At 42.0% G+C, this 72,089-nt stretch overlaps 1 protein-coding gene across 1 annotated transcript; it reads right to left on the reverse strand.

Moving 5' to 3' along the window:
- Positions 1 to 44,359: 44,359 nt before the first annotated feature.
- Positions 44,360 to 45,531, reverse strand: LOC145799334 (uncharacterized). Its single transcript, XM_082888891.1, has 3 exons — positions 45,402 to 45,531; positions 44,668 to 44,789; positions 44,360 to 44,572 (listed from the first exon to the last, which is right to left on the reverse strand). Exons 1-3 carry the CDS (start codon positions 45,529 to 45,531, stop codon positions 44,360 to 44,362), a joined length of 465 nt encoding a protein of 154 aa, XP_082745017.1.
- Positions 45,532 to 72,089: the final 26,558 nt, after the last annotated feature.

Consider the following 72,089-nt stretch of genomic DNA (forward strand, 5'->3'; position numbering starts at 1 on the left):
TATTCGTATAATGTGGTGAGGCTGGCTCCGCCCCAATCATAAAACTAAACCCGGGAAAGTGTCACCAAGGCACTCAGCAAATACAGGCCTACGGTGTTCCACCTGTTTGAAAACAAGGTGGTACCAAAGATGAATATCAGGAAGCCCCTGGCATACTGCTTTATCTCCTCTATCGTCTCGGGCTCGGTCCCCCGGAACCGCTCATCGAACTAGGTGTATCGCACCATGCCTGTTCGGTATATCGGTGGATGTGCCCCAAGCAGCTCAAGCCAATATGTCTCATACTCCCCCATATCTGGGTCAAGAGGGATCGGATCACCCCCTACGCTTAAGCCGGTGATCATGGCAAAGTCATGAGGAGTCATCGTCATCTCCCTTGCAGTGGAAAAGTTGAAGGAGTTGGTGGTGTCCCACCACCTCTCCACCAATGCTCCCAAGAGAGGACAGCTCGTGGTGACCCGAGTCAAACTAGAGCAGAAGAGGCCGAAGCCCGCCCCGTCAATGATGTCGCGGACTCTAGCTGGGAGCTCGTCATACCAATCTCAAGCTGTCGTGGCACCATAGCCTCTGAAAGTGCGAGAATCACCCTGTAATAGAGATCAAAGATAAGGAATCAGATGAAATCGAATGAATCAGATACAAACAGATGCATGATATGTAACCGGTTAAATCAAAAAATTAAGGCAGAAATGCATAAAAAACAGTGTTCATACCTTAACGGCAATGGCCGACAAATGAGACTCTGGCTCCCTCAACAAAAGGTCCTCTGGCGCGTTGTCAGCAAAATCAATAAAACATCTTATGCCTCTGGCAGTGGGCAATATGTGTGTCTAAGGATGATATCTCGTTGGAACGAAAGGTCGTACACTCAACGGTAACGGCTCTGGCTCGGCCTCTGGCTCAGCCTCGAAGTCTATTGGAGGAAGCTCGAGAGGAGCCCTATCATGAGAAAAATCGTCCGCCATCTGAAAATAGGTGTGAAATGGGTGAAAAGTGAAGAAAAAGGATAAACATGGAAAAAAATCAACCCTAAGAGAGAGAAAATGGAGAAAAAAGTTAAAGTCAGGAAAAGTACACAGAACTTGCGAGAAACTCGAGGGGAATGAGCCTAGAATGGTGGAAATGAGGAAGAAAGCATCGAAATCAAATTTCAATCGGTTCAAAGTGAAGAGAACTAGGAGGATTTAGCGAATAAAGTTTATGTGGGGTTTTGAAAAATGTGTAGAAAGCGCGGATCTAGAGAGAAGGAAGGTCTAGAGAGAGAGGGAAGTGATTTTCGAGCAAGGGGAAATGAGGAAATGAGGTATGGTGACCCATACTTAAAGGCCCAAGCCGAAAACCCCGTTTTACCCTCGGACTGCCATCGATGGTCGGCAAGGCATACCAGTGGCCGACAGGTGGCCGGCGGCCCCCTCTTGTGGCCGGTTGGTTTTCAAAGGTCTCCCTTGTGTCCCTGGTTCTGTTTTGTGTCCTTGGATTTTAAAATTTGAAAAGATTGTTCATTATTGAGTTCAGAATGTCTCTATGGAAGCCCATAACTGCATTTACAGTGCACGATGTTCGTCACTCGTTAATAGCAAGGTGTATCCTCTTAACATATCACAGCTTTTCCAAGAGGTAAATCGGAAGTTGTTCTTGAATTGGTTTTGACGAATATGCTTTTGCTATTGCATAGAATATGTGTTTCTTTGTTGTGCATAGAACATGCATCCAATTGTGCATAGAACACGTTTTTATCTCATGGATAAAACATGCTCTTACTCTAGCTGCATGGAATGTGCTTCCGCTCTTGCATTATGCATAGAACATGCTTATTGTTTTCGCTCTTGAATCATGCATGGAATATATGCATTTGGTTTTGAAGCATGCATAGCATATGCTCCTGTTACCAATCATGCAAAGAATATGCTCTCAAATTGTTTGGTTCGCATGGAACATGCCAATATATCTCAGTTGTTGTTTTGCATAGAATATGCACTTCACATTTGCATAGAACATGCATCTCTCCTTTATTGCATAGAATATGCACTTCCCTTTGTTGCATAGAACATGCTGTCAATGCAATCGCATAGAACATGCCTTAACATTATTATAATCGTGCATAGAACATGCACCCTTACTTTGTTGTACTTGTTGAGTTTCTTTCATATGCTGGAACATTATTGTATGTATAGTTCATTCAAAGGAGTTCTAGGTGGAATCACTTGTGCCCTTCTTAGGTTTGGAACATTCGGATGCGTTCCGGTGTTCACACATCCCCTTCTCCTCTCGCGTGCGGTGCATTAGGACTTTTTCGGTTTGGAATATTCGGATGCATTCCGGTGTACACACCTCCCCTTCTGCTATCGCATGCAGCGCGTTAGGACATTTTTGGTTTGGAACATTCGGATGCATTCCAATGTTCACACCTCCCCTTCTCCTCTCGTGTGCAGCACGTTAGGACGTTTTCAATTTGGAACATTCGGATGCGATCCGGTGTTCACACTGTAGACACCCAATTTTTGACCATCCTCAAGACTTGGACGTCATCGTTTGAACACTCGATGATTATCCATACTCGTGTTCGTTTTGAGTGCCTGAAGTTCTTACCGGAGTGCCTTGCCTTCGGACCTCTCAACTTGTCTGTTTTGTGCTTGGTTGTGAACCAAGAGCTTGTAGATGCACTTCTGGGGAAGAGGGTAACCTATCGGCCAGCCCTAAAATCCATCGGCCATGGTTTGTGTCCATCAGCCATCAATTGTAGCTGGTCGGCTACGCTGATGGCCGGTCGACCTCATTGATAGCCGGTCGGCCACGAATAATGGCCGGCAGCCATTTTTTTGCTTTTTCAGATATTTTGTGTGCCAGATGTTGGTCACTGAAGCCATCCATCATACACGTATATAGAGGGATGGAAACAAGCTTTTAGCTTGTTTTCCTATATAAGGGGAGGTCCCTCTCCCTTTTGGAGCGTTCTGAAATTTTAGAAGCAAAATTTCCCCCTCTCTAGAATTCTCTCTCTCTATATATATATTGTGTTATATTGTGCTTGAAAGTGAGTGTTCTTCACATATTTGCATATAACCCCCTTAGCCAAACGTCTTGACCTTGGAGCTGAGATTCCTTAAGGCTTGTTTGGACCTCCTAAAGCTGGTTTTGGCTCAGGACATTTGCTGTTTGCTGTTGTTCTTCAAAGGTAAGGCTTTACGCCTTTTAAAGCTTTGTTTCATTTACTAGTTTGGCCACCTTTTGCATGTTGTTTTGGCCTAGTTGTCAACTAAAAAAACCTTTATTTTTAAGTGTTAAAAATGGTAGTTTGAGGCCCTTTTGGAGTTAAGGGTGGTCCATTCTCTTTTGTGGTTTATCTGCTAAGCTTTGTGCCATCTTTTAAAGCCTTTGACACAATCTTTTTTTGGCCTTTTAACCGCTGAAATCCAGGGGATTTGTAGTAGTGAAAAGTTGGTTTTAAGGTCCCAAATAGGAGGGGATAGCTTCCCCTCCTTGTGTTTTGTTTGCATGTGTTGATGGCCCAATAAGTGAGCTTCTATTTCTACCTTTTTGAAGCTTAGTTCATGCATGTTTTTGGCCTTATTTTAATACGTTATAACTTTGTTTTTGGCTGGTTGGGTCAATTCTTGCTTGCTTTTGGTACTTGTAGTGCAATCATGCTTGTTAGCCTAACATGCTTAATAAGTTAGCCTATCATTTTAGCTTGTGTTAGCTCCATCTCAGCATGCTTTTGCTCATGTTTTTCCATGCTCTAACTCTGTTTTGAGTAGTCTTGGTCCTTTGAAGCTTGCCTTGCATAGTTGTAGTGTAAATGGCCTTGACTAGCTTTGAGTTTTGAGGCCTTTAACATGTTGTGTATGTGATGATTGCATGTTTTGGCATCATTTAGCATGAAATTTTAGTGCATAAAGTGTAGTCACACTCTCACATATTCCACTATTTCAATGCTTCTAAGAGTTGTGCTCTATGCCTTCCTTGTGAGCCTACATACGAACATATTTTTCTTGCTATTTGAGCTTCAATTTCAGCATGTTGTAGTCTCTGATTTGGCATGATTAAGCTTTGTCCAGAGCTGGTTTAGTTGTTTATGCTTGATATTGCATGCTTCTAGAGTGATGCTCTTTACTAGCTTAATGTATTTGGCTTTTGAGCATGTCTTGTATGGATTATTTGCATGATTTAGCGTATTCAGCATGCCATTTCAGCATTGAAAATCTACTACCTCCCTCATTTCTTCATCTTTTTATTTGCTTTGAGAGTTGGTTGGCCTTGAGATTGTGTTTAAGCTTGGGATTGAGGCTTGTGCTTAAATGGCTTTAACCCTCTTTCGAGGGTTCCTCCTAATCAAAGGCATGGTCTCTCCTATGCCTTAAACCATTCTTTTGGTTGACCTCCTCTCCTTTGAGGACTTGCACATTGGACTTAACCAATTAAAGAATGGTTTGGTAAAGTTAAAATGAGTAAACAAGAATTAGCCAAGTAAAACATGAACAAGATAAGTATTTGTGTTGTGTTGTATTGCATGTGTTTGGATCGGACGTTAATCCAAACACAAGAAATGTGGGACGTTTCATATTCAAAGTGATGAAACATGTCATGTTTCTTGGTCGCCGTCCCCCTTGATCATGCATGATAGGGTGGAGGCTTTTCGAGTCTAATTTGCGCATTCATTGAGCTTGTACAAGCTTGGTCCTTTGGTCACCATGCATTGAAAATGCTTGGTTGGTGGCTTGAGAGCCAAGTGCCACACTCCTTTGAGCTTGAAAAATGATAAGGAGTGCAGCAATACACATATTTCCTTGCAAATACACTGCCATGCCTCTGTTTGCTCTCTGTTGCAGCAACAGGAGGAAATTCAGGGAAGTAGTGGCCGACCGGCCACTAGTACTAGCCAACCGGCTACCAAAGAAGCCGACCGACCATAAGTACTGGCCGATGGCCACCCACTATAGCCGATTAGCCATCAATGTATTCTTGAGATCAAACAGAAACAGTCTGGAAGTTGGCATAATTTTTAGAGGTCCAAAGATGTGCAAACAGAGGCATCTAGAGGCAAGGTAGTGGATTTTCGGGAGGACATAATCGAGCATGCATATCTCTTTCGCTTCCTGAGGCCATTCATTCAAATTGTTTAGCTAAATAGTTCATTAGCTTAATCGTTTTGTAATTAATTAGTTAATTGTTTAATTAATTAATTCGGTTTGTAATTAATTAGCTTAGCATAGGTAGTTATTCAATTATGTTGTAATTAATTAGCTAGAATAGTTAATTAGTTGTTTTGTAATAAGTAGCTTAGCTTAGAGTAGCTTAGCTTATTTATTCGGACCCTCCTTCAAGATGGCGCAATGTTGTAATAAGCGTGCGTGCGTGTGTGCATGTCTTCCAACCCTACGTCTTTCTTCCTTTTATTTATCCGCTTTCGATGGTTAGATTAGGGATCATTTTCAATTAGCATACCTTATGCTTGCATGTTGCATCATTCATTTGTACTGCATGGACCGGGCTCGGCGCATCATTCAAACTGCATTGTATTTCAATACCTCTTTGAATACATGTATCAAATTTTTGCATTCATATTCCATCTTAGATAGCCGAGCCTATTCAGTTACATTATTGCATGTGTTGCATTAGGTACCTTGTATAGTTAGGATCACGCATATTTTTAACTAGTTTTTGTTTTGGCTCGGAGTACACTGTAAGTGTTACGCTTTAGCATCCTTGCATGAGTGTGAGTGTTGCCATGATAGCATGCTTGCCATGATACTATTTGCTTAAATGTTTAACTGCATGAATGCCTGTGGATGACGGCTTCATTGTTTGAATTGGGACAATTCGATGAATGTGAGTTTTAAGCCCACTTTGCGAAGTAGCAAAATCATGTTTTAAAGCCCACTTGAGGTGGCAAATCTGCACTTTAGCCTACTTGCGAGTAGCACTTTCAAACCATTTTCGAAAAACAAACATGAATTATTTTGTTCCAATTCTCGTGATTGAGTCTATACTTGTATGCTGTGCGCATCACATAGTAAAGTTAGCTAATAATCAGAATAAGAACACATGAGGTTTATAAAACAACATATCATGCTTAGTAGAGGCCGATCTTTGATCGGGCGAGTGGGGGTGCTCATTTCAGGACCTTCCCCTCTCGTACCCAAGTTCCTGAGTCGAGGCAACTTTGGTGATGACGGACACGTGGCCTTTGGCACGAGTCAGGGTTTCCTAAATTTTTCAAAAATAAAATATTTAGGTGGCGACTCTGTAATCTGGCAAAGTAGTCCAGTTTTGGCATTATTTGATTCAAAATCTAATTTTCCAAAATGATTTGCCGGATTGGACTCATTGGTGTTTATCAGTCTCACATTGCACTTTGTGAGATTAAATTCAGAACCGTGACAGGAGTCCGAACTGTAGGAGACCAATTCGTGCCTCTCCGAAAAGGGGGCGCGCGAAGAAAGTCGAGTCCACACACACCTCCCCTTCTTCTCTCATGTGCGGCGCGTTAGAACGTTTTCGATTTGGAACATTCGGATGCGTTCCGGTGTTCACACTTCCCCTTCTGCTCTCGCGTGCAGTGTGTTAGGACGTTTTCGATTTGGAACATTCAGATGCGTTCCCGTGTTCACACCTCCCTTTCTCTTCTCGCGTGCCGCGCGTTAGGAAGTTTTCAGTTTGGAACATTCGGATGCGTTTTGGTGTTAACACCTCCCCTTCTCCTTTGGTGTGCAGCGCATTAGGACGTTTTCGGTTTAGAACATACGGACGCGTTCTGGTGTTCGCATCAACCCCTTCTCCTCTCGCGTGCAGTGCGTTAGGACATCTTCGGTTAATCACATTCGGATGCGTTCCGGTGTTCACACCTCCTCTTCTCCTCTCGCGTGCGGCGCGTTAGGACGTCTTCGGTTAGGTGCATTCGGGTGTGTCCCGGTGTTCGCACCATCCTTTTCTCCTTCCGTGTGCAACGCGAGTAAGGTCTTGTTTCAACTTCAGGTGCACCGATGGTTGTGTTGTTCTTTGTCTTTCTTGCGTGATGCGTAGTTAAGTTTACATAATTTTCTTATATCCTTTTTGTATGAAATGTAGTTTGGGTTTTTGTTTCCTACGCATGGCATGTTTATTTACTTATTCCTTTTCATGATTGAGATTGTTGTGTCCTATTTTGGTCTGTTTAACTGTGGTATGTTGATTGCATCGCATTTGCATTTACATGTTTCGTTATAGCCTCATTACATGATCATAAGTTATGTTCTAGCATCATGCATATCGTTTGCATTTTGCCCCAGAACTACGCTGGTTTGATTACTTGCAAAGGGATACGTAGGCAGCATGTGGGCACAACCATTTATTTCTGTTTTGATTCTTTGTCCAAGTCTTACGGCCTTGTCAAAATGGGTCGTCTTTGGGCTTTGACATTCATTCATGTCATTTCATGACTCCGAGTTTTGTCAAAGAGAGGCAACTGTAGACACCCCATTTTTTACTGCCCTTCAAGACTTGGATATTCTTGCAGGTACATTCGGTGACGAGTCTGTTTGCCCACCGAGTGCTCAAAGTCTTCCGCAGAATGCCACAGCTTTGAGCATTTCAAACCATTCGTCTATTTTGTCTTATCTTTGGACCATGCCTAGGTCTTTTCGGTCTGAAGTTTTTGGTGGCCTGCCAGCCATCCTTGGAGGTTGCCGGCCACCACTTCTCCTTTGCTGGCCATTGATGTGCATTGTCTGTCATCAATGAAGCCTTACCGGCCACCACTGATGGTCGGCTGGCCACCATTGTTTGCTAAAGATATTTTGTGATATTTTGTGCCAACTGTTTACACAAATTCATGCATCTTCTTGCACGTGTCTGGCTGGATATTTGTGAGGGAAATTTGTGTTTTCTATATATAGGACCCCTTTCTCATGTGTGGTGGTTAGAAAAATTTGAGACACAAAAATTTTCTCTCTCTCTAGATTTCTGTTTCTCTCTTGATATTTTGTGCCTTGTAGCTTGTTTTCTCTACACTTTCACATACACTACCTTAACCAAAGTTTCTAGTCTTTGGGATGAGGTAACTTGGGACCTTCTTGGAGCCCTTGAAGGTGGTTTTGGCTTGAACTTGTGCCCAAAAGTGTTATTTGCTTCAAGAGGTAGAATACTAGTTTTGTTAGCTTGTTTTCAATACTTGTTTTGCCATCTCTTTCAACAGTTTTTGGGCTGATTTTGAACTGTAAAAAGCTATTTTTATGTCTTAAAAAAGGTGGTTTGTGGCCATTTTTGGTTAAGGGGTGGTTCACCATTTTTGCTTTTTAGCATGTAAAGCTTTTTGTGCCTTTGTTCATCACTTTAAAATCAAACTTTTTGAGCTTTTAAACACTGAAATTCAGAGATTTTTCAATGGAAAAAAACCCTTTTTGAAGTCCAAAATTGAAGGGGTTAGCCTCCCCTCCTTGTGTTTTGTTTGCATGCCTAGTTAGCCTCATCTATTAGCTTAATGTTTTAGCTTTTTGTGGCTTAATTCCAGCATGTTTTATACCATATTTAGGGCTTTTTTGCCTCTGTTTTGGGCTGTTTGGTTCATTTGAGTCTTGTATTGCATAGTTGTAGTGTTAATTCCTTCACTAGCTTGTTGTTTTAAAGCTTTAAACATTATTGGTGTGACTTGGTTGCATGTTTTTAGTGCTTTTATCACTTAATTTCAGCACTTAAATCTCTGCAACCTCCCTCTTTGCTTAACTCTTTCATTTGCTTTTGAAGGTTGTTTTAAGTTTGGGATCCTTTAAGCTTGAGATTGAGGTCATGTTTAATGGTTTAATCCTCTTTGAGGGTTCATTATCAAATGCATGATCTCTCTCTTACCTTGACACTTCCTTCATCTTAGAGGACAACTCACAAATGGACAAATTGATTAAAGAATGATTTGGTAATTAAAATGGGTAAACAAAATTGACAAGTAAAAGTGACAAGATAAGCATTTTTTTGTGTTGTGTTGCATTGCTTGTGTTCAAATCAGATGTTAATTTGAACACAAGGAAAATGGGACATTTCATACTCAAAAGTGATGAAATGTGCCACTTTTCTAAGTCTCCATTGCCATTGATCATGCATGATAGGGCAATGGTCTTGTTGGTCATATTTGTGCATTTATCAAAATTGTACAATTTGGATCTTTGGCCATCATGCAATGAACTTGCTTGATTGGTGGTTCTGGATCCAAATGTGTCACTCCTTTGAGATATTGAGATGATTAGGAGGGATACAATACAAATAGATTCTTGGAAAAACCCCTTTTTTGCTCTGTTTGTACTCTGCTGCAACATGGTGATCCAATGCATCAGTGGCCGGCAGTGTGCCATTCATGGCCGATAGTGCACCATAGATGTCCGGCAGTACACCTTTTTGGCCGGCAGAGGGCTGGCAACATTCGTCTATGGCCGACAGGTCACTGATGTGAACTTCAGTTGATTTTGGTAAGATGGAGCAGAAAGATACTGGACATGCTCAAACTCTGCAAGCAGAGACTTTCAAGAGCAAAACAGTGGCCTTTCGGGGCGAGAACCGAGCATGTGCATCTTCCACTTCCCGAGGCGGAGAAGTGGCAGCATAGTTTAATGTCTTACATGCCTAGTTTGTATGCACTTGTGTTGCAAATTAATTAATTAGTTTGCTAATTAGTTAAAGTGTTGTAATAATTAGTAATTAGCTTAGCTAGCTCATTTGGCTTGTAATAAGTCTAATTAGTTTAATTAGATTAGCTTAATTAGCATAGCTAATTAGCTTAGCTTATTTCATGCGGACCCTCCTTCGCAAGGGCGTAGTGTTGTAATTAGTGTGCGTGCGTGTGCGAATGTCTTCCAACCCCACGTCTTTCTCTTTTTACTTGATTGCTTTTGATGGTTAGATTAGGGGTATGTTTCAATTAGCATATCTTATGCTTGCATCTATTCATTTGTCTTGCACGCACCGAGGCTCGGTGCATCATTCAAACTGCATTGTCATTTCAATCATTATTTGAATACGTGCTTAGACCGCATGTCTCAAATTGAATTCAAATGCCATATTAGTAGCCGAGCCTATTAAATTGCACATTGCATGTGTTGCATTAGACAATTTGTATAGTTAGGAATCATGCATCTTTTTCTAACTCATATCTTCCTAACTTGGAGTACTAGGTGAGTTTTTACGCTTTAGCATACTTGCCTGAGTGTGAGTGATTGCCATATCTTATCTAGCATGCTTGCCATGAGGCTAAGTGCTTATTTGATAAACTGCTTGAATGCCTATAGATGAAGGCTTGTTGTTTGAATTGGAACGATTCAACGAATGCATGTTTTAAGCCCACTTTGTTGAGTGGCAAATCATGTTTTAAGCCCACTTGAGATAGCAAATTCAAACCATTTTCACAAACAAACATAATTTGAATTGTTCCAACTTGAGCAAACTAGTCTATATTTGCTTGTGCGTATCACATAGTAAGGTTAGTTTAATAACCAGAATAAGAGCACATAATGTCTATAAAAAGCATATCATGATTAGTAGAGGCCAATCTTTGATTGGGCAAGTGGGGGTGCTCAATTCATGACCTTCCCCTCTTGTACCTAAGTTCCTGAGCCGAGGCAACTTTGGTGATGACGAATACGTGGCCTTTGGCACGAGTCAGGGTTTCTTAAATTTTCTCAAAAATAAAATATTTAGGTGGCGATTTTGTATCTGGTAAAGCAATCTAATTTTGGCATTATTTGTTTTAAAATCAATTTTTCAAAAGATTTGCCGGATTTGGACTCTTTGATGATTATCAATTTCACATTGCACTTGTGAGATTAGATTCAGAACTCTCAAGCTTCCGAGAGGGGGTGCGAAAAAGTCGAGCTACACAGCCATAATCAGTTCACCCACAACCAAATGAATAGATTCTAGTGAGCACAACAAAACATGTTAAGACTCAACTTCCATTCCTAATACAATATTGAACCTGATGCAAATTAAATACTACATCATTAACAAAGAATTCCACTTTGGTTGGGGATGATTTGACCCACCAAGCTATTCTCGCTTTGACAACCTCACATAATTCTTCTATGTTTGTCCGAGAACCATTAAAAACATAGTCATGTCTATGCTTTCATGTAGACCAAAATACAGCCAATGGCACAACCTTCCACAACAACTTCTTAATCTTTTTCATTCTGCAAAACGACCACCATTGCAACAGCCCTTTCACTGAGTTTGGCATAACCCACAGTAAACCCCATCATTTCATAATATGAGACCACAATAGTCAGACAAATGGATAAAAGAGCAAGATATGGTTAACAGTTTCCACCTCATTTTGATAGAAAACACAACCCACAGTGGCAGTCTCACCTAAGATCTCAAGTCTCTGAAGGAAGCTAGATGTTTTCACCTTGCCTTGCCAAGTCAACCACCCAAAGAATTTGACTTTAGGTGGAACACAGTTATTCCATACTGCCACTGCCATTTTCCTAATGGGCCCCAAGAATAATTCACATCTTTTATACACTGATGCAACAAAATACATCCCAGACGGATTAGCCTTCCACTTCCATACATCTGATTTTGTGACCTTCGTTGTTGGAGCATTCCTGAGTAAGGTATGTAATCTACTTACCTCCTTCTCTTCCCAAGCCAATAGAGATCTCCTGAATTCCAGATTCTAGTCCTGAAGCCCTCCTCTTCTGGTATAAAAATCAGAAACTACTCATATTTTATCAGTAGACAGAGAGAAGAGTTTAGGGAATTCATCCTTAAGACACACCTCCCCTGCTCATTTATCCAGCCGGAATTGAGCTCTCCTCCCATTCCCCAATTCAATTGCAGAGTTTTCAAGGTACAAATTGTGTAACACAGGCTTAAAGATAACTGCACTAATTATATCAGACCAAAATTTTAAGCCTCTAATGTTTCCTTCCATAGATGGTATCAGACCAAGGTCGACATTATTGGTATCTTCTCTTCTCTATCCTCTAAAGCAGCTCATTTAAGTTACAACAAATAACACACTTATTTTTTTTTTTTAGCAGCAAAGAAGACAAATTTTATTATAACAAAAAAGGTACACATAGCTTGGAAATAAATTGCATCATTGTCAAAGCTAAGCATCCCAACTAGGTTGGTACCCAAAGCAAGACTAGTCATGTGCATTTCCAACCCCCCGAGAGAGTTAGAGAGTTTCCAACTCAAAACCCATCAATACAGCCAAGACAAAACAACATTACAATAAAGATTTCTTTTTCCGATCCAAAAAAAAACAAAGAACACACTTATCTTGTTAATATTGCTCAAAAAATAGCATATCGTCTGCAATCACTTTCCAAATAAGTGTTAATATTGCTCAAAAAATAGCATATCGTCTGCAATCACTTTCCAAATTTTTATTCATTTTGTTCAACTTTCTCCAAATTTATCAAATTTGTTGAGTATTGTACCTTTTGGCTTTGGGTTTTTCATGTCCAAGTACTTACTTCATTTTTTGAGCTAGTAGAACACAATGGAGTCATCAAATTTCCACTTAAACATAGAACTGCTATTTCAGAATTGGATTCTTGGACATTAACTCTAATTGGTTGCATCCCAAGTGTATTTTATTATGAAAATGTTATATAAATTTACAAATTTTATATATAAAAAAAAATCTTTATTGATGTTCAATTTAATAACAAAATAGTGAAAACTGAAACAAGACCCATTTTAATGACTTGATAAATGTCAAATTTAAAATTTGCAAGATTTGTTTATTAATTATATAACACTTCAACTACTAAAGAAAGGGCCTTTTGAGTCGGTTTTTTGAGTCGGCAAATTTTACCGTCGCAAAAGGTAGCCTTTTTGAGACGGCACAGAGTTACCGACTCAAATACCAAACCTTTAGCGTCGGCACCGTTGGCCGACACAAAAAATTAATATTTGATAGCATTATTTGAGTCGGTTGAATTTACCGACGCAAAAGATAGACCTTTTGAGTCGGCATAGACCTTTTGCGTCGGCAAATTTGTGCCGACGCAAAAAATTAGATCTTTTTGTGTCGGCAACTCATGCCGTAGCAAAAAAAAAAAATTTATAGCCAAGATATATATATATTTACTTGATTATATTTAATAAATATATTTATTTATACATATACTTTTATATTAATATTGAGTATATATACTATAAATAATATATATCTCGTTTAATATCTGAAAGAGGTATGGTGGTGAAGTGGACTTAGCGCAGTGATCTCGGGTCAAATTGACCAAATGGTTGTGTGTTCGAAACTTGGGAGCCTCAATGAGTTAAATTTTTTAAAACATTTAACCACTTTTTGAGTCGGCAATCTACCGTCACAAAAAATTAAAACTTTTTGCGTCGGCAGATTGCCGACTCAAAAACTTTTTGCGACCCCACCATTTTCGTCCCTTGAGTTGCCGTCGAAACGCCGTCGCAAAAAGTTTTTGTGTCGGCAAATACGCTATTTGCGACGGCACGCTGCCGACTCAAAAGCCCTGTTTTCTAGTAGTATTTGTTATGTCATTAGAGTTTACTTGTCATGGTCACTGTATCATGCTCATTGAAGTAAACTCCACTTTGCAACTGAACTTCTAGGTTTGACTACTTTATTCCACCATTTGCAACTGCAGGAGAGGAGGACATTCTCATGGGTGTAAATTATGCATCTGGAGGAGATGGAATTGGCGACGAAACTGGATATCAATTGGTAATTTGCGACCAAAAAAATAAAATAAAAAAAGAAGGTATTTTAGTAATTAAATTTATTGTAAGTGTATGAAAAATGTCTAAAATATATATTTTTTTCATTTAGTTTAATGACTAAAATATCATTTTTTCCGTCAATTTTACTTAATGGAAATAGGCGGATTGTTTATATTAAAAACAAATCAAAAAAATTAAAGTTTAAATTGACAAAATTAAAAACCAGAGTTTATTTTATTACAAAGTTCAAATTTTAGAATTTTATTTATTTTTATTATTATTATTTTGTAATTTCCCAACAATACATAGTTTTCCTGTTTTGTAACAGGGGGATCGGATCAGCTTGAATAGGCAATTATTAAATAATCAAATCACAGCGTTGCGAATTGCCTTACTATTGGGAAGCAAAGTAGCAACAACAAATTACCTAAGATATTGCATATATTCAGTTGGAATGGGCAGTAATGATTATATTAACAACTACTTCATGCCACAATTTTATCCTACAAAGCCACCTATACAATCCAGAAGAATATGCGGCTGTTCTTATTCAACAATACTCACAACAGTTAAGGGTAAGTATTGTAATTTCTATTTTGTGTTTTTATTTTTTATTTTTTCTCAGAAAAATGAATTTTATTAATAATACAAAAATTACACTTTCACCCCCTAAAGTATGACCCTATCTGACTTGGTCACTAAAAAAAGATTTTCTCACTTTGATCCCTAAATGCCACGTGGCTCGGGTTGAACTAGACCCAACCCATACTGGTCTTGTTTGGTGTAACTGTTAGAACAGATTATAAATTAGAGCTTAACAGATTATAGATTATGACTTTAATCAGAAAATGTTAATCTGTTTGGTGTAGCTGTTGGATTATAGATTTAAGTTGCTGAGTAGTGTTTGTTAAATAAGCTGTGAAGTAGCTTTTTCAATTAACTTTTATTTTTTATTATTCACTATTTGTCAACATTTCTCATAAAAAATAATAATAATATTTTATAGTCCATTTGGTTCCTTTTCTATTTTTAAAAAATAAAAAAAAAAAAAAAAAAAAATCTAAGAGTATCACCGTGAATTAACATGTCCACGGCATAAGCTGATAATCAGAAGTAAGGGGTGAGCAGCTTCTCAGAATCAACTTTTTTGACTTAAAATAAGTTGTTAGAATCAGAAGCTGTTTGAAATAAGTTTAACCAAACAGTCCAAAATAACTTTTTAAAAGCTAGAAACCATAAGTTGGCTCAAAAAAGCTCCACCAAACACCCCCACTATCCATGAAAGTAGAGTAAATTGCACTTTCAACTCCTAAAACATTGGCAGCCAAAAAAAAAAAAAACTCCTAAAACATTGGTCTTTTCCTACTTAGGCCCATAAAGATTTTTTTTCCCCTCATTTTGTGTTAAAATAGAAAAAAAAAAAAAAAATCTTTAAAGACCAAAGTGAGAATTGGCCCATTTCTTTAGGGGTGAAAGTTAATTTAATAATAAGAAAAGTATAAAATAATTATTAAAAAAAAAAAAACACCTCATATGCAAAGATGCATATATTTCAAAAGCAAAACTCTTATCTCATAACATGAATTTTTATTTATTTATTTTATTTATGATAGAATTTGTACAAGCATGGAGCAAGGAAGATAGCACAGTTTGCACTTGGTCAAATCGGTTGCGCTCCAACTGTAGTGGCTACCTATGGCGCAAATAGATCTGCATGTGTGGACATGGCAACTATTTGATGACAGACTTAAGTCACTTGTTGATGACCTTAATAACGACCTAACTGATCTACGAAGACGCTACTTCTGAAAATTCATATGCAGATCCATCTATTGTCGGTAAGATGTCTTACTTTTCTACGAAATTATGTATATCACCGTTTCCAAATTTTCCTAATATTCATTTTGTAAATCTTCTTCTATCTGTACCACCTAGGGTGCTAGTTGAACGGATTAGATTGAGATTGAAAGCTACTTTGGTTCAATCCGAGGTGTATTTAGAATTGTTTAGGCCCGACGTGCCACTTGGAGATATAGTTGAGCCCAAATATGATAAACGACAATGCTACGTAACTCAAATTTTGTGACTCAAAAGTGGCTCAAATGGCCAAAATGACGTCGTTTTGAGTATAAAACAATATAAAAATGGTCAAAACGACGTTTTGATGTGTATTTAGAATTGTTTAGGCCCGACGTGCCACTTGGAGATATAGTTGAACCCAAATATGATAAACGACAATGCTACGTAACTCAAATTTTGTGGCTCAAAAGTGGCTCAAATGGCCAAAATGACGTCGTTTTGAGTACAGAACAATATAAAAATGGCCAAAACAACGTCGTTTTGGCCATTTGAGCCACTTTTGAGCCACAAAATTTGAGCTACGAGACATTTTCCTATGATAAATTTAGCTTGGTTACCCAAAAAAAAGATTGTGCTCGAATATTTGGGCCCTTATTAGATCAATTTATTAAAAAATAATAATAAAAAGAAAAAAAAAACAATTTATAAATCCACAATTTTAAAAACAGAATATTAAGGTGCTGTTTGGTAACACTTTCGTTTTCAGTTTTCTGTTTATATTTACAAAAATTTTAAAAATTCAAATAAAAACTTGTTTGGTAAATTTTTGATTTATAAATCAGTGGTCTCAACCCACCCACTCGTCACCACTACCCACCCCTCACAACCACTACTACCACCACCACCACCCACCTGCCATCCATCCGCCACTACCATCCACCGCCCGCCACCACTACCTGCCACCCACCCGCCACTGCCACTCACCAGCCACCTGTCACCAGCCATCTGCCACCACCACCACCACCACCACTACCACCACCATGACCACCGCCATCACCCACCACTCACCCACCACCCACCTGTCACCACCCATTCGCTACCACTCACCATCCGCCACGCATCACCCGCCACCACCAACACCACCACCCATTCGCTATCACCCACCACCGGCCACCGTCACCCACCCACCCACCATCACCACCAGCCACCACCCGCCATTCTCCACCCACCACCTACCGCCACCACCACTACCCGCCACCTTCACCCACCCACCCACCACCACCACCCGCTACCTGCCCGCCACCACCACCCGCTATCTACCACCCACCTGCCACCTCCACCCATCACCCGCCACCACCACCCACTCGCTACCACCCACCACCGTCACCCACCTACCCACCACCACCACCACCCGCCACCTACCTGCCACCACCCACTCGCTACCACTCACCACCCGCCACCGTCACCCACCGTCACCCACCCACCCACCACCACCACTTACTCGCTACCACCCGCCACCGTCGCCGTCACCCATCCACCTACCACCACACCCACCCACTACCACCCTCTACCCACCACCCACCGTCACCACTTTCCACTACTGTCTTTCGCCGCCACTTGCCACCACTTGTCATTTCTCACTTTTTTATATTTTTTAATTTTTTTAAATATTTTGTCAATTACCAAACGCGTTTGTAGTTTATGTTTTTTTACAAATAAACAAAAAATAAACAAAAATTAATTTATAAAATTTTTGTATATATAAACTGAAACGTAAACGTTACCAAACAGACAATACAAAATGAATTGTTCATAAACATCTCACAATTTATAAACATCCCATAGTATTTCTTTTCATAAAAATAAATGTTCTATATTTATAATTATGAATACCAAACTTAGGCATTAGTTACTTGGGTTGCCCGAGGCCTCCGTTCAAGTTTGCCTAGACTGAATTTTAATTCGAATTGGAATTTAACTTGTATTTCAATATCCAAGTTCTAAAATCTTACATCGTGATCAACATTGCTCATACTAGGTCAGCCCAGCTTTCACCCCTGGTACACCACCTTTTCCAATTTTTGCTAGTATTGATTTTCTAAATCTTCTTCTAATTACCAAGGGTAAAAATTTTTGTAGATTGAAATAATGAAGGTAATGTCATTTATTCATATTTCTTTTTTCAGGTATTACAGTTAGAAATGCACCATGTTGTGTAGTAAACTTCCCTGGACAATGTGCTCCTAATCAACTCCATTGATATCTGCCGCCTAGCTCATTGAAAAGGTTTATATATAATAATCTAGTTCTAAGGGCGGATTAAGATGCCATTATCACAAATAAAATATGCTTGAGTTGTAATAAAATTGGGTGCTCGTGTTTAATAATATGGCTGCCATGTTTCTATATACATTAGGTCAAGTTTGGCTATCCTAAATAAATACACACTTTTTATTTTTTTATCTTTTTTTCATCACATCATCTCTCTACTTTTCTGCATATCTTTTCGTAAAAAGATAAAAAGTACACTTATTTAGGTCATTCCAAACAACCCCCTAGTCTTTTGAATTTTCCAATTTTTATAAATCGCCATGAAAAAAATCTGGTGCGGTCCTTATAATCATTTGACATTATTGCACTATTTGGTTTATGGATTTGGTGAGAGAAAAATTAAAAAGAAATTGTTAAGAATGTACATTGTTACTTGTTTGGTTACTAATACTACCATTGGCTGCAATGAGGAAATGAAAATATATGGAGTATGTGATAATTTTAATTCCTGAAATCATTTACCTCCTTTTCTTGTGATTAATTTTTTACATCATGTACCTTAATTTGTAGATTCTATATGACATGGATAGGCCCATAAAGCATACGACCCACAACAAACCACCCCAAATCCATCGCTTGGGACCAATAGCATAACCCGGTTGGCAAAGCCCAGGACAACTTGAGGCCATCTAGGCATGGGGGGCCAATGGCATTCGGGCACATGGCAGGTGGAACACAGGCCACATCAGCAGACAAAGATCTGCAGAGTTATTACCACAACACATCACCATTAATGCAGCCCATTACAGCATTTATTACGATAACACCTCCCCGTCGGAACAGAGCCCCCTCATCCTGAACAAGGTAAGCTACGGCACAGGCTTTCGGCGGAAGGGGGGCACGTCACAAGGGACAGTGAAATGATTACCAAAGGATATAAGCAAGAATAGAAAGACACGAGGAAGGTTAAGCTTCTTATCTCTCTCTCTCTCTCTCTACATTTCCTTCTTCCACTGCTAATTCTCTCGCCGGAGGGTTCACTGGGGGACTGCCCCGTTCCCCTTTGGACTTGCTTGCAGGTCATTTGACAGAATCATCACCCTGAACCGGAACTTGAAGAGCCTGGACTAGCCCGACCCATCCACCCGGACAGCATTATCAGTTGGCGCCGTCTGTGGGAAACTTGTGGTTTATTCGTGCGCTAGTTGTGTTTACTATCGCCGGAGCCCTCCTTTCTCACCATTACCTTTTTCCTCTCACCCGTCCAGGTGTATGGTCACGACTAGGTCCATGGCATCCCACCATAATACCACCGATCACCAAACAGACCCTTCCCATCCAAACAACCCACCACAATACATCATCGAACTTACTAACAGAATTAACCGCATGGCCGAGCAAAACCAGGCCCTGATCAATGCTTTACTCCAAAGAAACCTCCCCGCTCCACCTCCAGACATTCCACCCAACCAAGAAAGAACCACGGGCCACACTGCTCCACAACCCCCTCCCCTCAACCCAGAAGGTTCACAACCCCCTCCTCTTCCACATGTGAACCTACCACCTCCACCTCTATGCCCGCCAGTCGTGCCACTAGCCCCTGAGGGGGAAGCCAGCAGTGTCCAGCCCCATTGACCGACCATGGCGACAACATTTCCCTCTGGGACGCTGAACTCCGAGCTATAAAACTCCAACTACAAGGGGTCATGCAGAACATTCAGCACAAGCCCTCAGTCACCGCCAACTCGCCTTTTGTTGCCTCCATCCGCGACAAACCATTGCTCGCCAAGTTCAAAATGCCTACAATTGACTCCTTCGATGGCACGACGGACCCACTCGACCATCTGGAAACCTACCGCACCCACATGATCCTCCATGCTTTCCCTGACGAGATCATGTGCCGAGCTTTTCCAGTGACACTAAAGGGATCAGCTTGGTTGTGGTTTAGCCAGTTACCAGCGGACTCCGTCTCCACCTTTCAACACCTCAGTGACTCTTTCCTGAGCCATTTTATCGGAGCCCAGCGTCAGAGATGCCCAGCCACCCAACTCTTAAACATTCGTCAAACCGAAGGGGAGTCGCTCCGTAGCTTCGTCACCCGCTTCAACACCGAGGCCCTTCAAGTAGCGGAGAATGACGACAAGGTCATCCTCACCGCTTTCATGGCCGGCCTGCGGTCGTCGGATTTCCTTTTCTCCCTCTCCAAAAACCCTCCAACCACCATGGCTGCCCTACTATCCAAAGCCCAGAAATACATGAATGCTGAAGATTCCCTGGCCGCTTGGCAAGAGCCGACCCCTAAAAATCCGACCCCCAGAGACAAGAGGAAAGACTCCGAACCCAGAACCGCCCAGTATAACAGCCAAACACCCCACTATAATGACCGACCCCCCCGAGCCGACCGGTCGACTCCGACCCGACAGCCCGGTCAGTTTGAGCGGTACACACCTCTCAACTCCCCCATGGAGCACGTCCTCAATCAGATCCAGCGGGACTACTCCCTCAAGTGGCCCCTACCCTCACGAAACCCTTCCACTCGGAAAGACCAGTCCAAATACTGTCGTTTCCACCAAGACCATGGCCATACCACCGGCGAGTGTATTAACCTCAAAGATCAGATCGAGACCTTCATACGCCAGGGCCGCCTCAGCCGATTCACAGACACCTGCCCTCCACAAAGGCAAAGAACCGACCTTCCCAGGAATAATCGCCGACACACACCACCCCGCAATCAAGCCCCACCTAACCAAGGCCACGATCGCCCACCACCACAGCCTCGGCCTCCAGGTAATCCCCCTCCACCAGTCGGAGAAATCAGAGTCATTTTAGGCGGCCTTGCTTGCGGGGGACCATCCCGCTCGGCTCAGAAGGCAGAGCTCAGAAAAATCAAGCAGGGCTCAGACAAAGCAGTGGCGACGGTGGACCGACCTCCAAAACAGTCAAAACAATGGATCGAACCCATCACCTTCACCGACACCGACTGTGCAGGAGTCCGTTACCCACATGAGGACCCCCTTGTCATTTCTGCCATCCTCTCCAACTACAAGGTCAGACGAGTCCTCATAGACAACGGCAGCTCTTCAGACATCATCTTCCTCAATTGCTTCCGCCAGCTCAAGATTGGGGAAGAAAGCTTGTCTCCTCTTCAAACCTCTCTGGTCGGCTTCACCGGCAACCGTGTGACCTCCATCGGCTCCATCGATCTACCTATCACCATTGGCGAGCACCCGCGGCAGACCACTAAGTTGCTCACCTTTCTTGTGGTCGACTGCCCCTCTGCTTACAACATCATCCTTGGCCACACAGCCCTAAACGCCTTCCAAGCCATCACATCCACATATCATCTTGCCATCAAATTTCCTACCGATCTCGGTGTCGGAACTGTCAAAGGAGAACAGACCGTGGCCAGGGAGTGTTATGTCACCTCACTCAAAGAATTCAAGCTAAAAGAGGCCATGATCATCGAAGGGCTTGACGTCCGAGATGAGGACGAGCTGGTCAGAGGTGAACCCGTAGAGGAACTTGTTGAAGTTAACATTGATCCCACCAACCTAATCAAAACCGCCAAAATTGGCAGCCAATTACCTTCCCAAGCCAAGGCCGACCTTACTGCTCTCCTGACCGAGCACAGAGATGTATTCGCCTGGACCCATTCTGACATGCCAGGCATCGACCCCTTCTCCATAACCCACCGCCTCAGCATCGAACCCCACTTTCGACCCCACCGCCAGAAGCAACGCATTTTCCATCCGGAGCGCAACACTCTTATAGCCGCAGAAGTTGACAAGCTCCTCGAGGCCCAATTCATCAAAAATGTGGACTACCCTAGGTGGTTGTCCAACTTGGTCCTCGTACGCAAACACAATGGCAAATGGCGGCTCTGTGTCGACTACTCTGACCTGAACCGAGCTTGTCCCAAAGACAGCTACCCCATTCCCCGCATAGATCTGCTGGTCGACGCCACGGCCGGTCATCAAATGCTCAACTTCATGGATGCCTTCTCTGGGTACAACCAAATCCTGATGCACACATCTGATCGGGAGCACACATCATTTATTACCGACCGAGGTACCTACCACTATTGTGTAATGCCGTTCGGATTGAAGAATGCTGGGGCCACTTATCAGCGGCTGGTTAATGCCGTTTTCCATCACCAAATAGGTCGGAATATGGAAGTCTACGTCGATGACATGCTAGTCAAAAGCAAATACTCCTCCGATCACCTCACTGAGTTACGCGAGACCTTCGCCACCTTGTGCAAGTACCAGATGAAGCTCAACCTAGAGAAGTGCGCCTTCGGCGTAGGGTCTGGCAAATTTTTGGGCTTTATGGTCAGTCAGCGCGGCATCGAAGCTAACCCTGAGAAGATTAAGGCCCAGGACAGCTGGAGGCCATCTAGGTATGGGGGGCCAATGGCATTCGGGCACATGGCAGGTGGAACACAGGTCACATCAGCAGACAAAGATCTGCAGAGTTATTACCACAACACATCACCATTAATGCAGCCCATCACAACATTTATTACGACAACACCTCCCCGTCGGAACAGAGCCCCCTCACCCTGAACAAGGTAAGCTACGGCACAGGCTTTCGGCAGAAGGGGGGCACGTCACAAGGGACAGTGAAATGATTACCAAAGGATATAAGCAAGAATAGAAAGACACGAGGAAGGTTAAGCTTCTTATCTCTCTCTCTCTCTCTACATTTCCTTCTTCCACTGCTAATTCTCTCGCCGAAGGGTTCACTGGGGGACTGCCCCGTTCCCCTTTGGACTTGCTTGCAGGTCATTTGACGGAATCATCACCCTGAACCGGAACTTGAAGAGCCTGGACCAGCCCGACCCATCCAACCGGCCTAGTGGCGGCCCTCAACCGCTTTATTTCCCGTGCAACAGATAAGTGCTTGCCCTTCTTCAAAGTTCTTCGGCAGACTTTTGAATGGACAGTTGAATCCGAAGAGGCCTTCCAACAGTTAAAGCAATGCATGGCCAACCCTCCCCTTCTCTCCCAAGCAATCACGGGCGAACCCCTCTTCCTCTACTTAGCAGTATTGGGAACCGCAGTCAGTGCAGCTCTCCTCAGAGAAGATGGCTCAATCCAACGGCCGATCTATTACATCAGTCGGGCTCTCAGGGGCGCGGAGCAGAACTACCCCTTGCTAGAAAAACTGTCCCTGGCCTTGGTCATTGCCTCCAGACGACTCCGCCCATACTTCCAAGCCCACTCCATAGTGGTCCTCACCGACCAGCCCCTGAAAAAGGTCATGCAGCAACCAGAACTCTCAGGTAGACTGATGTAGTGGTCCGTAGAACTCAGCCAGTTCGACATCTCCTACCGCCCTCGGACAGCAATCAAAGGGCAGGCTGTAGCTGACTTCATCATGGAATTCACCAAGCCGACCCCGACCACTACACCTCCGCCCCCACCAACTCCAACAGAGCCAGAAGATCTTCATTCTTGGACTCTCAATGTCGACGGTTCGTCTCGAAGAGAAGGAAGTGGTGCCGGCCTCATCCTCACCTCCCCTGAGGGCGGCTACTTCAAATGTGCCCTCCGTTTCTTGTTTGAAGCAAGCAACAATGAAGCCGAGTATGAGGCATTGATAGCAGGACTCCACCTTGCCAAGGACATAGGGGTCAGCCACCTCCGAGTATTCAGCGACTCCCTGCTCGTCGTCGGTCAGATGACGGGGGATTTTGATGCCAAGGAAGAAATGATGCGAGCTTACAGGGACATGGCACTTCCCCTTGCTCGCCTCTTCAATACCTTCCACATCAGGCACATTCCTCGGGCGGAAAACTCCAAAGCAGATGAGATGGCTCAGTTGGCCTCTGCTAACCATCCTACTCTCAGCCATGATGTCCGCGTCGAATATCTACACCACCCGGCCATTTCACCCGACCTGCTAGCTGTACGATACATCCAAAACGAACCTATCCCTTGGGCATCCGACATTCTCCTATTCCTGACCACAGGAGCACTCCCAGATGACCAACAGCAAGCTGCCAAAGTCCGATCCCGAGCGTCCAATTACATCATTGTCGACGGTATATTGTACAAGCGCGGTTTCTCCCGGCCATATCTACGGTGCCTCAATCCAGCTCAAGCAACTTATGTAATGCAGGAGATCCATGAGGGAATTTGTGGTAATCATTCAGGTGGCAGGTCCCTTGCCCAGAAGATACTCCGTACTGGGTATTTTTGGCCAACTCTTAATCAGGATGCGACCGACTTCGTGCTCAAATGCGATAAATGTCAACGCTTTGCCAACATCCCCATGCTCCTCCTACGGAGTTAATCACACTCTGCAGCCCGTATCCGTTTGCCAAGTGGGGGATCGACTTGGTTGGTCCACTTCCCACCGGTCGAGGCCAGACCAAGTTCGCAATTATCGCCATTGATTACTTCACCAAGTGGGTCGAGGCTGAACCCCTTGCCACAATCACCAAGCGGAACACCACTAGGTTTATCTGGCAATCGATCATTTGCCGATTTGGCATCCCTCAAGCCATCATCTCTGACAACGGCAAACAATTCGATAACGCGAAGTACAGAAAATTTTGTGCAGATCTCCAGATTCAACCATGCTTCTCTTCCCCCGGTCACCCCCAAGCAAACGGCCAAGTTGAGGTCACCAACCGTTCCCTTCTGAAAATCATCAAAACTAAGCTCGAAGCTGCTAAAGGCCTTTGGGCTGAGGAACTACCAAACGTTCTCTGGGCTTACCGAACCACTGCTCGCACTCCCACTGGGGAAACCCCTTTTCGCTTAACATATGGCGCTGAGGCGGTTATTCTGGTCCAAGTCGGTCTGCCCACTCCCAGGGTTTTACATCCGGATCTGGCCTCAACCGAAGAGCTTTATCGAACAAACCTGGACCTCGTCGAAGAGCTCAGAGAGACTGCTGCTGTCAGATTGGCTTCGTACCAGCAGAAAATGAGAACACACTACAACCGCCGGGTTCGACCACGAGAGTTCTCCGTGGGGGACCTGGTCTTACGAGAAGTGACTCTTGCCACAAAGAATCCAACCGAGGGCAAACTGGCAGCCAAATGGGAGGGGCCCTACGTTGTGAAAGCCCGACCACGACCAGGCACTTACCGACTTCAAGACATGGAAGGCCGAGACCTGCCCCATCCGTGGAATGCGGAACATTTGAAGCGTTACTATCAATAAGTTCATACTTTTGTATTGTCAATATTTTTATATTTTCCCTTTTTAATACATAATGCAAGTTCCGACTGCAGATCTCAGCTTTCATAATTCAACTGTCTGTATGTAGCTCCCATGACATTTTCACTTGCAGCACTTCAAAGCCTCAGCCAGACTGAGCACTTCAAAAGCCTCAGCCAGACTGAGCACTTCGAAGCCTCAGCCAGACTGAGCACTCCGAAGCCTCAGCCAGACTGAGCACCTCAAAGCCTCAGCCAGACTGAGCACTCCGAAGCCTCAGCCAGACTGAGCACCTCAAAGCCTCAGCCAAACTGAGCACTCAAAGCCTCGGCCAGACTGAGCACCTCAAAGCCTCAGCCAGACTGAGCACCTCAAAGCCTCAGCCAGACTGAGCACTCAAAGCCTCGGCCAGACCGAGCACTTCAAAGCCTCAGCCAGACTGAGCACTCAAAACCTCGGCCAGACCGAGCACTTCAAAGCCTCCGCCAGTCGGAGCACTCAAAGCCTCAGCCAGGTTAAGCACTTCAAAGCCTCGGCCAAACCGAGCATTTCACAGCCTCAGCCAGACTTAGCACTTCAAAGCCTCCGCCAGTCGGAGCACTCAAAGCCTCAGCCAGGCTGAGCACTTCAAAGCCTCGGCCAGACCGAGCACCTAAGGCCTCGGCCAGACTGAGCACTCAAAGCCTCAGCCAGACTGAGCACTTCAAAGCCTCCGCCAGTCGGAGCACTCAAAGCCTCAGCCAGCCTGAGCACTTCAAAGCCTCGGCCAGATCGAGCACCTGGAGCCTCGGCCAGACCGAGCACTCAAAGCCTCAGCCAGCCTGAGCACTTTAAAGCCTCGGCCAGACCGAACACTCAAAGCCTCAGCCAGACTGAGCACTTTAAAGCCTCGGCCAGACCAAGCACTCAAAGCCTCAGCCAGACTGAGCACTTCAAAGCCAAGCAGGACCACATTTTTAACACTTAGTCACATTTTGAAGCTTCTTCACAATTCCAGGACCACGTTTTTACCTAGTTAAATTCCAAACATGCTCTCACGAATTTCATTTACTAATCAGATTATCTACCACCTCACCCAGTTTATTTCTCCAATCTTTCCTCTACAAGTTTACAATTAACTGTTTAGTTACATTTTGCAACCTACCCTTTGTCCTCATCCGTGGATTCTTCATCCGTACTTAATATTATGTTCTACAATTTCCTACTCCAATTTTTCAATCAACCACTATCATCTTTTCAATTTTCATACAACTCCAATCGCACTCGCAGGAAGGAACTTTTAACTTTAACTTTGCACGAAATTTTTATTGCACAATTTTTATGACCAGTTTTTATAACAAGACTTCATTCATTTTAGACAATATAGGCCCACACAGTCAACTGGCAACATAAACAAAATAACATTTGTACACAAATTCATTACAATTAAACTATTCATTCATTCATTCATTCACTCATACAAATAACATTTGTACACAAATTCATTACAATTAAACTATTCATTCATTCATTCATTCACTCATACATTTACAATGTGTACACAAGTTCATTAAAAAAAAAAAAAACACACAAACACAGAGCATGCCCTGCTTTTCTTCTTCTTGGTTATTCCTCCTTGCTGGATGCCAGCTCTTCTTCTTCAATGCCCTCGTCCAGGGGGGTCTGGGCCACATCATCTTCACCTATCGTTACACTACTCAGGTCCAAGTGTGGGAACAGCTCTTCAGCTCTGCGCTTGAACATCTTCCAACCGCTGTCCCAGAACTCAACCATTTCGTGCTTGTAGAAGTCTGACTGCTGGAAGCTTTCAATCACCTCTGCCTCTGTCCTACCTCTAGCAGTCTTCCTTGATGGGCCCACCCCCCCAAACTCTTGCCCAGCCAAACTCCTGGCGACAGCGGCGTCTACCACCATCTGAAATTCGGGGGACCCTTTATATTGCTCCACTGCTGCGACGCACAGATCAGGGTAGGCCGCCCTCTCAGACGTCGCCTTCGCCCTCTCTTCGTCCAGCTCTCTTTGCAGGGCCCCCCTTTCAGCAGCCGCCGCCGCCCTCTCCTCTTCCACCTCCTTTTTCAGACTCTTCAGCTTCGCCATCGCCTTCGCCTTCTCTGTTTCCCACTCCCTCAGAAGCCTCCCCTTCTCCTCCTCTGCTCTGGCGCGCTCTTCCCCCAACTCCTTCAACAGATCTCTAATTCTGGAATCTGCTTCATCCTTTTGCCTGACTAGCTCTTCATTGCTACTCATGGCCTCTTCATGCCGCTCGACCGCAACGGCGCAGGCCCTTTCAGACTCTTCCAACTTTTTCTGTTCGCCAGCCAGTTGGAACTCGAGCGACACGACCTTACGGCGTGTGTCCTCCAGCTCCAACTTGACTGCTGGTAGATCAGCATGGGCAGTCTTCCAGTCGGCACTGTCCTTCTTCAATTTGGCCAACTGGGCCTTGGCCTCTTTAGCCTTTAACTTGGCAGCCCCTGCCTTCCTAAGAAGGGCCCCTACCAAGGTAGTTACCTCCATTTGGGCGGAGCATAACCCCCTCAGCAGGTCAGCCTCATTATATCCTGATGCCGCACGCAGAGCTGTCTCCTCCACAATATTCACCAAGCGGTCTGCCCCCGCCCTGGCTGGGCCTTCTTCTCCCTCCAACCTTCCAGCTACCGCGCGCGTATGATAGATTGCTGTAGCCAGGCGAACCCCTCCTTCCTGGGGGGCAGGCCCCTTCTGGTCCTGCTCCCTTCCGCTCGGCGCCGCCTCAGTCAGCCCAGCCTCCACTTGCACTGTTGGAGCAATCTCCACAACCTCCACTGTTGGGATGACCTCCACCACCTCTGGGGCATCCTTAGCCACAGGGACCTCCACCTCAGTTGGGGCCACCATAGCCCTCTTGGCCCCAGACTCATCTGCGGCTTCCTCTGGGGCACTCTTCTTCTTCTTCTTCTTTTTCTTCTTCTTTTTCAGAGCTTCCCCCTCCTTTCTGACCTGTTCTTTTACAGGGTCTACGGGGGGCGGCCGCGGCTCAAAACTGCTCAAGTCTTTTCCCCCCAACGGCCATGGACGCGGTCGGATCCTCTCCCGCGCGATCGGTTGAGGCGGTCGGTCTCCTCGCGCTTCCTTCAACTTCGTGGCCTTGGACAGAACGGCCTGATCCTCTACCTCCTGAGCTTTTCTTCTCGCCTCCAATTCTGCTCGGTCGAGGTCCCCACCCTTCGGCTATGGTCCCAGCCCCGCCTTAAACAATGCGGACGGTTGAACAAGCTCGTCCCATCTGGCCTTCTCTCTCTCTCTCCACTCCTTCACTCTCTTCACCCTCTCTTCCGCCATTGCCCCCAGTCTCGACTCCATCGACCTAGTTAGCACCTTCCAGATGGTGCCCACCCCCACTCTCCCATTAGCAGACACGTAGAACCATCGTGGCCGCCACCCCTTGATCGATGTCGCCAGCCCCGCCACCAATCCCCTCCCCATCACCGCCTGTAGGGTGACCCAAGTTTCTTACTGCCCCACGCCTTGTAACATGAAAAGAACTCGTCTACCGTCATGGCCTCCCCTCCATTCGCCTTGGGCGACGCACTCGCATAGGCCAGCAAAATCTTCCATGCATTGGGCATCAATTGCCCCGGCGCCACCTCCAGGCGATTCAGCATGTCAACCACCACTTGGGGCAATGGCAACCTCAGCCCACCTTTTAGCGCCTCCTCGTACAGGGAAAACTCCCTTGGCCTAGCAGTAGACGGCCTTTCCCTTGATGTTGGCAGCAATAACTCCACCTCTGCCGGAATCTGGTATCGTTCCCTGATAACCTCCAAATCCGCCGCCGTGAGTGTGGATTTGTCCGCCTTAGTGTGCCACTGATCTGGCTCTACCTGGCTTAGTGGCTTTGGAGCCAACATCAGGGCTGACGCCTGCGATTCTCCCACTGGTTCCCCCACCCCCGCCCCTACCATCCTTGTCTCCGTCCTATATCGCGCTGCTAACTCCTCCGCATCATCATCTCCCAGCGGGTCCACCCTCACATTGACTACTTCTTCTTGTGCCATTTCTAGGGCTTGCTTACAAATCACTTCTGATGCAGGAGCAAGGAAGTTGAGAAAATGCTACACAGGTGTGTCGTACGCAATGAAGGAATTAACACTTGGATATTTTGAGTTTTTGTAAAAAGGTAGGTGAGGCGCATTATACCAAAAACCCACGGTTTACCCGTATTCCATGGATCCACATTAATTTTCACCCGTTTCAAAACCTTTCAAATCAACCGCCAAAACCGCCTTTTCAAAACCCCCCTCATGACCTATCGTTTCATTTCTGCTCCAACGCGTCACTTCCCCCACGATATTGCCACGTGTATGGCCACGATGCACTGTCCCCTCCCCTTACCCTGTCCTTTCCATTTCAAATCATCACATGGCCCCACCCTACCCCCTCTCTTTTTGAGCCCCGCGCCGTCCTGGTCAGCACGCCTCACGGTCGACCCCTCCCGCTCGACCACCCTCGCGGTCAGCACGCCTCTCGGTCGAGCCCTCCCGCTCGGCCACCCTCGCGGTCGGCACGCCTCTCTGTCGACCCCTCCCGCTTGGCCACCCTCGCGGTCGGCACGCCTCTCGGCTGACCCCTCCCGCTCAGCCACCCTTGCGGTCGGCACGCCTCTCGGTCGACCCCTTCCGCTCGGCCACCCTCGCGGTCGGTACGCCTCTCGGTCGCCCCCTCCCGCTCGGCCACCCTCGCGGTCGACACGCCTCACAGTCGACCCCTCCCACTCGGCCACCCTCACGGTCAGCTTCTCCCGCTCAGTCCCCCTTGCGGTCGGCACAGCTTCCAGTCAGCCTCTCCACTCGGTTTGCACTTCTCTTCCTTATTACTATTCCCTTCGTTGGGCTAAAGCTACACTCGGAAATGGGGGACTACTGACATGGATAGACCCACAAAGCATACGTTCCACAGCAAACCACCCCAAACCCATCGCTTGGGACCAATAGCATAACCCGGTTGGCAAAGCCCAGGACAGCTGGAGGCCATCTAGGCATGGGGGGCCAATGGCATTCGGGCACATGGCAGGTGGAACACAGGCCACATCGGCAGACAAAGATCTGTAGAGTTATTACCACAACACATCACCATTAATGTAGCCCATCATAGCATTTATTACGACAACACCTCCCCATCGGAACAGAGCCCCCTCACCCTGAACAAGGTAAGCTACGGCACAGGCTTTCGGCGGAAGGGGGGCACGTCACAAGGGACAGTGAAATGATTACCAAAGGATATAAGCAAGAATAGAAAGACACGAGGAAGGTTAAGCTTCTTATCTCTCTCTCTCTCTCTACATTTCCTTCTTCCACTGCTAATTCTCTCGCCGGAGGGTTCACTGGGGGACTGCCCCGTTCCCCTTTGGACTTGCTTGTAGGTCATTTGACGGAATCATCACCCTGAACCGGAACTTGAAGAGCCTGGACCAGCCCGACCCATCCACCCGAGACGGACAGCATTATCACTATATATCTTATTGGAGAAGATTAAGGTAATTAAATAGTTAAACATAAAGAGTTGTTGAGTTGTTAACTCTACAAAACTTAATAAAATATTGAGTCATAAAATTGATTTTTTTGGGATCAAAATAAAGAAAAAAGAATCTTTTTGATTAGCAAAAATGAAACTTTATTGATGAATTGAGAAAAATACAAAAAATATACATCAATAAAGAGGGGCAAGAGCAAAGAACATTAAAGTAAACCCTCCTATTCCCAACTAAGTTGGCATCAAGATGTATACAGTATACACTATCACATGCTAGCTCAAACCAAAGTTGGTGAGAAACTAACCAAAAAAAAAAAAGACAAAGAATACCGGGAGGGGGGAGAGAAGCAAAAAACAACTAAGCCAATGAGCTAAAAACAACAAACAACAGCCACAAAGAGAAGTTTTGAGCAGCTGCAAGGACACCAAACGAAGATCCAAGACCTAGCCTGTAGAAACAAACACCCTTGAGCTTCAACCATTGACGACCTACCTCAACCTCCTCCAATGCATACTCTGATCAGGTTGAGGTTGAAGATAAAGTCACTCACAGAGTAGTGTAGATCCTTGTACGAGGATTTGAGCCAAATTGCAACTCTGATTTTTTGTAAGATCATACAAAACCCAAATGACAGGTTTGGCATCCTTAAACACACATTCATTAGGGAGTAGTGCAAAGAAAAAAGAAAAGGAAATCACATAAAGGATAGTAAATACATTTATCTAATATAACAGTGAAAAGCATGAAAGACAAAGTGAAACAGGTATAAGATTAAGAGTCCGTTTGACTATAAATGAAGCCAAATACTTGGTGTTTGTGGGGGAGGGGATTTCAAAGAAATTAGGAGAATATCATAAAGAAAGGGATGCTCTAGAAGAGATAGGGGGATGAGGGAGTTTAATGAAATGATTGACTAATTACAGCTACAGTCCCGTTTTGTAGCTCAAAAAAGTTGGGGCTCGAAATGCAAAATGACGTCGTTTTGCTGTTTTTTTTTTTTTCCGTCTCTCTGTTCTGAAATAGAGAGGATGAGGAAGAAAGATGAAGAAGAAGAAGAAGAAGAAAGGGGCTGGGTTTCAACATCAACAACCATCATCAACATCAACATCAACATCAACATCAACATCATCACCAGCATCATCATCATCACCAAAAATTTTTTTTTTTTCATTATCAAGCACAGATTTTCATCTTCATCAACCTTATCACCGGCATCATCATCATCAACAAATTTCTTTTTTTTTCATCATCAAACTCGGATTTTCAAAATCAAAATAAAAAAACAAACACAGATCTCGCACCGTCACCCACAGATCTCACACCGTCGCCCATCACTATCTCGCACCGTCGCCATCGTCGCACCGTCGCCATCGCCGTGCCGTCACCATTGCCTAGCGCCATCGCTCTCTCTCTTTCTTCTCTCTTCTCTCGCTTTCTCTCACTTCTCTCGCCCCTGTTTCTGATACAAAAGAGAAATAAGGGGAAAAAAAATATCGAAAAACGACATCGTTTTTCGATTCGGGGGCCAATCAAGCCTTTGACTATTCGAGCTACAAGCTATTTCTCTTATAACTAGCTGATTTACCAATGCTTGGGAGAAAATTCACTTGGGGTAATTCATAGGAAGGGAAGAGGTGTAGTAGGCTAGGTAGATTCCTTCTAAATCTAGAGTGGTTGTATAACTTTAATTTCAAATTGTGGGGTCCGCCTAGAAGATTTTCAGATCATTACCCTATCTTACTTATGGAGGATGAGAGCGACTGGGGCCCTAGACCCTTCAAATTTCTTAATGCATGGATCCTTCACCCAAGCTTCATGAATGTGGTAGAAAAATGCTGGTCAAAATCAATGATAGATGGTTGGGCTAGGTTCAAATGCTTGAATAAGTTGAAAGCATTGAAAGGCACATTAAAACAATGGAACAATGATGTCTTTGGCAATATTGAGTTCAAGCTTAAGCAAGTGGAAGAGGAATTACATGCACTTGATCTAATGGTGGAAGAAGGAGCATTATCAGTATCACAAGCTGATAGAAGAAGGGAGGCTAAAGGGGAAGCATGGAAACTGAGCAAAATGGTGGAGTGGGCTTGGCTTCAGAAATCAAGGCTAAATTGGGCAATTAAAAGGGATAAAAACACAGTTTTTTTTTTCTTCACATTACGGCATGTAGCAAAAAGAACAGGAATGCCTTATGCTCTATTTTGGTAAATGATTCTGCTGTGGAGAATTCTCAAGATGCCAGGGCTGAAGTGAAAAATCATTTTCTTAATCAATTCTCAGAACCTTGGTGCATCAGGCCAGGGCTATTAGGCCCTTTTAAAACCATTGGGGAGGATCAAACTTCAGAAATTTTGGAATAAGATTTTTCTGAAGCTAAAGTAAAGATAACAATTAGGAGTTGTGAGGGTAATGAGGCACCTGGCCTAAATGGATATAACCTCACCATGTTTTAGAAATGTTGGAATATCATTAAGGGTGATGTGCTTTAATTTATGAATGAATTTGATTAGAATGCTAAGCTGGTTAGAGGTATCAACAACTCTTTTATAGCCTTGATCCCAAAGACTGACAACCCCTCAAGCCTTACAGACTATAGACCCATCAGCCTTATAGGTTCCTTGTACAAGATCCTTGCAGAGATGTTTTCCAATAGGATGAAGAAAGTCATGCCTAGAATAATTAGTGATACACAGTCTGCTTTCATAGGGGGAAGAAATATTCTAGATGGGATCTTGATTGCAAATGAGATTGTAGATGGGTGGAAAAAGAACAGAAAAAAAGGGATAGTGCTGAAGCTTGATTTTGAAAAAGTATATGACTCAGTAAATTGGGGATTTCTCTTCTCTATGCTATCTAATTTTGGTTTTGGTTTTGGTTTTAAATGGGTGTGCTAGATCCAAGAATGTGTGACTTTAACAAGTGTCTTTAGTCTGGTGAATAGTTCTCCAATTTTTTAGTTCAAACCACAGAGAGGGCTCATACAAGGAGACCCTTTATCACCTTTTTTATTTAGTATAGTAGGGAAGGTCTTAATATAATGCTGGATAGAGCAAAATAATTGGGTTTGATTAGGGGTGCAACAGTGGGGTCTAGTGACCTTAGGATCACACACTTGTAATTTGTTGATGACACCATACTATTCTCTGGAACTGAATGTGATGAGGTATTAAATATTAAAAGACTATTAAGAAACTTTGTCAAGTCTGATAATCAACTACCATAAGAATGTGGTGTGTGGAGTGGGCATACCTACAGATTTATTTCAACAGTTTGCTTGCAAATTGAACTGTCTTCATCAAAAATTGCCTTTGACGTACTTGGGGATGCCCTTGGGAGCCAATCTTGGTAGAAAAAAGACTTGGCAGCCCGTGATAGAGAAGTTTAAATAGAAGCTTGCCTCATGGAAAAGAAAATACCTTTCATTTGCTGGTAGGCTAACTCTAATAAAAGCTGTCTTGTCAAGTCTACCTGTATATTATATTTCTTTGTTCAAGATGCCAATAGGGGTAGCCAAGGAGACTGATAAATTCAATCAGCTTTTCTTTGAGGAGGTTCAGATTTTAGAAGGAAAATACACTTGGTCAAATGGGGTGAGATTACTCTAAGTAGAAGTTAAGGAGGGTTGGGCGTGAAAAGAGTTGATTTGATGAATGTATGTTTATTGTTAAAATGGTGGTGGAGGTTTAGGGCAGAAGAGAAATCCCTTTGGAAGGATGTGATTTGCAAAAAAATGCTATGGATCATGTGGAATTTGATCACCTGAAATTGTGAGTGGCAACAGGGAATCCAAAATATGGGAATATATTGTGGGAATTGTAGTTTCGAAACCTAAAGTGTTGTTGTTTTTTTTTTTTGTTTTTTTTTTAATTTATTTTTTATTTTTTTCAGAATAACGCTGCAATTGTACTTAGTGATGTGTTGAGGTCAAGGTTTTGGCTTGATAAATGGATAGATTCTGTTTGCTTGAAGGATGAATTCCCTAGATTCTTTCTACTAGCTACAAACAAATCTAAATTTGTGTCTATGGTGAGCTCTAGAGTTGAGCATGGAGACTGGAATTCATCTTTTAGAAGGAGTTTGTTTGAATGGGAAATGGAGGAGCTAGGTAGATTGAAAGAAATGTTGCTTACTGCACGAGAGATAAGGGTCAATGTAACTGATAAATTGAAATGGAATACAGATTCTTCATGAGTGTTTTATGTCTCATCAACATATCACTGGGGCGAATCCTCATTTGGGCCTACCTATAGGGTGACATATATTACTTGGAAGAATGTGGTCCCCCCTAAAGTACAATTCTTTGGCTAGCTTGCCTTGAAGAGAAGAATTAAGACATCTAACTATCCTCAAAGGATTGGGATTCTAGACAGTCATAATAACTTACATTGTGTGTTTTGCAATGAGAAGGTGGAAACAGACAACCATGTGCTCTTACATTGTACCTTTGTCTGGTTATTATGGTCCAAGATTATGAGGTGGTGGGGTATTCAATGGGCTATGTCAGAATCAGTGGATGAGCTGCTACATTGGTGGTCTGGAGCAACTCTGAAAAAATCGGAGGAGAAGATTTGGAGAATCATTCATTTTATGGTGTTCTGGTGTATGTGGAAATTAAGAAATGATTGTATCTTCAATAATGCCCAACCTAGCTTAGATGTTCTTTGTGACCTGGTCAAAGTAAGAATTGCCTTCTGGACAAAGGCTTCTTGCCCAGGTTTGTCCTACTCAGTGAATGACATTATTTTCAAGCTGCATCAGGTCAGATTTTGTACCAGGTGAAGCTCAAATCTGGTTTGGTGTTGGATGCAGGGGTTTTTTGGATTGTCTGTGGCTGCTCCTTTTTCCTTCCTTCGTTTTCCTATTCTCTTTTGTTCTTTTGTTGGGATGATTTTGCTTACTGTGATGGATATGCACTCACATTCTTTATTGATGTTTTCCCGTATTGTTTGTGAACGTTGTGTTTTCGTCAATAAAGTTTTCCTTTTTTGCTGATCTAAAAAACTGAAGCCAACAACTATACCACGAGGGAGTAGTACACAGGCTTCACCAAGTCAAAACCCCCATAGATTATAGCATTTTCCATAGATATAAACTTGAGAGCTTCTTCATTTGGTAAAAGTAGTAGATCTACACAGTTAGGAAATGGAACAACATAAACTACAATCCCTTTAAGCATATGTATTAACTACACATTAAAATAGAAATAATATCTATTAAATTGATAAAATTAGAAAAATAAAAATTATTTTATTACAAGCGTCAAACTCTACTTTATTATTTTATTTTATTTTTGGTGTAATTTCCCCAATTAGTTTTTATGAAAATAAGACAATTCCCTTCTTATGGCATGCAAAAAAGTGAAAAGAGTAAAAAAGATAAATAAATTCAAAAAAGGGACAAAAGGAAGAAAAGACAAACTCACCCAATCATAATTTTTCTAAAGATTAATTATACTTTTCGCCCATTTTAATCTGACTTAAATTTTATTTTAGTTTATATTATTTTAATTTAAATAATTTAATTTTTACATTTTAAAGTCCAGTTTGAATTGGTTATTCTATCTAAATTTCTGTTAATTTCATCTACACGTATATTTTAAAAAATTGACAAGTATTCTAAAATTATTAATTGTAACATGCAGTTTGGATGGAATGATCAAATTATGAATTTGAAACTATAAGAATTAAAATAAAATTTAGATCAAATTAGAGAGATAAAAAGCATAATTAACCCTTTTTCTAATTATTTGTTGATCATTTGGTTAGTTGTGAGATTAATTTCATTTGTCTAACTGTTACTTGAATCCAAACCAGTTGTTTATATTTATTTATTCTATTCTATCCTTTTTATAATTATTTGACTTGGTACATGTGCAACTTTAATTCGAATGCGGTTGTCTAGTAATGATGCTTCTAACTCAGAGTTCTTATATAGGTTTTTTTATTATACAACTTAGGTTAAGTTTGGCAATTAAAAAATAATTTATTTTTTTATTTTTTTATTTTTTTTATCACATCATCTCTTTATTTTTTTTGCACATTTTTCCGTAAAAAAAATAAAAAGTACACTTATTTAGGTCATCCCAAACAATCCCTCATACTACATTGCCTCAAAAATAAAAATAAAAATAAATAAATAAAATTGTAATATAAGAGAATAATAAAATAAGTTGGTTATGAAATTAATTTCATTTTTTCCTGCAAATTCATTATTCAAATATAAGTAAAGTTACAGGTTCGTGGTGCACTTGATATATACATGTACAATTTACATTCCATGTCAATAAAATTTATATAAGGAAAATGTCTCAAGAAATACTAAAATTAGCAGGTGCTTGACAACTTAATTCAACATTTAAAATTAAATATATTAAGTGACAATTAATTAAGTCTGTTTGATAATTACAATTAATATTACTTAAAAAATTGGGTACCTCTTAAAATGTGGATTAAAAGTTTTTTTTTTTTTAAATCATATGAAACTTATTTAATTCTTACTGAATTTATAAATATTAAAGATAAGAGTTGATATACATTATTATAAACTCACTACCGCCACCACCACCACCATTACACCACCACCACCACCACCACCATGTCACTGTTGCCATCGCCGCCACCACTACCATTATAATTGTTATTGTTGTCATAAATATTCCATCATTTTACTACCACTTCTATAGTGACTATTATCATTACTACCACCATTACAACAACTATTACAACTCTTCATCTCTACGACAATTGACACCATTGTCATAACCACTATCACAACAGCTATACAATTACACCACTGCTACCACATTTTTTTTTTGTTTAATCTCCACAACATTACCCTATCACCATCACCACAACCACTATCCGTCAATCTCCACTATCATTGCCATTAGAGGCATAGCTAATGTCATTGCCTCCTCCTCCTGCCCTTCCACTATTACCACTAACTCACCATCACAATATAAAAATTACAAAATATAATTTGAAAATAATAAATTTCAAATTTGATGTTATACATATCAATAACATGTTTTTAGTTGAACAAGTTTTTATCAAACAACTTTTTAATTTACAAAATTCAGCATTCAATTTTCAATACTTAATTTTTAATTTTTAGTTTTCAGCTTTATCAAACAGTACCTAAGTTCTTTTTATTTTTTACCTGGACAATTATTCAAGTGGTCATGGAGAGGGCACTTAAGTGTTAAGGTTGGTGAAGTTTCAAGTTTGAGTCTACTGAGAGATGCCACATGCAGGGACAAAACTTAAATTTTATTATCGGAGGGGCTAAAAGAACAATAATTTTTTTTTCACCATATACACAAATATACATATATGTACAATATGATATATAAATTGTATATGTACATAGAAAAAAAAATTATATACCATAGAAGCAATCTCTAATAGGATGAAAAAGTTTTTTTGATGCAAAATAGAAAGGGAATGCAAGATAAGAAAAGAATGAGATACAATTTTTTATACTAGAATGCTATTTTACGTATAAAATAGTATATATATTTTTAAAATACTATAACAAACAAAATTTTTCACAAAAACAATGGAGTCATGGCCCCCTATAATCTTCTTCAAGTTTCGTCTCTACTGACATACGTCATAATCTAACTACTAATTAGCATACTAAAGTGTTTTATTATGCAAAAATAAAAATATAAAAAATTATTGAAGTGTAGGAACCTGAGTTTAGTGAATTGCCTTTTTTGCAACTTTTTTATTGTTTTTTTTTTTTTCATCTTTAATAAAAAAAAAAATTAAAATTTTTTATATTTTTAAATTCTACTCGAGTAGATATATACTAATAATAAAATAAAAAATTTACTAAAAATGTTAAATATATATATATATATATATAATTTAACTGATCCCAAACAAAATCTTTAGTTTCGTTTCTTGAGCTTTATCTAGTTCAATCATTTTACTACTTTGTCTTTACCATCATCAAAATTTGAAAAAAATACTCCACGCCCTATGTGGTATGGCCACGTCAATGCTCCATAGGCAATGAATAATTGCCCCAAAATTTGAGATTAATTCATGCTAAAAATTCTACAAATCAAAGTTCACACCAACTCAAGCCGAGTTTCCATATGGTTGATGTGGGTGTTGATTTCCAATCATACAACTAAAAAGAGAACTTAGTTAGAGAGAACTAACAGAATAGATTAAGCCCAACAACTTGTAACAAGAAGATGAGAATTCTGTGGTGGTTCGTCTACTTGGGGGCACTTCGACGATCAAATTAGTAAACACTATCTCTCACAGATAGCAAATAGTACTTAAGCTCACAAGAGAGGACTTACCTTAGACCCACGATGGTGCCTTGTTTTTATAACCAGTAGTGACCTGGTCCCTTTAGAAGCCTCACTCCAATGGACTCAAGCTCAACACTCATCCTGGACCTTCAACTAGATAGAGATAAACTCTCCTTAAGCCTTATCCTTATCTAAACTAAGATCCTCTCATATTCTAGGACTCTGGTCCCTTATCTGTTTATCTCGGATTTCGGCATCTCCGCAGATAACCTCAGCCTAACTGAGATCATCTCGATAGTGTAACCAAGCCATGTGGTACCTCGGCTGACACTTCGGCGTCACCTTTGCCACGTGTTGTCATTCACAAAATATTTCCCCACAACTGCGCCCTAAGTTCTATTACTTCAGCAACCTGAGGTGATGAAACCTACACCGTTTGTCAATATAACATGTCAGTTAAATTCACTCTTCTCTTCGAGCGAGATCATGACTCGTCGGCTTCATATAACTAGGACTCAACTATCCACTTTACCAAGGATCAAGAACTAAGAATCAAGTTTTTTAAGCATCTCAACTAAGATCGCTTCTAGATCTGAGGTTATGGCCTCACTACTTCAAGAATTTCAAGAGTTCTAACTGCGCATGAGCTGTCACGCACAGTCTTTTCAATCATCTCCTCCGCATGTCGCCCTATCACTGGCTCATACCTGGCACGCGCCATCAAGTCATGTCGATTCTGCCTAAGCTGCTTGACAGGCACGTCATCCAAGGCAAAATTATGGTTTGTCGCCTTTTGAGTTTTGTTAAACTCTTCTTGCTTCTCTCTCCGTTCTTTTACTTTTGCATTCACAATCTCTCTCTACTCTCAGAACTTCTCTCTCTACATTCTGCCATTTTCAGCCTTTCGAAGGTTTGTAACTGTGCTCTATTCACCACCTCTGGTAAAGCATTCATCATTCTGCTCCGTTCATTATCGCAGTCTGACTCCGGCAATATCTACTCCAACGTTTATTTTCTCCGCCTCAATCGCAAGTCTTTGACTTATTCTTTTTATCTTCAATTTTTTACTGTTCTCTCGATATGCTTCGTCTCCAAATTTCCCATGCACCTATACTGTATCCATTGCCATTGAGCATGTATTCATAGTTGTACTATGTTTTCTTCATTTTTCACGTTCTGAATCAATTTCTTTCTCTTAAATATGTTTTATGCATCATAATTTGTCCTTGAGTTCTTAGAGTATTTGTATTGCTTGTGGTTCTTGCACATTGCCCTACACACACTCACTCAGTGTTTACGGATTTGCAATCTTTCATACTTTTGGATTGTCATCATTGCGCTCATCACATTATTGTTTTTCTCTGTTATTTTTTTATTCTGAATCATGTACCCTTTCTTGCTTGTTTCCAAATCTTTGCCTCTGATTCTTGTTCACCTTTGTAGATTTAGGGTTGGGATTTGCTAGAAATCTTTACAATTTAGGAAAATTAAAACAAAATCCTCCCCCTGATCTTCAAAAGCCCTTACCCTAGTGCTCTCTACGGTTTAGCCGAGGTCTTCAGACCCATTGCAACAACTTTTCTCTAAAATCTTTAGCATAAAAATACCTTAAGCCGATATCATGGGGATGTTCAGGTGGAGGGTGGATATCCCAACCAAATTAGAAAACTTCAGGCAAAAGTTCTCCATCCCAGTTGATGTCCACCTGAGGTTGGCTGGGGAGAAGGACTTAATTATGCCTGGTCAAGACTACATGCCATTCACAGTAGTTTCTATCATTGAGGGCGAAGTCGGGTTTCCCCTAGAGATCCTCTTCAAGGAAGTCCTCTGTTACTACAAGCTCAATCCCATGCAACTGGTCGTAAACTCCTTTAGGATCATCAACAGTATTGCCAAGTTGGCACGTCGGCAGAATGCTAGAATTACCTTATTCGACATCCAGTAATGCTATACTATGTGTGGCCTCAAGACCAACACCGACTATACGTACTACCTCAAGCCGAGATCCACATAGTATAAGTTGATAGCCGACATTCCAGACTCTAATAAAGGCACGACAGAGGACTACCTGATTGTCTCGGGCAATTGGAAGTTCGAACCAGATGATGAGGTCCACCTTTTCCTCTTGCGCCATGAAGTTTTTACGGATGGCAAGAGTAAGGGCCTAGTTCCCCCTCCCCCTTAAAGTCCCATTTTTTACTGCCTTACTTAGTAGTTTTTCTATTTATTTGTTCTAATGTTTTCTTCTTGTCTTTGTAGCTCTCCTCAGCCAGAGAAAAAGTTTCGCCAGTCTTACGTACCAAGTAAGGACTTGGTTCGACTTCTTGGCCTACCCATTGAATTCCGCAAGGCTTTACTCCTTCTCAACTACATCCTGACGTACCGAAGTCCCCTGCCAGACGTTCCTCCTAAAAGCAAGTCTCTTCTATCCGCTATAACTTCGCCAGTCACTTCATCACCAAGGCCAGACCAAGCCTCAATATCCGATTTAGCAGAGTAGCCATCAACTTCTGCCCCTAGTTAATTCCTCCAGCCCAGCGCTAACGCCGACGCCGAGCTCCTGCTAACGCCCCTGCCGACATAACTCACAGCCGCAGACACTAAAGTCCTGTTTTCTCGGCCACAGACCTATCAAACCCTCCAATTGCCCAGTCAACAATTCATTTCAGCCCCAAAGTCACTATTACTGCTACCACCGATGAAATGGACCGTGCAAAAATTATTCTAGACAATGTTCTCGCCGATATCCTTGGCGTGGTGTTAGTCCATTCTTCTTCACCATTCCAGTCCCAACCAAAGCCAAAAGCCTAGAGGGTAAAAAGGGCTAAGGCTAAAGCCACCGCCACAAAAGTGGAGTTAGAGGACACAGTGCTAATTTCTAAGTTGGCTAAAATTGAGAAGACTACTTCGGAGGTTGAGAAAAGGCTTGTTGAGGCTGAGCCATTAGTCAAACCACAAAAAAGGCCGTGGTTCGAAGATACGACTCACCCTTGTGCTTTCCGTGCTGACGAGCCCTGGGTTCTACTCATTAGGGTCGGAGACCGACCTTTGGTAGCCGGGGACAATGCCCTTGACAATGTGGAAGTCGGTGCCGCCCTTTCTTCTACTATCCGACCTCAACCATATGGCTGAACTAACTGAGTATTAGAACTATGCGCTAATGATGCAGCATTGTGTTATGGTAAGATTGTATACTTTGTCTCTTTTCATTCAATTTCCAACTTATTTTTTATTTGTACTTAACCAAAGTTTTCTGTTTTCCTTTTTGTAGGCCATTCAGCAGGGTCACTCATTCGCAGTCAAAACCAAGAAGTTTAAGAAGGAGTTGGCCAAGAAGACTAAAGAGGTAGCCAAGCTCCTTACCTCGCCAAACCCGAGGCTTGCATCTGAGGTTTGTTGGACTAGGCTAAAGTTGCCCGATTGGCCCAAAGCAAAGCTGAGGATTGCACCAAAGCTACCGAGGACATTATCAAGGTCGCCAAGGCCGAAGTAAAAGAAACAAAAGAAAAGGAGGCCCAGGCCTAGACCGAGCTCCAAACGGTGCTTGCTACAAAGAGGCCGAACTCAAAGCTGCAGACGAGAAGGCCTACGTCGAAGGGGCAGCCAACGTCTATAATGCCTAAAAGAAGCAAGTCAATTAGGCATACAATAAGGGTTACACCCTTGGTTGGATGGCTTCTTTGAAGGAATTGGCCATCCCAGACAACTCGTCTCTTCAGGATACAAGCTGATTTGTCATGTCATTCCCTCCTACTCTAAGCCAATCTGAAGATGAGGTTGAGGGAGAAGAAGAAGCCGAGGCCGAAGTCGATGCTGAAGAATTTGCTGGGGCCAAGTTCCCAACTCTGAATGAGCAAGTCCTGGACTTGACTCAGGATGAAGAGGAGGATAAGGTCTCCAAAAATATCTCTGCTGAAAAAATTGCATCTAAGGCCGAGATTGTTTCTGCCGAGAAGAATCTAGACTAGACCCTTCTAGAAGTTGATGCCGAGATAGCGACTAAGAAGAAAGGAGATCTGCCAACCGAGGCCGACACAACACTAATAACTGAGGTTAAGCAATCCGAAGTTAACACCAATGTTTCCAGTTCTTAGGATTTTTTTCTTTGCTTGTACTTTTTTCTTGAACAATTGTAACTTTTTGGAAATTTGAACAATGACAGTTTTAATTTGGTCGATGTGCCCTCTCCTCTGTAGTTTGAACAAGTTTCTTCTATGAATGCATGCTTATTTTTTTCTAAGTGTTAAATGTTTCTCTGTGTGTATGCTTACTTCATTGCTTCTGTATCTTGCATGTTTCCACACTTAGAATATTTTTGCAATTTTTCCAAGTATACCTTAATTGTGCAATCACTTTGGGTTAGAACACATCCGACATGTATCACCTCGGACGCACTTCATCTCGAGTGCAGCCTTAGTTGGTTATCTCACACCTACTTATCTTGGAGTTCACATTTTGCTGTGATCTTGGCCAACGGGCACTTCAAAAACATTCTTTGAATAATCAACAATTATTGTTTCCTTACTTGTACTTGTTGTCTTTTATCAAGACTTCACCCTTCCAACCCTTTTAGGTTTGACAACCTGGTTGGTGATCTTAAGTAACAAACAATTCGAGTGTCCCTTATCTAGATACATTGGCTGACTCCAACTTGTAACTTTTTTCGAAAATTTTAACAAGTGTCAAGCCTATTCCTGCTTCCTGTCCCCTAATGTGAACCTAAGTACCACTTATGTTCACATTAAGCATGCAACTTCAATTTTTTACCGAGGTCTGATTCAAACAAAGATTAGCCGAGGTTTTCCACCTCGGTTTCTCTGATAATTTAACTAAATCAAACTTAGTTCAACTCTGTCGTCGTGGCAAGTCTAAGTTATTCGTCATGTTTCATTTGGATACATCGCCAACTTAGTTCAACTCTATCATATGACAAGTATAATTCAACTCTACCATATGATAAGTCTAAGTTATTCGTTATGTTTCATTCGTAAACATCACCAACTTAGTTCAACTCTATCATATGGCAAGTATAATTCAACTCTACCATATGATAAATCTAAGTTATTCGTCATGTTTCAATCAGAAACATCGCCAACTTAGTTCAACTATACCATATGGCAAGTTTTGGTTCAACTCTACCATATGGCAAGTCTAAGTTATTCATCATGTTCACCTTAGGAACATCATCGTAAGACTATTCAGTCCTATCGCGCAAGTATTAACAATAATTCATAAAAAGAAATTCGAGCTAGCAGTTTATTAATACTTCGACTAATAAAATCATTACATAAAACTTAGAAAACAAAAAATGAAAGGTAAAAAAACTTCAAATTACTTGTGTTCTAGGGTCTTGGCAACTCTTTGTCATCAATGTCTTCGAGCAGATATGCCCCATTGCCGACAACCAAGATCATTTTGTAAGGCCTCTCCCAGTTTGGACCGAGCTTTCCCTCCTTGGGATCCTTCTTATTGCCGGCAACTTTTCTAAGGACGAGGTCCCTAAACTTGAACTCCCTTAAGTTGACCTTCTTGTTGTAAGCCCTACCAAGCTGCTACTGGTATGTCCCCAGCCAAATTACTGCTCTCTTTTTTTTTTTCTTCCAACAGATCTAGATCTCAGACAAGGAATGCCTCGTTGGTCCTATTCTCGAGTCCCTGGGTTCAAATTCCAAGGATGCCGACCTCTAGTGGGATGATTGCTTCAGTGCCATATGCCATGGCAAGAGGAGACTTCCTAGTTGATCTTCTTGGCATAGTTCGGCATGCCCACAACACATTGGGCAATTCTTCCACCCACTTTCCCTTAGCTATTTCCAGTCGTTTCTTGATCCCATCCAAGATGGTCTTGTTAGATGCCTTTGTCTGACCATTGCTCTAGGGAAAGCTGGGGATAGAATAATAGTTTTTGATCTTATACTTTGTACAGAAGCTTTGATTGGCTTGCTATCAAACTGGGTGCCATTGTCTACCACAAAAGCTATTGGAATCCCAAACCTGGTGATTATGTTCTTCCAGGTGAAGTTGTTCACATCAATGTCTCGGATCATTGCAAGAGGTTCAGCCTCAACCCGCTTCGTGAAGTAGTCAGTTACTACCAGCAGGAACTTCCTTTGTCCAATTTCTTGGGGCAGTTGCCCAACAAGATCCATGCCCCACTGGGCAAATGGCCAAGGACTGGATACTGGGTTCAGATCTGCTGCTGGCTGATGTATTAAAGGTGCAAACTTTTGACACTTTTCACACTTCTTGACATAGACTTCAGCATCTTTCTGCATATATGGCCACTAGTATCCCTGGGATATGGCTCTATGGGCGAGTGACCTACCCCTTGCATGGCTTCCACAAACTCTTTCAAGGATCTCATATAAAGAGTCCTCTACCTGTGAAGGATGCACACGTCTCAGAAGTGGTCTAATGAAGGATCTCTTGTATAAATGGCCTTCTACTGAACCTGGCCGACTCCAACTTGGTCTTGTGTGTCTCTCTTCTGTCATCTAGCAGCCTGCTATCCCTGAGGAACATCACTATTGTATCCATCTAGCTTGGACCCATTTCTACCCACATTGCCTTGTACTCTATAATCAGGGGTTCTACACTTGGACCTGACAAAAAAATCAACCATTATTGTCCTTGCCTCACTTGATTTCATTGCACTAGCTAGGTTAGCCAAGGCATCGGCGTGACTATTGTCATCTCGGCTAACTTGCTGTAGCCGGCAATCCTGGAACAATGTGAGCAGCCTGACAACCTCTTTGACATAGGCTATCATCCTTCGTTGCATGATTCACAATAAGCTGGGAGTCACAAAAGACAACTACCTCATCGGTTTCCATTGCTGCTTCTAACTTTAGTCCAGCAATCAGTGCCTCGTACTCTACCTTGTTATTTGAGGCTTTGAATCGCAAACGGATTGATTGCTCTATTATTCGCCCATCTGGCAATACCAAAACCCTCCTGCCCCCGCTCCTTAACAGTTTGAACTTCCATCAATAAACAGGCGGAAGGAATCACCGATGTAGATGTCACAGGGTTTTGGTTGCTCTGTCTTTTTCTGTTTTGCTGGAGTGGGACCCTTTGGCCCCAGTTGGGTTTCTTCCTGCTCCCTTGGACATCCTAAGCCATGGCTTGCCAAAGCCCGCATTGTGATTGCGGCAAGAGTGAACTCGGCCACAAAGTCGGCCAGCACCTGACCCTTGATTGTTGTTCTGGACCTGAACTCCAAGTCGTATTGGCCCAGCACCACTGCCCATTTGGATATTCTGTTTGTCAGATCTCCATGCTGTAATAGGGCCTTCAGGGGATACTCAGTCAGCACCATAATCTTGTGGGCTTGGAAGTAGTGATTCAACTTTTTGGAAGCCATCACTAGGGCTAATGCCAATTTTTCCAATGGTAAATACATGGTTTCTGCACTTACTACGGTTTTACTTACATAGCATACTACATTTTTCTCTCCTTCCTCTTTTCGGATTACCACTGCGCTTACAGCGTGGTCTGAGACTGCCAAGTATAGGAACAATTCTTCTCTAAGTAATGGATTTGACAAAGCTGGAGCTGTTATCAGGTACGTAGTCGGCCAAGAGGGCTTCACACTCTTGTGTCCATAAGAAATCTATGGCCTTCTTTAACAATTGAAAAAATGACTTGCATTTATCAGAACTTTGGCTGATAAATCTATTGAAGGCTATTGTCTTGCCGATCAAAATCTGGACCTGCTTGGCTGATGTCGGGCTTTTCAAATCAATGATAGCCTTGATCTGATCTATGCTTGCTTCTATGCCCCTCCTGGTGACCAAGTATCCCAGGAATTTACTAGACCCAACTCCAAATGCACATTTCGAAGCATTGAGTCAGAGCCAATATGTTCTGAGGATGTCAGATGATTGCCTTCAAGTCGGCCAGATAATTCCCAGTCTCTTTGGTCTTCACGACCATGTCATCAATATAGACCTCTACTGTCTTCACAATCAAATGCTTAAACATTTTGGTCACTAACCGCTGGTAGGTTGCTCCTGCATTCTTTAACTTGAAAGACATCACTCTGTAACAATAAAGTCCTTTCGAGGTGATGAATGTCGTCTTCTCTTCATCCGAAGCATATATTGCTATCTAGGGGTAACCTCTGAATGTGTCCAGGAAACTCATCCTCCTATGCCCTAAAGTGGCATCTACTAATTGATCAATTTTGGGCAGTGGGAAATTGTCCTTTCGGCAAGCCTTATTCAAGCTGTGAAGTCCACACAGACCCTCCACTTGTCTTTCTCCTTTTTTACAACTACTGTGTTGGACAGCCAGGTTTGGTAGTTCACCTCTCGAATGGCCTTGGCTTCCAACAGCTTGTCCACTTCCTCCTCAACTACTTCTACATGTACTAATGTTGGCATCCTCGCTAGCTGGATGACAGGTTTAGCCGACCTATCTACATTGAGCCTATGACAAGTGACCTCGGGATCAATGTCTGGCATCTCATAGGGTGTCCAGGCAAACACTTCTATGTTTGCTCGTAAGAAAGCCTCTAACTCTTTTTCCTTCTCCTCAGCTAAGCCTGAGCTCAGAAAGAAAAAGCGCTCTCCATCATCTTCTTAGACCAAAATTTTCTTCAAAGCTTCCTCACTCTTGTCGGCTGGTTCTTTGCCGACATCATCTAGGATCTCCATGTCCTCGTCTTCAATTTTTACTGTCTCTGCTTTTCGCACATTACAAGTAGACTTCATTGCTGCCATGAAGCAATTTTTTGTCTGCACTTGATCTCCTCTGACATCCTCACTCCCATGTTGGTTGGGAATCGCAATAACTAGTGCAATGTTAAGGGAACATCCCCCATTGCATACAACCATGGTTTACCCAAGATAACATTGTAAGGGGAGGAGGTGTCAATTACGATAAACTCCATGCTTACCTACTTCGTGCCTGTTTGTAGCTCCATATTCATCCTAGAGGCCATGTTGGCGTTCTATTGAATCCAACCATCACGCTGTTGGATTGTTCTAGATCATTGGAGGTGATGGCCAAGTTCTTTGTAACATCTAACATACATGATGTCACAATAACTACCTTGATCAACTAGTATACATCTCACTTGGCACTCTCCAATCTTCAGCATCATCACCGAGGCATCGTTGTGTGGATGTTGCACCATATCCAAGTCTACTTCAATAAAGGAGACCACTGGTCCCTAGTACTCATTCGTCCTAGGCTTCTTTTGCTCGACCTGATACACATGTTGCAAGTGTCTCACTCTCCGAGTCTCCTCTCGTACATCATTCTTGTGGGAGCCGAATATAATTAGATCAATAGGGACGAGTAGACCCGTCCGGTCCAGAACATAGCTTCTATTCGACATTGATGTTAGTCAATCAAAGAGCCGAGTAAAGTAACCGGCACTCCAGCTAGTAGAGCAAAGGCCGAGTATAAGTACATGTAAAGGATCATGAATGGGCCTGGCCCTAAGGCCCAAAAAGAATACTATAAATATGGGATCATCAGTCAAAGAAAGGTATGTGAGAACTATTACACTTAACTTAAAATACAAGTAATTCAGAGAGCAGAGACTGACTTTCCCGTCGAAGTGCTAATTCCGGCACCCTGACCGGATTGTTAATTCTTTTTCAGGTGGCTAGCTGAGGATCACAAGCGTCTCCCAGGATCAGAAGAGTATTTCCAAACCACTTCTCCACAATTGGCGCCGTCTGTGGAAATACTCAAATACATCCATGGCGGGCGTAACAGAAGACCCTCCAATAGTCATTGATGAAACCACGCAGAGAGACGACCTCACTCCAACAACCATGCTTGGACCGGAGACTATCGCCGCAAGACGCGCCTTGAACTTCACCTCACCCTCGACTTCGGAGCATGAGACAATGCAGGCGATCATAGAACAAGCAAAGCAAAATGAACAGAGGTTAGAGAACATGATCGCTGAGAACGAACGTCTCCGTCAAGATTTAGCCTTGGAGGTGGCGAAGTCCAAACAAGCTGTACGCCTAGATCTCGAACGACCTTCGAGGGCAGGTGGTCGACGACCTCAAGCCCGACAAGACGACACTGATAGTGACTCTGACTCATTATCCCCGGAGCCCAAGAAGAAGGGGCGACCTGAAACTACCAGTTCTTCTGAAGAGAGTCCCCGTATAAGGTATAAGCGAAGAAGAAACAGTTCAGATGAAGAAGACCAGCACGATCCCTTTGTACGGTGGATTGTAAAGGCAGTGCTACCCAAGAAATTCAAAGCACCGTCATTCACCTTGTACGATGGTAAATCAGACCCCACCGATCACATCCGCCATTATAAGCAAGCCATGACGCTACATGCAGACGATGAGGCTCTCATGTGCAGAATATTTCTGAGCAATTTGGGTCCACTAGCTGTCAGGTGGTATTATAAACTGGAGCCGGCTTCGATTAAAAGCTTCCACCAACTTCAAAAATCCTTTAGGACAAGGTTTATCACTAATGAGGTCCAGCCAAAGCAAGCCGATTCCCTCTGGGCAATACAGATTCAACCGGGGGAAACCCTTCGTGCATATTCAGCGCAATATTGGGAATGTTTTAATCTGGTAGACGATGCTTGCAATGACTCCATGGCCATCACTGCCTTCAAGATGGAGCTGCATCCCGACAGTGCCCTTCGTAGCTCTTTGACCAGACGACCCCCCAAAATAGTTTGGTCGTTGATGAAGAAAGTTGAAGAATACTGTAAAGTGAAAGATGATGCCTTGCGGGTTAAAGTCAGAAATGTGACCAACAAGATGACTCTTGCTGAAATTGCTCAGTCGTTAAATTCTGTAGCACCTCAGAACCCTAAACCACGGCATCGGGCAAAACGAGATAAGAGACGGGATTCTCACCGATTAAGCGACCAATGCTCCCACCGAGCAAATGAACAACTGCAAGTCGATAGCTAGCGCACAAGGCGCGCCGACAAGAAATATGCTGAGTTGTCAGAGCCAATCAGCACAGTCATGTCCAAAATCCAACATCTTCCATTCTTCAAATGGCCGTAAAAAATGGTGGGACCTCCCGACACGCGAAGACGGGATAGGCGGTGCGAGTATCACAAGGATCATGACCATGATACTGAGAGTTGTTATGCCTTGAAGGATCACCTGGAGGAATTGGTATTGGATGGTCGGCTACAGCAGTACGTCCGAAAAGGCAGCTCAACCAAAGCAATCGCCTTAAGAAAGGATTCCCCTCCGCTCGGCGTGATCCACATGATATACAGCCTGCCAATTTCATCCGCGGTGCATACGATTCAGTCAAATCCTGACCCTCAAAATTAACTCACTCCAACTAACACAGCCCCATGAAGCTGCGAGCATTACTTTTGATGATTTGAATTTGGCCGGAGTAACACTTCTCCACATCGATCCCTTGGTAATTGAGTTACATGTAAACCGACTCACAGTTGAGCGCGTACTCATCGACCTGGGGAGCACATCGGAGGTTATGTACTAGAAGACATTCACCAAACTCGGCTTCTCTGAATCGGATCTCTTCCCAGCCCCTTATCCACTATTCGGCTTCAACGCCAATCCAGAGTACCCGTTGGGGAAAATCACACTACCCGTTCGAGCGGGCTCCCGAACAGTGGATGTGGAGTTCTTGGTCGCGAAGCTACCATCACCGTATAATCTCATCATGGGGTGGACTTGGTTGCATACTATGCAGGCTGTGCCAAGCACCTTTCATCAGCTGCTTCGTTTCCCGACAACTCGCGGCATTGAGCAAATCCGTGGTTCACAGAAGCCGGCACAAGCATGCTATATCCTTATTGAAAAGACGCCAAAAGAGTTACAAGTGAATTCCATTAAGGTACCGGATCGGGAGAGCCTCAATGATGTTGGGCGGCTCTAGAGTGAAAAGGCCACAGAAGCCCTAGATCGAGTTGAAATTGGCGAAAACCCAGACAGGTTCTTCACGGTCGGCGCCTCCCTGAATCAAGCCGACAAACAGTAGCTAATTTCCTTCCTACTCAGCAACCTCGATGTCTTTGTATGGACTCCTTACGAGATGCCGGGTATAGATCCATCCGTTTCACAACACCGTTTGAATGTTGACCCTAAGTGCAAGCCAATCATTCAAAAAAGCCAGCGGTCAGCTGCAGAGCACACTGTCGCCGTCGTTGAGGAGGTTGACAGGCTACTTGACGCTGGGGTAATCAGGGAAGTGACCTACCATACATGGCTCTCTAATATAGTGGTTGTGAAGAAGAAAAATGGGACTTGGCGAGTATGCGTCCATTTCACGGGCCTAAACAAAGTCTGCCCCGAGGATTGTTTTCCCCTACCAAGAATTGACCAACTTGTAGATGCGACGGCATGCCATCAACGTGTGAGCTTTCTTGATACTCATAGAGGCTACCATCAAATCGTCATGTATCCAGATGACCAAGACAAAACTGCATTCCTCACCCCAAAAGGAACCTACTGTTACAAGGTTATGCCTTTTGGGCTGAAGAATGTAGGGGCAACCTACCAAAGACTGGTCACTGCCATGTTCAAGAAATAACTCGGCCACACTAAGGAAGTGTACATTGACGATATGGTGGTCAAGTCCAAGGAAGAATAGAATCATATAGACGATCTGAAAGAGACATTTGGCATTCTGCGAAAATATAGAATAAAGCTGAACGCTTCCAAATGTGTGTTTGGGATCGGCTCTGAAAATTTTTTTGGTTACATTGTCAACCACCAGGGAATCGAAGCCAACCCAAGGCAAATCACAGCAATCCTAGAACTCAACTCCCCTCGATCGGTCAAGGAGGTTCAGAAGTTAATGGGGATGGCCGCCGCACTCAACAGGTTCATCAGTCATTCCACAGATCGCTGCCAACAATTCTTCCATACACTACGACAGGGCAAGGCTTTCGAATGGTCCGCCGAGTGCGAAACCACATTTAACAGTCTGAAAACCTTCCTCCGATCAGTTCCTCTCCTGACAACACCTTCGGAAGGCGACCCGCTCATCTTGTATCTGGCAGTTTTCGACCTGGCCGTCAGCGCCGTACTGATAAAGGAAGAGCTGGGGGAGCAGCGGCCAGTGTATTATGTAAGCAAGGCAATGGTCGACGCCGAAACACGCTACCTGCCGCTGGAAAAACTCATCCTAGCCCTGGTCATGGCAGCAAGAAAACTGATGCATTACTTCCAGGGACACAACATCGGGGTGCTAACAGATTACCCCCTCTGATCAGTACTACGTAGTGTGAAAGCATCAGGTCGCATTTCAAAGTGGGCTCTTGAACTCGGCCAATACGACATTCAGTTTCTAACTAGAACCTCAATCAAGGGGCAGGTGCTTGCCGACTTTGCAGCTGAATTTACCGAGGGTCTTGCCGACTTCAAGTTTGATGAAATTCGACCTAAGTCGAACTGGAGAATTTATGTCGGAGACATTTGGCAGCTATACTGTGATGGGTCATCCAATCAACGGGGCAGTGGAGCCGGAGTAGTAATCATGGCTCTTGACGGCGCAGTAATTGAGTAGGCCGTCAAACTCGGCTTCGAAGCATCAAATAACGAAGACAAATACGAAGCCCTTCTAACCGGTTTGCGGAATGCACATCTTCTGGGTGCTCGGCGTCTGCTTGTATTTTACGATTCAAAACTGGTGATTAATCAGCTAAAGGGGAAGTACGCGGCAAGAAATGACCGTATGGCAGCTTACATGAAAACGACTAACTCCTTGCTGGCAAAATTTGACCATCATGAATTGAATCAGATAACACGCGATCAGAACATGCATGCAGACGCCCTAGCCTACCTAGCCTCCGTCATTAACTCAGAGATCAAACGGACCATCGACGTGGGTTTCATCCCGGAGCCAAGCATTGGTCGTTCGGAGGAAGTCCACGTCAATGTCATAGAATCTGGACTGAGTTGGATGGATCCCATTGCCGCATTCCTATCTTCTGAACAGCTCCCAGAGGACAAGAAAGAAGCGCACAAGTTGTGAAACAAAGCCTTGCATTACTACTTGGATCCACAAGGAAAGCTTTATAAAAAGTCCCTTTTCTGGTCCATACCTAGAATGTGTACATCCGGACAAAGTTGAAGAGCTTCTAATTGAAATACATGAAGGAAGTTGTGGCGCACATTCTGGCGGGTGCTCTTTGGCCCATCGAGCTATAACACAGGGATATTATTGGCCGACAATGAGATCTGATGCTGAATGCTATGTGAAAAAATGTGAACAGTGCCAGCAGTTCTCCTCGTTAACCCATCTGCCTGCTGAAGAGTTAAGCTCTATCACCAGTCCCTGGTTGTTCGCCTAGTGATGGCTTGATATCGTAGGACCATTGCCGAGAGCCCCAGGGAACAAGCGATACTTGATTGTCGCCACAAACTACTTCACAAAATGGGTCGAAACAGAGGCATTAACGCACATTCGAGATGCTGATGTCAAGCGCTTTGTGTGGAGAAATATCATAACACGATTTGGCATTCCAAGAGCTCTTATCTCAGACAACGGCACCCAGTTTGATTGTGGCGTCTACCGGGAGCTGTGCAGCAAGTATGGTATCCGGCCCTACTTTTCCACGCCGACTTACCCCCAAAGCAATGGTCAAGCCAAAGCCTCTAACAAATCCATCTTGGACGGCATCAAGAAGAGGCTGGAGAAAGCTAAGGGCAAATGGGTCGAAGAATTACCAAGTGTATTGTGGGCACATCGAACTATGCCGAGGCAATCCATTGGAGAAACGCCATTTGTTTTATGCTTTGGAACCTAGGCGATCATACCCCTGGAGATCGGCCACCCAACCCTGAAATCGTAAGTTTTTGATATGGGCCGAAACGACATGATGTTGGCTTTGGATTTGATTTTGATCGAAGAACGAAGAGACTGCGCCCTTGCCTCCATGGTACAATACCAGCAACAGCTTGCCAAGACGTACAATCAACGTGTTCAGCTGCGCCGCTATACACCAGGATAGTTGGTCCTGAAGAAAGTACTTCTGGCGGCCAGGAAACCAGCTGGTGGAAAATTGGGCCCTAACTGGGACAGCCCCTATCAGGTCGATTCAATCGCAGGGGTAGAGGCGTATTGGCTTAAGGACATGTCTGGAAGGAGTCGGCCATGGCCTTGGAATTCAATGCACTCACGAAAATTCTATCATTAAACCCAACTTGTGGGGAATGATACTAGTTTTGAATGGTTCAACGTGTACATGCTCCACTTTTGTAATGTAGAGATCCTTGTTTACTCACTACGAAATCCAGTTCAAAAGTGTTCCGATTAAAGCCTCCAGATTCGGAGCGCCCTTCGTGGATATCGCAATTGGCCAAATAAAGTCTCCGAATTCGGAGCCCCATCGGCGCATGACGTCTTTGGGCCGATAAAGCCTATGGATTCTGAGCGCCTTTCGTGGATGTCACGATTAGCCAAATAAAGTCTCCGAATTCGGAGCCCTATCGGTGCATGACGTCTTTGGGCCGTTAAAGCCTCCAGATTCGAAGCGCCCTTCGTGGATATCACAATTGGCCAAATAAAGTCTTCGAATTCGGAGCCTCATCGGCGCATGACGTCTTTGGGCCGATAAAGCCTCCGAATTCAGAGCGCCCTTCGTGGATATCACGATTGGCCAAATAGTCTCCGAATTCGGGCCCCATCGGCGCATGACGTCTTTGGGCTGATAAAGCCTCCGGATTCGGAGCGCCCTTCGTGGATATCACAATTGGCCAAATAAAGTCTCCGAATTCAGAGCCCCATCGGCGCATGATGTCTTTGGGCCGTTAAAGCCTCCGGATTCGGAGCGCCCTTCGTGGATATCACGATTGGCCAAATAGTCGCCGAATTCGGAGCCCCATTGGCGTATGACGTCTTTGGGCCGTTAAAGCCTCCGGATTCGGAGCGCCCTTCGTGGATATCACGATTGGCCAAATAAAGTCTCCGAATTTGGAGCCCCATCGGCGCCTGACGTCTTTAGGCCGATAAAGCCTCCGGATTCGGAGCGCCCTTCGTGGATATCACGATCGGCCAAATAGTCTCCGAATTCGGAGCCCCATCAACACATGACGTCTTTAGGCCGATAAAGCCTCTGGATTCAGAGCGCCCTTCATGGATATCACGATTGGCCAAATAAAGTCTCTGAATTCGGAGCCCTATGGGCGCATGACGTCTTTGGGCCGATAAAGCCTTCAAATTCAGAGTGCCCTTCGTGGATATCACGATTGGCCAAATAAAGTCTCCGAATTCGGAGCCTCATCGGCGCATGACGTCCTTGGGCCAATAAAGCCTCCGGATTCGGAGCCCCATCGACGCATGACGCCATTAGGCCAAATAAAGTCTCCGAATTCGGAGCCCCATCGGCGCATGACGCCTTTGGGCTGATAAAGCCTCCGAATTCGGAGCGCCCTTTGTGGATATCACGATTGGCCAAATAAAGTCTCCGGATTCAGAGCCCCATCGGCGCACGACACCTTTGGGCTGATCAAGCCTCCGGATTCGGAGCCCCATCGGCGCACGATGCCGTTGGGCCAAATAAAGTCTCTAAATTCGAAGCCTCATCGGCGCATGAGGTCTTCGGGCCGAAAAAGTCTCTGGATTCGGAGCACCCGTGGATATCACGATTGGCCAGTCTCCGAATTCGGAGCCTAATCGGTGCATAATGCCTTTGGGCCGAAAAAGCCTCCGGATTCGGAGCCAGGGCCGTGCGTAACACGTATATGCTGAATAAATATTTAATGAAGAATGCTATGTTATGTCGAGTCGGCAAAAATCGTTTACACAAAGCATATAAACATTCGAAATGGAATGCTTGATTAACTCGGGCCGGTCAATGTCTATTCAATCATTTAGAATACATTTATTGAAACATTTATACAATGAAACACAACATGAAAACACGTGTATGCCGAACAAAAATTGTAACGAAACACAAACATTGAAAATAAAACATTTTATTTGATTAGCCAATGATTACATAGTTTTAAACGCAATCTGCGTTTGAGCATTACAAATGAGTATTTTTATCCGGCGTCTCCCTCATCCTCACTCTGCTCGACTTCAAAGACGGAAAAGGGAAAATGATTTCGTTGGTACAGTGGCAACGCCGAATCAATGCCCAACGCTCAGAGAGCTTCTACGGCTTCAAATGCCTTGATCCAACCGTGTTTAAATCCATAATTTTCACATCGGCAAACTTCCTCAGCGAGCTTTTCCCAGGTCTTCTCTATCACCACTTTTCGGCCTTCATGGAAGCCTTTTTCATAAGCCCTCCCCTTCGCGGATTCTATCGCAAACATGCTCACCGTATCACGATCGGCAAGTGCAGTACTGATAAGCCGTTGGGTTACCCTTTCTTCCACAATTGGGTTAGCCTGTACGGCTGGTTATGTCTGAGCAGCCTTGACCTTCCTTAGCTCTTACTCAGCCGCTTCCGTGCGAGCTTCTAAGCTTCAAATGCGTTCATCATTCTTCTCTATTTCTCATCGCGCAGCTCGAAGGTGCATACCGATTTCATAGGCGGTGTACAGCCCTTTCACCGCCCCATGAATGCCCTCTCGAAACACCTCGAAGTCAGGTCGACCGACTGCTGTACTTCTGGCGAAAAAATCTGTCAGGCGAATTCGACCACCACGTTCGGGTCCCAGATGATGGAATCTGCCTCTATCATCGTTCTGTTCCCAACGAACACAGAAAAGCTCAATGGGCGTGGTGGTCCGCTGGACTTACCTCGCGAACGAGGAGAACTCGCCCTCTGGCACTTCTCCTTCCTTGGTGACCTGCTTCGTCGACGCGGAGAGTGGCGCCTCTCGTGCTCTGCAGGTGCCCTACCACCCGTACGGGGAGGCTCGCCACCTCAATTCATTGATGAATCTAGCTCTGCCAAAGTCCTGTCTTCTCCCTTACTATTAAAGAAAAGTCTGGTTGACATTCACACTTTTTCGACCACGAAAGATGAACAGAATCGAGTCGCTTTATGAAACCTAGATGGAATCTCTCAACCCCTTTTTAATCACTTAGGAGCGCACCTTACTCTCGAGGGGACATCATCAATGCGCGCACTCCAGCAATCGCCAATATTATTGGTTCATTCTGATCTAGAAGTGATATTCGGCTTTCGAAGTTCATACATTAGCTGGGGCAAGGGCAGATTTACTAATCTGATCAGAAAAATACCTCAGCCTAATACTGACCGATTTGTGCCGCAGTCACTCCATGAACTCGTTCTATTTGGCTTTCGAAGTTCATACATTGGCCACAACAAGGGCAGATTTATTAATCTGATCGGCAAAATACCTGAGCCTAATGCCGACCGATTTGTGCCGCAGCCACTCCATGAACTCGTTCTATTCAGCTCTCGAAGTTCATACATTGGCCGTAGCAAGGGCAGATTTATTAATCTGATCGGCAAAATACCTAAGCCTAATGCCGACTGATTAATATGATTGGCCAAATACCTAAGCCCCACGAACTAATGATATTCGGTAAGTCTACACCACGTTTGTCTACCGCGCGAGAGACATCAATAGTTTTATCGAAAAACAAAACAATAATCTTCATTGATAACCACAATTAAATACAGGAAAAAATGCAAAGTAAGGGAAATATTCATTCATAAATTGAGTATAGCATAGTCATCATTTATACATGAAAATTATCCCAAGCAAATAGTCGAAAATAGCTAAAGTGATCCCCAAATCAATCCTCGGCATCAGACTCAAGTGGCTCAACATCCACTTGCTCGTATGGAATCGACATGTCCAATGTCACTCCAGCGGCAGCAAGGGCTTTGAGCCAGCCATGTTTGAATTCCCAATTCTCGAATTTGGGGACCTCTTCTACATAGTTTTCAAGAGCGGCGCTCTTCCCAGCCTCGAATGCTTCGGACGCCTCGGAGTCGGCTTTCTCCTTCACCGCCTTCAACTCTGCCAACTCAGCCTCCAACTTGGCAAGCGCCTCCTTGGTTAACTTGAGCGATTCCTCGTTCGCATTGGCCCTCTCCTCGGCTTCTGCTCTGAGTTGGTCGGCAGTCCGCACCCTTTCCTTCTCTGCTTCGACCGGCGCACTTTCCATTGTCGCTCTCATCGCCTCAAACTCAGCCCTACTCCTCTGACCCTCCACTTCCGATTGCAAATGGCCAATCCTTTCAATGACATCGTGCTGGTGGTGGCCTAATTCGGCGATCCTTCCGACCGTCTGCAAAACAAGTTGGGATCGCACAAACCAAGAAATACCGCTTGCAAACAAAAACCAAAACAAGGAGTTGGAATGAAGTTACATACCAGGAGGGTTGACTGGGTAGCTAATGCTATCGCTACCAAATTCGGCTCTGCCCGAAAGGTTGCCTTGTCAGCCGGCAACGAGACCGAGGCAGCCAAGCTCAAAGCTACAGCGGGATCCTTCAAGGTTGACGCTTTGGAGGACATCGGCATGTTTTTTTATCTTTGGTTGAACAATGAAAGGAACAACCACATCCGATTCCTCTAAGCGTAGCCGTTTATCGGCGGGGTTCTCCTCAGAGCCGACCTCTCCCTTGGCGGCACGTTTCTCTCTCCGATCTGGAATCAGTCGTTCTTCTAGATTCGGAAGATCACCCGCCTTTTCCACCTCGACCACGTCAACGTGAGCCGTTTCTTCCACAATAATAGGTTCGACAGATTCAGTCGGGACAAGTCCAGAACGGATGGCCTCGGCTTTCTGTCGGGTGGCCATGCGTTCGGTGTTTCTCCTTCATGCCATCTGTGTGAGATTTTCCTTAGCCATATGCTCAGAATAGTCACCGGGAAGGTCACCCAAATTTGTAAAAATATCTTCGAAGGCGTCCCTTAGGCCTAATGTAGATGGAGGGTCAAACGAGTTCAACCCAACTTCCTCAAAGGCCGAGTTTATAGCTTCATCAACTTCCGCTGCCAACCGGTCTGGGTCCTCAGCGATTGGTTAGGCCTTTTGTTCTTCTACGTGTTCAGAATCGGATGTTTCTAAACCAATCTGTCTCAAGTTCTTAAAGCTGGGGAAGATGAGGGCTGTAAGAAGGTTGTCGCCTCGTGCGATCGGAATGCTGTCCGCCGCCGAGAATGCCGTGTAAGTCGGCTCGTACCAAAGTAGAATGTGGGCAGCCCTCCCCTGTTTTTGAAGGTTTGGACGGCCAACGAATTGTAGCGCAGTTTTGAATTTTGCGAGCACAACATCGTCGTCTGAAACCAATACTCTCTTCAAGTCGTTGCCTGCACAAACAAAATGGTTAGATGTATATAGTGCCGAGTACATATATGAAAAGAACAGAAACAAAGTTGGTCTAATTGGCCACCGGGTTCACCTATTCACCTTGGCACCGGGTCTAGGCGATCTTCACCTTCGCCAAATTTCCAATTACCGCGGACAATAACCATCACATCATCGACACGCTTGCCAGAACTGGCAAGCATGGTCACCAAGTGATGATCAGTATCCTTGGCTCCAAGGAAGTAACATCCTAGCCGGCCTGTGCATTTGGCTAGGACATAACAGTGCCGAACGGCGGGTATACCTAAATTAATCCTAAGACGCCAATTCAACTCTACAATTCCCATTATGATACGAAAGAAATTCACGTTAGGCTGAGAAGGGATTAGACCCCAGTATCGTAAAACGGCTCTCAAAAACGGATGAAGTGAAAAACGGACTCCGCCCTCAACAATTGACAGGAGGGGAAAGACGAATATGCTCTCGTCATCCCTCTCCATGTCAGTGGTACTGTCTGCCAAAAGTGACAAATAGACATCGTCAGGGATGAAAAAATGGCGACGAAAGCCGGAGATTCGATCCGCTGAAAGGAGCTCCTTCAGATGTTTTGCCATCTTGACCAGTACGAGGATTATGGAAAACTAAAAGCAAACAAGGAAGCGGGATAAAAAATGAGGAAGAAGAAAACTTACAGGAGATGAAGAGGAAAAAAGAGAAACAAGGAGTTGCCAAAGCCGCGAAATGAAGAAGTTGCACTAGAAGGCAAACCAAATATCTTTGAGTACTTAGAATATCCATTCAAAGAGACAATTTCAAATCACATTAAATGGAGGCAGTGTACGAAGGGACAGGAAAGCGTTACGATGACCAAAAAGCATGTGCGCGTACTGACACGCATTGGGAAGAGGATTAACCGCCGAATTCTCGACTTCCTAGGCTAGAAACCAAACACGCCAACTAACTGATGCTAGTGGGGTGTTTGGGGGGCAATTGTGGGAGCTGAATATAATTAGATCAATAGGGACAAGTAGACCCGTCCGGTCCAGAACGTAACTTCTATTCGGCATTGATCTTAGTCAATCAAAGAGCCGAATAAAGTAACCGGCACTCCAACCAGTAGAGCAAAGGCCGAGTATAAGTACGTGTAAAGGATCACGAATGGGCCTGGCCCTAAGGCCCAAAAAGAATACTATAAATATGGGATCATCAGTCAGAGAAAGGAATGTGAGAACTATTACACTTAACTTAAAATACAAGTAATTCAGAGAGCAGAGACTGACTTGCCCGTCTGAATGCTAATTCCGACACCCCCGACCGAATTGTTAAATTTTTTTTAAATGGCTAGCTGAGGATCACAAGCGTCCCCCAGGATCATAAGAGAATTTCCAAACCACTTCTCCACAATTCTCATTGATCTTCGAGTGAATCACATTGATCACTCGAGGTCCATTTGCTTGCTGCGGTAGCGGTGGTGAAGGTGGTGCTGTTAGTGCCTGGGGTAGCTTTACTTACTCTGCCCTTGTCCTGACCTCATCTACTAGGTCTTTCAGGTGACCCTGTCTGGCTAGATCCTCCAGGTATGTCATCAGAGCCCTACATCCTTGAGTCAAGTGCCCATCCTCATTATGGTAAACACAATATTTCCCAAGGCCCCTTCCCATTAACTCGCTAGGGATCTTCTCTGGCGCTCTGTAATACGGTTAGTTCTTGATCCTTTCCAAAACTTTGTAGATTGAGACCCTGAATACAGTGGTAACTGCCTGTACAGCCTTCAACTCTGTTTCCTACTTGTTAAAACCAGTGGTACCTCGGCCTCGCTTCGGCGAGTTGTTCCTCTTCTCCAGCTTTGGTGCCTTTGTCCCCTGCGTATCCTTTCACTGCAACAAAAAGCACATTTGGAGACTAAAAAATTGGTCGTCAGAAGTAGAAATTTCGTCGCCAAAAGAATTGGCAACAAGGACCCAATTGGTCGCCAAAGGCCTGTCACTAAAAGTATTGGCGACCAAATAATAAATTGTCACCATATGTAGACATTTAGCGACAAGCAAAATTGGTCGCCAAAAATCATATATTTTGTCACTGTAAAATTCTAATTTGTCACTAAAAGGTTAAGATTTTGATAGGTTATGTAGTTTTAGCGACAAATAAATTCGTCGCCAAAAGTATTATTTAGTGACAAAATTAATTTGGTTGCTAAAAATCAACTTTTTAGCAACGACTAAGTTTTGGATGTTAAAAGTTCTTGGAATAGCCACTAACTTTTAGTGACAAAACAATATGTTATCGCTAAATATATTAACTGCAGCCAAAATATTACCTGTCACTAAAAATTCATTGCACAAATTTGGATTTTAATAATTTTCCTATTCAAAATAATCCAAAACACCTGTTTTTTTATACAAAATATATGCACAAATGCAATGTAAATAGTAATATACTTGTGCAAAACATTCATAATAATTCAAAATTAATGGCTATTAAGCATCCCAATAAACATAATTACAATTCTCTATCAATTTGAAACATTCATACCAAAGTACTTACAAACTATTAACATCAAGCCCACAAATCCATTACCAAATCCTATGTCAAAATATTTTCATGAACACAAAACAAAATATTTTGACGCTAAACATCTAACCCACAAGTCATTTACCAAAATCCTATGTCAAAATATTTGTAAAAACACAAAACCAAATATTTTGATGCTAAACATCTAATTCATAAGTCATTTACCAAAATCCTATGTTAAAATATTCCCAAAAATACAAAATCAAATCTTCTGATGCAGCCTGAACTATTTTCCACCATTGCTAATCTGTCACATGAAAAAGAAAAAACAATATTAGATTGACAACAAACAAAAAAAAAACTCGGTATGAATTTCACAATTTTGATTTTAATTTTGTAACGGAAAGTCCAATCGGGGTGCCGTTTGCTCATGCTTGTTTATTTAGTCTTCAGTAAGCAACCCGTGCTAAGTTTCGGCGGTTTCGGTGGTCATTTCACAATTTCGCCCCCCAAATGGTCCTTTGAGTCTTGTGTTTTACAATTTTCCTTTTAATTTTTTAACCGGAAATCCAATTGAGGTCCCGTTTGTTCCTACAAGTCTATTTAGGCTTGAGTAAGCTGCAAGTGCTACGTTTCGGCGATTTCTGTGGTCATTTCGCAATTACAGCCCTCGAACGGGCCTTTTAAGTCTTGTGTTTTACAATTTTCCATCTAATTTTTTAATTGAAAATCCAATCGAGGTCCTGTTTGTTTCTACAAGTCTATTTAGGCTTGAGTAAGCTGCCCGTGCCAAGTTTTGGCAGGTTTGGTGGACATTTTGCAATTTTGCCCTCCAAACAGGCCTTTTAAGTCTTGTGTTTTACAATTTTCCTTCTAATTTTCTAACTGGAAATCCAATCGAGGTTCCCGTTTGTTCCTACAAGTCTATTTAGACTTGAGCAAGTTGCCCGTGCCAAGTTTCGACAGTTTTGGTGGATATTTCGCAATTTTACCCCCCAAACGGGCCTTTTAAGTCTTGTGTTTTATAATTTTATTTCTAATTTTCTAACCGAAAATCCATTCAAGGTCCCGTTTGTTCCTACAAGTCTATTTTGGCTTGAGTAAGCAGCCTGTGCCAAGTTTCGGCAGTTTCAGTGGTCATTTCGCAATTTTGCCCCTCCAAACGGGCCTTTTAAGTCTTGTGTTTTACAATTTTTCTTCTAATTTTCTAATCAGAAATACAATCAAGGTCCTGTTTGTTTCTACAAGTCTATTTAGGCTTGAGCAAGATATCCATGCCAAGTTTTGGTAATTTCAGTGGACATTTCGCAATTTCGTCCCCCAAACGGGCCTTTTAAGTCTTCTGTTTTACAATTTTCCTTTTAATTTTTTAACTGGAAATCCAATCGAGGTCCCGTTTGTTCCTACAAGTCTGTTTAGGCTTGAGCAAGCTACTCATGCCAAGTTTTGGCAGTTTCAGTGGACATTTCGTAATTTCGTCCGCTAAACGGGCCTTTTAAGTCTTGTATTTTATAATTTTCCTTCTAATTTTCTAACCCGAAATCCAATTGAGGTCCCATTTGTTCCTACAAGTTTATTTATGCTTGAGTAAGCTACTCGTGCCAAGTTTCGACAGTTTCAGTGGTCATTTCGTAATTTGACCACCAAACAAGCATTTTAAGTCTTGTGTTTTACAATTTTCCTTCTAATTTTAAGTCTAGTGTTTTACAATTTCGACAATTTTGTTCAACACAACCAAACATATTAAGTTAAATTCTTGTCATGATTTGAAAATTAAATTATGAAAAATATACTTACAAAAGTGCTTGTCAATAAGATTTCTTTGATTGATAATCATCTCCATCAACCTCTATGCTTGCCCGATCCTTACGCACCCTCATAAACTTCTTAATCTCTTCAAATCTTTTGTTTTGCATTTCAATCATTTTAGTTTGCTCTTGTGCTACCAAGTTTTGGGTTGCAATTTGTTCTTGCTGGACCTCAAACAAATTCTTCAATGACTCTAGTTGTTTTTGTAGACTCGAAACCACCTCAATATGCGTTTGTGCATTAACAGAAGATCTGGATGATGATGGTTTTGGACCAACTCCGAAGCCTTTTAAGTATCCTGATTTCTTTCCAAGAACCTGAATTGACAACTGCTCCTGAGTTAAAGGTACTGCCCCAGGCTCTGAAGACTCTTCACGTTGCTTTTTCAAAGCTTCCTATCAATTTGTAAACAACTTCAACAAATACAACCATTTACATAAATATGTAACTCTATTAATTAGCATACTTACATTTAATTGACCACATATTGGGGCTACCCAATCCAATTTTCTCTTGCTCCAATGGGAATCTTTGTAGAAGTCTACAATGTCAGTCTTCTCGATACCTTATTTCCATTTAAAAGTAAGCATACATAATTAATTTTAACGTAATCACACTTTTAAATATAATAAATGCATCACCTATTTATATATTGCAGCTTGAAATGACTTAGAGCCCATTGTATGATTATATGGTAACCTCGATCGACTATCCCTTGCTTTTTCAGCCAAGTTCTACAAAATTAATTGATTCGTAAAATTAAATTGAAATTACAACATGATTCTTTAAATTAGAAAATTTTACCTGATGATCGCCATCAAGCCATATATGATTGATCATGTATACCCAAGCCTCATAATCGACTTCTTTGCATGGTTTACAGTAAGGGTCAACACCAGCATCTACCAACTTCGAGTAATGAATCTTCATCTTGTTACGCCAACTTTTGTAAAGAGTTTTAAACTTTTTGATTGACTCCTTTCTGAATCTCTTCATCCTCATCATAATTAACAATCTCAAATTTATCTTGCAAATATAATGAATACTTTTATTAATATCGAAATGCAAGTAATGGTGATAATCTCATTATTTTAAAAATAATAAATACATGTACCCGAACTACTTAATGATTGGGGCTTTATAAATCTCATCCATCTTGTCCCACTTTTTTTTACCAATGATTGGTGCAGCCATTCTTATCTGTAGCCCAAGCTCATTTGCAAATGGAGTGGCATAAGGCCCTACTAGCACCTTTGCATCTACAGGGATCCAAACAGAAAGTTTTTTACTACCATTGTTATCTATGAGACGTGCCATGCTCTTCCCTCGAGTTTGACCCCTTACTTGTCCAGAATGAGTACGCAAACTAGTTGTAGATGGTGCATCCTGGGTATTAGTTGAATTAGTAGATGGTGCAACCTGGGTAGTAGTTGCATTTGTAGATGGTGCAGGCTGGATACTTAGAGCAGTTGTAGATGGTACACTCAGAGTAAATGGGGTTAAATTAGGTGGTGCATGCTGAGTAGGGGCAGCAACTCCAGCTGCAACTTGTTGGGTAAATAAAGGAACTTTGGATGATGTTGCACTTTGAACTTTACCAGGGCCTACCATCTAGCACAACAACTCAACAATTACATGTGTAATGCATATGCAAAATAAGCAATTACATTAATATCAACGAATGTATGATATAATCAATATTAGAACATAAGTGATAACTAAACAATAACATGACATAAGAAACCCAAAAAAAAAAATGGAGAAAGAGAAAGATAGAGAGAGAGGGACACACACAAACACACATATACTCAAAAAATCTTTTTGAATAGTCATTGTACTCAAACTCAAAGGCACTTAAACAACAGTGTCATAAAAACATAAAAATGATACAATAATTAAAGTTCTATGTCAAAATCTATATTAGAATCAAAATGATTATATAGGTCATCTTCTCATATAGTCAATGCTCGTAGTAATCATCTTCATTATCGCACCACTCTTCATCATCAACACCATCACTGTATACTCAACTAACTGATTGTAAAACCACCTCACTTAGGATAATTTGAGGATCAATGTCATTCCTATGAAGTGAGATTGTGACAGGGTCTTCAACACTGACTGGGACAACATCAGTTGTTTCATTCTGTTGGAATACATCATTAGGTTCAATGCCATCTTGTTCTGGTACATCCTATATTCCTCAATGTTGTAGTCTTTCTACGACTTTCCAAGGTCCACCTAACTTTGTATCATCAACATAGAAACTTGTTTCACATGACTTGGTAACACAAATGGATCATCTTTATACCATCGACTTCTAAACATCAATACTTGTGAAATGTGTATCGGTATGTAATGTTCTATTTCTACCGGTGTTGAACCATTCACATTGGAATAAAACAACTCGATATCCAAGTATATAATGCATCTCCCACACTCTATTCAAGTACCCATAAAAGTCAATTCTTTGTCCCTCATGCTCCTCTTCCACAACCAACCCACTATTTTGGCATTTATGACTACACGATCCTTACTATGAAATCGAACACCATTGGAAATACAAGCTAAATACAAATTAACTATAAAAGTAGGACCATTTGCTAATGACCATAAATCATCAGTTATTTCTGGTATTCCTTGATCTCACAATTGGTTCATCTACATAACGACATCAATTTCAATCATTATGTTAGTATTCATATAAGTATAGCTCAAAATCTTTAGGATTATATCTTACATGTTCTTTGAACCATTTGGGGAATTCCTCTCTCTGTCACTTTGTGATATCACGTGCACCTTGATTTTCTAAAAGATTCTTGTGTTGCCTACTTACAAACATATGATTGATAAGTAATGTATTATATAAATAAAAAAAAGAATTCTACAAAAAGCAATAATAAGAACTTACTCTAGATAATGGTCTAACTCGAGGCTATTATTCAAGAGCCATTTCACGTTTTTCTGAGACACATCAGAAGCCCTTGTAATTAGCCCAAAATGATGAATATTTTGCGTGAAGACCTTTAACCCCGACTTATGCACACCAACATCAACATTTCGTTCCTCTCGATTAAATATAGTTTTAATCCTACCCAGATACATTGAGCAAAATGTGAGACACTCCTTGACAACATAAGCTTTTACGATCGAACCTTCTGGACAAGCTTGATTTGTAACATATCCTTTTAAAGTTCCAAGTAGCCTATGAAACAAACAATAAAATAATCTTATTACACGCACTCACATTTTTATAAATATATATACAGGTTGTGCTACAATTTTAAGTATGCTAGTATATTAAGAAATTAGTAAGTACCTTTCAATAGGGTACATCCACTAATATTGCACAGGCCCACCAAGAATGGCTTCACGCGGCAAATGAATGGCCAAATAGACCATCACATCAAAAAATGTTGGTGGAAAAATTTTCTCCAACTTGCATAGTATGAGTACTATGCGATTTTTTAATTTTTCCAAATCCTTCACCTTTAATGTCTTTGAGCAAAGCTCTTGGAAGAAATTTTCCAACTCAAATAATGCGACACAAATATCATTATGATGATATCCATGTATTCCAATGGGAAGAAGTCGTTGCAGAAAGACATGACAATCATAACTTTTTAGGCCTGTTAACTTATCACCTTTTGTGGTCACACACCTTGAGATGTTTGCTGCATAACCATCGGGATACTTATTTGACTTCAAGAACTCACAGAAACCATGCCTTTCATCTGAGGACAAAGTGTACAATGCTGGGGACTTTTCAAAAGATCCATCGGCACGGATTGTTAGGTGCAACTCCTTCTTTATTTTCATATCTTCCAAATCCAGCCGTGCTTTTTCTATGCCTTTGTTCTTTCCATCTATACTTAGTAATGTTCCAAGGAAACTATCACATATATTCTTCTCTATGTGCATAACATCGAGGTTGTGTCGAAGTTTAAGTGTTTTCCAATATGGTAACACAAAAAAGATGCTTTTTTTTGTCCAGATCAATACTGGATTTTTCCTTGTTCTTTTCTTATTGGTTAAATGCTTTCCAAATGGTTTGAATGTCCCTAAGTCTAATTGTTCTAAGATTTGTTCCCCTGATAACTGCAAAGTTCTTGACACAAACTCAGTCTTACCATTATAAAGTCGACTCCTCTGCCAAGCGTGGTCATCAAGCAGATAACGGCAAGCTCCTGTGTACCCTATCTTATCTCTCAATCGTTGTGAGGATGCATTCTTGTTACATGTGGGACAAGTCAAATAACCTTTCATACTCCATCCTGACAAGTTGCCAATGTAGGAAAGTCATTAATTGTCCACATAACACCCGCATGCATTCGAAAAGTTAATTCAGTTGAGGCATCATAAGTAAGCACATCATCTTCCCACAACTCCTTCAACTTATCAATTAATGGTCGCATGTAAACGTCGATATCTCTCCCCGGTGCTTGTGGTCCCGGGATAACCAATGACAACATACTAAGGATTGAAACCATCAGTGGCCAACCCTAATCTCACATTTCGAGTCTCTTAGGAAAACAAAGGATGCTGCTTATCAAAATCCTTCCATGCCTCACCATCAGCCGGGTGTCTTAATATCCCATAATCTACTCGCTTCTTTTTGTGTCATCTCATATCTATAGCTTTTTTTCTTGACATATATAATCTCTGCAACCTCACTGTCAATGAGAAGTATCTTAAGATCTTATGAGGAATTTTCTTACTTCTTCCATCATTCAACTTGTATCTAGACTCTTGACAAATCAGACAATTCTCTAAATTTGCATTCTCCTTCCAGAAAAGTGCACAATCATACTTACATGCATAAATCGACACATATCCTAAGCCTAAGTCACGTAAGAATTTTTTGGCTTCATAAAGGGTCCATGGAATCACTTGATCACTTGCTAGTAGAAGGTCCTTTAATATCCCCAACAGCATGTTGAATGACTTATTGCTCCACTTGTTCAACACTTTCACATGAAGCATCTTAACAACAAATGATAAAAAAGAAAACTTACGACACCCAGGGTACAACTCTCTTGAGCATCATTCAACAATTTTTTAAAGTTGGGCACATCCTCTTTTTTGACATTATTAGTCACATCATCATCATCATCATCATCATCATCATCATCCTCATCCCCTTCATTTTCATCATCATTCATGATAGCCTCCATATAAACATCTTCTAACAAATTTAGGATTTCATCTTGATCTTTGCCTATCTTCTCCTCCATTCTATCCCCAACACTTCCAAATTCATTATGGTTGTCATCATTCAATGCATGAGATTGATTCATGAGAACAGATTCCTCATAATGCACCCAAGTCTTATAAGAAGGGGACATCCCTTTCATGACCAAATGATACTCCAAAATTTTACTAGTGTGCCATTCACAATTCAAACAGTCCATACAAGGGCAACAAATCTTATCATTTGGCCCTACATTTGTCATTGCAAATTGAATAAAAGCCTTCACTCCATCTCTATATTGGGAACTCATCCTATTCTTAAGTAACATCCAACTCTTGTCCATATTGGGTCACCTAAAAAGACAACGTTATGTGAAATTCTTTTTTTATTATGTACATTAAAGTAGTCATATCCCATTTATGAATGCACAATGCAAAATATACTAAAATATACATTTAACTTAATTAGGCATATGTAATTTATTTGTAAGACTAACTTAATTATTTAGTTGTTACGATGACCCACGTGATATGGCAATATTAATTAGAAATTTTACAGGATTATGGTTATGTATCTTTCACTCCAAAGTTTTATCTAACAGTGATTTTCAAGTAATCCTACTTTGATAGTTATAAATCTTGGATTATAAAAGTTGTATGCATTACATCATAAAATAATTTACATTATTAACAAAGTTGTATTAACAATAGTAAGTGATAAACAAAAATTAATATTTAAGTAGAATATGCAATCTATAGTAAAGGGTGAAAAGAATCATATAGTAAGTGATGAAATGGATATATAAATTAGAATTGCTATATAAATTATGGTGTTGAAATTGTTACATATTAGTTTAGTTATTCTTGTAAAAAACATATCCATCTATTTGTTGAGATAGACATGAAATTAAGATTTTTGAAACCAAACACAGCAGTCACCCCTAATTAGCGCATTTGGTCTTATCTTATTTGTATGTCAAATAGTTCTTTGGGTTATCTAAGTGTTTGTTATATCATGAATGCTCAAAACATTAGGAAAAAAATGTGAATCCTCTAACAGCCACAAATTTAATAAAAAAAAAGTGCCAAAATTCTATAAGTAAATTAAAAATGCCCTAACAAATAGTCAAAACTTACTTGATGTAGTAATTGCCCCCAACGAATGATTGCAGCTTTTTTTTTTTTATCTCTTTGCATTAGCCAATAACCTATAACATTTGTAATTGTAAATCAAAGTTTAAATTAAAATCGCACAATATATGAAATTAATAGAGAGTTATGGGCATGAAATGAATATCAAATAACATATAAGGATACTCATGTCTTGTCTTTTTTTTCACAATAGTGAATTGTGCAAAATAGAGTAGCTAAAGCAAAAACTAGAAGTGGAAAAGAAATTCAACAAAGTGGAAAGCAACAATTAGATAGCAGCAGAAGAAAAGAAAGGACGAGAATTCTCGAGTGGAAAGCAAAGGTTAGATAACAGGATGTGAATATTTAATTTAGCGATTTCTTCTGCAGATGATATAAGAAATTAGGCTATTTTGGGCCAGAAAAGAAAGCTATAGTTTATGAAAGATTTCAATAGCAGAAATAGTTTTAGCTAATTTCTTTAAAAGATAAAACTAATGCCTTATTTCTCATCATGTCAACATTAAGTCATATGATTTTTGTTCTTCAAAATTATAATCACATTGCCAAAAGAAATAAAACCCCTAATAAGAAAATTTTACCACAAATGAACAATTAATATGACAATAGAATTTTGAAACAGGATCAAATTTAGAACTGTATTGATGGGCATCAAAACACTAATCCTTGAAAAGTATAGCTCAAAAAATTCTTGCATTTAATTTCATAAAGAGATAATTTTTACAGTATAATGCACTCAAACTATACAACAGAATATACTCTCTAATGAATAATAGCCCAAGTTATGAGATTGGGACTGATTATATCTGTTTCTCATTTTGAGATTGTTCAGAGCCTTTTTTTTATTTTATTTATATTATTGTTTGTATCATGTGAGATGGGGTTTTTATTTCCTTCGTGGATTCTTTGGCTAGATGGTTGTTTAGAATTTCCGCCATAAGAGTGTAAAAGGAAGTAGTTCTTGACCGTATGTAATAAATCATATGACTAATTTCATATAAAATTGGCAAAACTATTATATGTACTTAAAGTGTCAACAAATTAATGATTCCACAATATTGTCATGAGATAAAATATTAATATATTGAATCTGCTTCTTGGTGACAAAAGCATCAACTCAAACATACATGTACATGAAGAAATTTATGCCAAAGGAGTTGAAATGAGACTAATTACATAAGCTACCAAACTTTTAATAAAAAATCAAAATACAAGTACTCGATTTTATAAAAATCATTAATATTCTCTTTCTAACAAAGGAAACCATGCATAGATTTTTGATTAGTGAATATTATTTTAGGACAATAAATCTATGAAGAAAAAAAAAAGAATTTTGAATGCATTTCTTTAGTTTCAATAAGATTTTGGTGGGGTTAATTTTTAAAAATCTTAAAATTATGAACAATATTCAACTTGCCCGTTTTTTTGAAATTTGAGTGGGGTCAAGTGACACCACTAAGATTCATGTGGACCTCTCATGCCTTCATCTATCAACCTTTACTCATTTTTTGTGAATCTCATTGGAAATTTCATCATTATTTAGTTATGTGGGCACGCATTGAAATGCATCATATCTTATTGTTCAAAGGGAAAAGGCCTGATTTCTTTTTCCCAATATTTTAAAAGATCCTGAAATCTTTGTTTTAGGGGTTTTAGTTGATCTACTGTGTGGGCCTATGCTACTGGATATGGATGTATGTCTATGAGCCTTTGATAATGAACAACAACAACAACAAAAAACAACGAAGTGTTGTGCTGTGTTCCAAAATCAATCCCAAAATCAGAATATTAGTCCCAAAAAAAAATCAAAATCAAAATCAGAATATCAATCCCAAGATTAGAATATCAGTCCCAAAATCAGACAAAAATAGTCCCAAAATCAGAATATCAGTCCCAAAATTAGTCTTAATATCAATGTTATGCTGTGTTCTGCCATGTTGAACAAGAGAATCAAATTGAAGACAAAGAAGAAAAAGAGGAAGAGGAGACAGTGTGAGAGAGTGAGAAGAAGAGAGAGAGTGAGGTGACGACGACGAAGAAGAAGAAGAAGAAGAGACATACCTCTGTGTCTTTTGCTGTGCCATTTGAGGTTGTGGAGTGAGAGAATGAGATGAATAGTAGGTCAATCCTTGTTTATTCACCTAAAGGTCAGTCAACTGTTGAAGATGAAAAAAAAAAAAAAAAAAAAGCAGAAGAAAAGACATATTCAAAACGACGTCGTTCTGACCCCTAATTTATTGGCAACGAAAATCATTAGGTTACCATAAATATCATTCACCATTCCACAACTATTTTAATTCTGTCGCTAAAAGTTACAATTGGCGACCAAGAGTTTCGTCGCCATATATTAATTTGGTTGTGAAAACAATTTTAGCGCTCCCGCGCAAAAATTTAAATTGGCGCCAAACGGTTTTGGTGATCAATCGAGATATTGGTCACTAATAGTTTATTTTTTGGCGACCAACATGTATATTGTCGCCAAAAATATACAATTGGCAACTAGTTTCAATTTGGTTGCTAAAAAATGACACCAAAAATGCTTTTTGTTGTAATGTTT

Source organism: Camellia sinensis, chromosome 9 (genome assembly GCF_055761805.1).
Source record: "Camellia sinensis isolate YWXY chromosome 9, ASM5576180v1, whole genome shotgun sequence".
In the NCBI taxonomy this organism is placed as follows: Eukaryota; Viridiplantae; Streptophyta; class Magnoliopsida; order Ericales; family Theaceae; genus Camellia; species Camellia sinensis.

Excerpts from the sequence above, each read along its gene's own strand:
- LOC145799334 (XM_082888891.1), bottom strand. The coding sequence starts at position 45,531 with ATGGAAACCGATGAGGTAGTTGTCTTTTGTGACTCCCAGCTTATTGTG. Across the intron at positions 44,790-45,401 it reads AGGATTGCCGGCTACAGCAA|TAACTGACTACTTCACGAAG; the intron begins GTTAGCCGAGAT and ends TCCTGCTGGTAG. Across the intron at positions 44,573-44,667 it reads GGATTCCAATAGCTTTTGTG|AGCAATGGTCAGACAAAGGC; the intron begins GTAGACAATGGC and ends AGCTTTCCCTAG.